The sequence below is a fragment of the Polypterus senegalus genome, chromosome 10 (genome assembly GCF_016835505.1).
Source record: "Polypterus senegalus isolate Bchr_013 chromosome 10, ASM1683550v1, whole genome shotgun sequence".
Taxonomy (NCBI): Eukaryota; Metazoa; Chordata; class Cladistia; order Polypteriformes; family Polypteridae; genus Polypterus; species Polypterus senegalus.
The window spans coordinates 170,675,356-170,747,444 of NC_053163.1; the positions used below are offsets into that span (position 1 = coordinate 170,675,356).

Consider the following 72,089-nt stretch of genomic DNA (forward strand, 5'->3'; position numbering starts at 1 on the left):
ATTTATTTTAAAAGTGGCCCTTTTAACATGAGCTGTGGACCCTCTATACCACAATGACACACTGCATAATCCCCGGGTTATTTCTATTTGATGATAAACAAGACTGAAAATGGCTGAATATCACAGCAGTATTTTGCTAATTTAAATTGACATGAATTCACTGCTTTGCAATATGTTTGTAATCTCAAGTGTCACACACGTGCACATGGGAGGAAACTAAAGGGCCTGAATGAGCGTAATTCCATGCCAGACCAAGGGGTGGCAGAGTGTGCCGATCCTTTGTCTCTTTCCACTGCAGACCATTTACAAGAAATCCCACCTGGTCCCGATGACGTCACTGCCGGTTCCGGGCCCGATGACATCACTTCCTCTACTCTCCCTTAAAATCGCCATCTTTGCCTCATCAAGACAGTTCTGTTTTGGACTCGAACTTGTACACAACTGTACACTAATCTCAATAATTTTGCAGCCGGGAACAATTATATGGTTGACTGCCCCAAACCTTTTTGTGGCTCTTGGTGTCATCTTTGATATAAGACATGGATCAATACTCGATCACATTCTTGGTTAGCAATATGGCGGTATTACCAAAGGAAAATTTTACAGCTCAGAGGTTGCTCTTTGATGGCTTATGAGACTTTACAGAGATTTTTATTTATGTTTCATTTAAGAATCAGCTTTGTCACAGATGTTGCTCCTTAGGAGAATAAGTTCATCAAGAACACGGGGACACAGTTGGAAACTTGTTAAGAGTAAATTCCACACAAACATTAGGAAGTTTTTATTTACACAAAGAATGATAAACACTTGGAATAAGCGACCAAGTAGTGTGGTAGACAGTAAGACGTTAGGGACTTTCAAAACTCGACTTGATGTTATTTAAGAAGAAATAAGGGGACAGGACTGGCGAGCTTTGTTGGGCTGAATGGCCTGTTTTCGTCTAGAATGTTCTAATGTTCAAAAACACACAAGAAGCCATATGAAAGGTTATCCTGTCAAATCTGCAATTCTTGAAGTAGAATTTCAAACCCTGGCACATCTGACTTATTTTCATTGAAAAAGTCCTTCATAAAGATGGTAATTCCAAGAGTTCATATAAAAGATCTAAAGTAGGTGTAACACTAATTTGTGTATTTTTTTTTCTATCCTATTTTCAGGTGCAGAATCTGCTCTACTCTGTGAAAGCCAATCCAAATTTCTCCTTTAGTCTTCACTTTATGAAACAGATCATGGACATCGCCAACGCTTTAGAGAACAACCAAACAAAAGAAGCCGACTATCTCTCAGTAATGCTCGTTCTAAACTTTGGAACGCACGTCATTATGAGTGTCGATGCTGGGGCCATCCTGCTTCAAGAAGATTATGTGCGGTCGAGTTTCATTACGAGCGAGCGCAAAGATATTACTTCAATTAAAGCATCAGCTGCATTCAATTTTTTCACTAAGGTCAATTTTGGACTTGAAGCTGAGTTTTCCAAAGTAACCGAAGACAAGCGTTATGCAGGTAACGTAACACATTCGTTGGTGCAAGTTTACGGCAGCATCCCCTTTTACCCGGGCATCACCCTTAAAACCTGGCAAGAAGGCATCTTCAACAATCTGGTGGTCATCGACCGCTCTGGTTTGCCACTTCATTCGATTCTGAACAAGGAATCCTTTCCATATGTGTCAGATCCTACAATTGAGAAGGTGTCCCAATCTGTCGAGAAGGCAATCATGATGTACTACACGGTTAACCAACACCCTGGGTGTCTGAAAAGCAATTCCCCAAATTTCAATTTCCAGGCAAATGTAAATGACGGGTCCTGTGAAGGAGTGGCCACCAACTTTGGCTTTGGTGGTGTCTATCAAGTGTGCACCCCGCTCACAAGTGACGCGTATCAACTCTGTTCTTCACTAGAGCAGAATAACCCACTCACTGACAGCTTCTTCTGCCCACCAATGTACAATCCGGTCAGACTGCGCACTGAGGAGAAGCAAGAAGTCTACGGTCAGTATGAGTGTCATAAGAGCTGTCATAGCTGCTGGCTAATTTTAACCTGCTGTGATGATTCGTGTAGAACTGTCTATTACACCAGAAGAGCCAGTATTACGGCATACTGGTGTGCTGCCACCAATGCAACTACCAAAGGTTCTAATAGCTTCCTGTTTGGTGGTCTCTACAGTAAATCTGCAAACAATCTCATAACCAAGTTTCAGTCTTGTTCCACTTGCTTTACTTCCTCGAAGATATTACAAGATGTTTATGTCTGCGTTAGCACAGATAAAGACAGATGTGCCCAGTATTCTGTAGTGTTTGGCGGCTTTTTCAGCTGTGAGGCCACCAATCCACTGGCTGGTGAATCTCGCACTAACTGTGCCAACGGCTTCAGCCAATATTCAGCCACAATTAGTGATGGATGCCAAATCCTCTACTGTATGCCTACAGGCTTGTTCAATGATGGGGAGTTAATCCCTATAAAATTGCCTCCTTTTAGTAATCCATACAAAATTAATAATAATTCCACAAACAATACCATGGTGATGCCACTAGAGAGGTCGTTGTGGTACCAAGATGACAGGTCAAACACACAGAGATCTGCCACGTTGGATGACGTTCACACAGAGGACAAAGGTCTAAATGGCAGAGAAGCATTTGGAGTGGCGGTAGCCATCGTGATTCTGCTGGCGGGATTAATAGCCTTGGCTGTCTTGGGGGTCAGACACTATCACAGAAAGGGATCTGCGGAGATGTCAGGGAGCAGCTGAAGTGCGCCGAGAAGAAAAACAGCAAAAAAGACCAGAAATCCAAAGGGTCCTCTGCTAAATCTGTTTGCATGCTATTTGCCTTATTCTTGATTCAATTATAATAACCTTCAAATGTTAGTGCATGACTGCAAATGAAAAAGCACTCTAAGTCTTAAAATTGATTCGAATTTTTTGATTTTTAAAGTATGATTCATCTATTTTAATTTCATTTTTTCCTGCCGATTTTATGAAAAATTGTACTTGTTGCAACTGTCAATATTATTGACTTAATGAGAATCTCTCAATATATAAACTTTGTCTAATCATTTTTAAATGTATCTTTAAACATGTTTTAATTGCACTTTATTAAATCATTAAATTGGTGTTCAACTTTGATTAATTGCTGTATTCTTTTTCGATCGTTCATTTACTTTTTTTTGTGTTTTTTAACTTTATAGACCTTATTGCCAGTTGGGTCATCGTGATCTTTCCCTCTACTTACCCTTTACGTAGTGGTAAGTGCACTCCTCAGGTTCGTTACTGGGTTGGTCTACTGTCACACCTTAAGATTAACACACACATACGTAGATATATATGCATTGTGGTCGAGAGGAGGGCTTGTGCCTCCTCCAGACCGCAAGGGGGCATCCATCCTGGTTATGTTGGGGGCCTCGGGTAAAGGGCTTGGAAGCCCAGCCCTGTAGGGACTCGTGGCCACCGCCAGGCGGCGCCCCGATGCCGGTATATCCCGTGTGGACCCAGGAGGACCAGAGGAGGGCTTGTGCCTCCTCCAGACCGAGAGGGGGCGTCCGTCCTGGTTATGCTGGAGGCATCGGGTAGAGGGCTTGGAAGCCCAGCACTGTAGGGGCCCGTGGTCACCGCCAGGCGGCGCCCCAGTGCCTTATTATCCTGGGAGCCCGGCACTTCCGCCACACCAGGAAGTGCCGGGGGGAAGACGACGGGGACACCCGGAAAGCTTCCGGGTGCGCAGCCCGCACTTCCGCCACACGGGGGGGTGTCCGCGGGAGATTGCCGGGAAGGGGCCGCCTCCCTCCAGTCATGAGTGGAAGAGGACGGAGCTGGAGTGAGGACTGGAGGCGGCCAGGAGGAAAAGAGGCACAGGACTGTGTGGCCTGGACATTGGGGGAATCGGTGCAAGAGGCACTGGGGTTTGTGCACGTCCAATTTGTAAATAGTATTGTAAATAAACAGTGTGTGGTGGAGCCAACGATGTCCGTCTGTCTGTGTCCGAGTCCAAGTTCACAGCATACACACAGAAATTCAACAGTGCTTCAGAAGGCTCGATTGTGGCAGTACTTTAGTCCAGTTCTGGTGTAAAACATACCTGAGATATAGTTTAATCGGAGGCTCTGTTCTGGAAGCCAGATATAGTTGAGTTCATCACCATAATCCAAGTGGGCCAAATGCAATTGTTGAATGTTGGCCCCCACAGAGCCATTACTCATTTGCTGCCTTAAGAATGCTCCTTCTCAGCCACTCAGATCTACTGATGAACTAGCTCTGCATGGTATCAAATTTAAGTCCATACTGTTTTAGTGTGTAGCTCCTGGCTGGCGGAACAAGCTGCTAACCTCCGTTCGAAACTCTGACTCCCTCACTGTTTTCAAGACATGTCAGATGACTCTTTCGCCCGGTGAATTTCGGTCTACGAAAGTTTAAGAAAGCTTGATTTGTGTCTGTGTTCTGAAAGCCAGATATGGATGAGTTCATCGCTGTAATCCACAGTGGCAAGTGGGCCAAATGAAATTGATAAACGTAGGCCTACTAACTCATTTGCTATCTGAGGGATGCCCCTTCTCGACCACTCAGGTCTTCTGATGAACGGCGTCTGGTGATATCACCTCTGTGTGGTAGCAAACTTAAGTCCAGCTCCTGGCTGGTGAAATAAGCCGCCCACCCCATTCGAAACTCGGATTCCCTCACTGTGTTCAAAACTTTTCTAAAGACTCTATCGTCCAGTGAATTTCGGTCTACGAAAGTTTAAGAAAGCTTGATGTGTGTCTGTGTTCTGAAAGTCAGATATGGATGAGTTCATCGCCTTTGTGAAATAGAAAAATACAGATACCGAAGTATGAGATTGGAAAATAGAAATTAATGATCAGAACTGAAGTGCGTGCTAAGCAAAATGTCTAAGTGCAACTTCCTGTTTTTCCTAACAGACAAAAAACCACAAGTGACCAACTGATGAACTTTAAAAATGTTGATCCAAGCAAATTGTTGTAAAGATGTAATGTCTCGAAATTTTTGTGCAACTAAAGTCATAAGACAAAGCTTTGCCCTATAAAAGATTTAGGACACCGACTTCTCGGGGCAGATGAAGGGCAGGTGTCCTAGGACTGTGCTTCTCTGTCATTCTTACCTTTGCCTGGTGTGTATTAATAAAAGATTTTTTACTAACTTTAATTATATCTCTCTGTCTTCAGTCACAAGAAACGACACTAGAGAAAAAGTGTCCACACCTTCATTCCGTGGTGGATGTAAACCAAATGAAAGTTGATGAGCATGAGCTCTGGATTACCAGGCTATTTAGCAAGTGCCAAACAGAAAGGTGACGTGTGGCTTTAAGAAGTTGCATTCCTTGTTCTCTACCTAGGAAAAAAAAGAAACAGTAAAACACCATAAACATCTCCAATTGTATTTTGCAATTGCGAAATTTAACTGCAAAGTGAATTTTAGTTTCAGTTTCACTCATCACTATGAATCGCTTTATACGTTGGCTGCTGCCTTGTCCAGATGTGCCAGCGTGTCTGTGGTTTCTCGGCTTTGTGGTTCTCAGTGTCAAGGTGTGGTAATACTCTTTTTTTATAATATTAAGACAACACTCCTTAATAAATAAAAACAATCCCTGTTTAATTGGTAGCCACACCCCACCCAACAGCATGATGGAGATCTCTGTGCGGTGCATGAAAGAAGAATATTTCATGAGCAGGTTATCTGAGTACAAACCTAACTAAATGCTAATTGCACAGACTACAAGCAAGTATTGAATAACTAGCTGTGTAAGCCCATGCTATAAAAAGCCAGAAAAATACCAGAAAAAAAATTAAATGTCGAGATGTCAGGTAATCGAAAGGAACTACTCTGGGTGTCTCTCTACTAGGAGGTTTCGTTTTGCCGATGTGCTCGCCTCGCTTGTGTATCCTTGGAGGTAGAGCCCTTACCCCGACTCAACCTCTCACTTCTGGGCTGGACAGACAGCCACACACACTTCCACGTGTAGATGTTTATATATAATTGAACTTCATTCAATTCAGATCATCACTTGCTGGTGGTCACCTTTATCCTATATGTTGAATGGTGGAATCATTTAGGGTTGTGTGGAGATGTACTTTAATAAACAAAGGTGGGTAGACTTTGAAGGACATGCAATTCCCTATTCACCTGATCTTGGAACCATGTAATGAATGTGATTTTTCAGCATGATACCAATACAATGATTTTTGGGTTCTTCTTCTTCGATTTCTTCTTCTTTATCTTTTCCCAATTCTATGTAGAGGTCGATGTGCTTGATCGATCTCCATACAGATCGTCCTACACCTCCTCCCCAGTCAGACTCGATTCTTTCAGATTTTCTTCTTCTTCATCCATCCACCTCCACTTTGTCCTCCCTTGTCCCCTGGACTTCCATTCCTATCACTCCTTTGCCCACACATTAATTATCTCTCCTCATCACGTGCCCATTGCACCCCAACCTCAATCAATCAATCAATCAACATTTATTTATATAGCACATATTCATACAAAAAATGTAGCTCAAAGTGCTTTACAAAATGAATAGAAAAATAGAAGACACAATAAAAAATAAACATAAGTCAACATTAATTAACATAGAATAAGTAAGGTCCGATGGCCAGGGTGGACAGAAAAAACAAAAAAAGAAAAAACTCCAAAAGCTGGAGAAAAAAAATAATAAAATCTCCTTTCCTGTCCTTTCCTAAATATCTCTCCCACTTTTGTTGTACCTCTGATTGTCTAATTTCTTATTCTGTCCTTTGTTGTAATTCCACACATCCATCTCAACATTCTCATTTCTGCCACAATGAACTTCTCCTGAGTTCCCTTTGGTACCCAGGTCTCAGCTCCATACATCATCCCTGATCTCACCACTGTCCTACCTTTAACCTTTGCCTTAATTCCTGGAGTATACAACACTCCTGATACCTTCTTCTATCCACTCTGCACTCTATGAGTTATCTCTGCATCGAATTTTCCACCTTAGGCTACCACTGATCCTCCATATTTAAACTTACCCACTCTTTTCAATGGGTCTCCCTGCAGGCTAACTTCTGAATCCTAATCTTCTTTAAACCTTATATATTCTGTTCTTTTCCTATTTATCTTCAACCCTCAATCTTCCAAAACCCTTCCCCATTCTTTCAACTTCCTCTCCACTTCATCTTTTATGGTGCTACAAAACCCAATATCATCGGCAAAAAGCCAGCACCAGTGGGTTTGGTCTTTAATCCCAGGTGTCAACACATCCATAAGCAGATCAAAGAGGTGAGAACTTCAAGTAGACCGCTGGTGCGGATCTCCTGTAACTGGGATCTCGATTGTTACCCCAACCTGAGTCCTCACTCCCTCATACATATCCTGGACAATTCTCACATATGAAGGGGCGTCAAGCTAAAGTTAGAAAATGAGATTTATTAGGAAATGGAACAAACCTTCACAAAACTGATCATGTCATTTCTCAATGTCGTCTCCACCCTTCTCAATGCACTTGCGCCCCCTGCCCGTAAGTGCCCGGATTCCAGCAGAATAAAAGGTTTTGTCTCTTTCTTGCCACCACTCATGCACCTCTTTTTTCACATCGTCATGTCTTGAATTGACAACCACCCATATCTTTTATTTTTAGCACTCCTAAAAAAGGTGGAAAATCTGTCCAATAAGGGGCATGTGGCAATGCCTCAAACTTCAGTTTCTCCAGACAAGCCTTTGTGTTCTTAACGCTGTGTGTGCCATCGTCTTGCAGCAAAATGACTCCTGGAGACAGCAGTGCCCACCGCTTGGATCAAACAGCAGGCTTCACATCGGTCTCCAGCAAGTCACAGTAACTTGCACTAGTGACTGTAGTAGCCCTCGGCATGTGGTGTTCGACAATAACTCAGGTGAACGAGTGGTGGCAAGGACAAGACAAGACCTTTCATTCTGCTGGAATCCAGGTATGGGGTGCAAGTATATTGAGTAGGATGGAGACAACGTTGAGAAATTACATTGTCAGTTTTGTGAAGGGTTATTACATTTTCTAATAAATCCCATTTTCTAACTTTCGTTTGACTCCCCCTTGAATTTCTCTGGTCCTCCTTTCTCTTTCATGCACCTCCACACTTCTTGATGGGGTACCTTCTCCAAATCAATCAATAGTCTCCATATGCAATTCTGTCTGTTTTCCTTGACACTTCTCTATCAGATGTCTCCATGCAAATACTGGAGTTGTTCCCCTTTCTGGCATAAAATCAAACTGTTCCTCCCCTGTGGTGGTCTTTTCCCTAAACCTTCTCTCTGTAACCCTTCTGCCAAATTTTCTTTGGGTGTGACAGCAGCTTTATCCTTCTACTCTTTCCACAATCCTGAATATCGCTCTTCTCCTTATAAATGGGTAACAACTAAGGAATCCATTCCCGGACGTGTTTATCCATTCCCGGGAATTTGGGAATCTCACATGTCATTCCTGGGAATCCCGGGTTCCCGGGAATGACACAGTGCACGGGCATCTCACATGTGAACGGTTTTAGAATGACCGACACTTATTTTTAATAAAACTAATGCAATATGTTGACACCAATAAAAGACTAACCTTATCTGCAAGCATTGCATGCTGTCATACAAGTACATGTATCTAGTTCAGGGGTGCCCAATGCGTTGATCGTGATCGACCGGTAGATCGTTAAGGTAGTGCAGGTAGATCGTGTTGCATTCAAAAAAATTTTTTTTAAACGTTAGTCTATTATATATCCTCCCTATGGCATTTGCCATTGATTAACATACAAGGCAGCCAGTCGGAGATCTCCTTTCTTCTAAGACACTGGTCATCCCGCACGCACGATCAAACATGCAAGCTACTGTAAAACTCCGGCTGTGATCTAGTTAGCTTTCCAATTTATATCGACTAAAGAAGAGATTCTAAAAAAATTGTTTGGGGAGGGTATGGGCTTTATGTGTAATTAGAAGAGTTTTTTTTTTCTCTCACAATGTCACAATCGAAGTGCATTTGTCTGATCTGTCAATCTATCCTTGCTATTCCAAAGAAGGAAAATGTGGAAAGGCACTTTTGAACTTTTCATAAAAACTACGAAACTGACTTCCTTCCGAAAAGAAAGGGAACTAAAATAGCGGTTAATCGGACAGCCGTCATTTTTCCCCCGGCTGAATTCAAAAGCTCCTTGACTGCATTATTCGGCTCTACTTATTTATGCCAGTCAGCCTTTTCCCACATGACGATTATTAAATCCAAATACCGTAGTGACCATAAATGTATTGAATTGTTATTGTGCCATAAAGGTTATTCAGTTATGCAAGATACGACAACATATATTTTATGTATAAAGTATACTCAGTGTGTGTGTGTGTGTATATATATATATATATATATATATATATATATATATATATATATATATATATATATATATATATATATATATATATAGGTAGGTAGATGATAGGTAGATCATTTCGACCTGGTCATTTTAGAAATAGCTCGCAAGCTGAAAAACTGTGGGCACCCCTGATCTAGTTAGTTGCGGTAATAAGAGCATAGTAAGCATAACGTGTCCAGCATGCGGTCGTCCAGGTGAGAGCGTACTTCGTGCAGAGTACGCCAGCCGCTGAGAAAGCACACTCTGGCTCCACTGAAGTAGGCAGCACAGTCATCAGATACTCTCTGAAACACTCTCTGAAACACTGCCATTTTAGCTTTTACTGATGCATCCAGTTTCTTGCCACCATTCTGTGATGGCAAGTTTCTTGGCACAGATAATGTGGATGCAACAGAATGACGCATTGCAATTTCAAGTTGCTGTTCAAAGCTGTTGTCTGACAGATGTCAGTGAAGTCTTCAGTTTTCAACTATAACTCTGTTATTTCTTGATCGATTTTTACACTTTTACACGCTATATATGCGAGCTTGGCCATTCCCGGTTTCCCGGGAATTACAGCAGTTTCAATGGATTCCCTAGTAACAACAAAATGATACACAGCAGCATAACGATTTTTGTAATATTCATAATTTCACTACTACAGTACTGTACACAGGTGCAGCACTGGAGTTTTAATGTACTCTTTCCATATAAATGCTGTACACCTCTAATAATATAAAATACCGGTTTGACAGTGGGGTGTGTCCTGAACCTGATACTTGTTCCTCCAGGATTGCCTGAAATTCCTCCGTCTCCAATTGAGTTTTCACTAGAAGAGCAAACTGAGGCATGGCATTTCTTAGAAATCATGTGACATTAGCTTATAAATATAGCGGCCTGTTCTTTGATTCAGTTGTTTTAAGGGTCTCCTGCTACGTCTGCTCTTTCTCTCTATAATTTACAACCATGTCCTACAGTTTGCCCTTTCACCTTTCCTTGATGTTGTTCCTCATTCAGCAAAGTGAAGGTCAGGGTTCATCACTACAAAAGTCAGCTGCATTTCAAGAATGTACAAAAACGAAGCAGATGGCCGTTCTGGAGACCCTGCCGGGTGGAGGATGGGACAATCTGCAGAATGTGGACATGGGCCGGGTGATGAACTTCAGCTACTCCACATGCCAGACCACTGAAGACGGGTTCTACCTGATACCCGATGAAGTGTTTGTCATCCCTCAGAAGCAAACCAAACTGGATATGAACACAGAAATCATAGAGAACTGGATGGACCACAAGAGTCCGGTGGCTGAGAATATCAACGTGGATGTTAGTTTCATATCTGTGCTCAACGGAAAGTTCTCCAAAGAAAACCAAAGAGTCAAAAGTTTTCAAGTGCAGGACAAGTCATCTACGACAAGGGTGCAGGTAAGAGAAAAATTAAATAAATTATTGCTAATATTTGATGTTTGGTTACGTTCCACGATTATGATAATTAACTACGTGTGGTTTGGTACAATGCACACGAATGACATTATTGAGACCCAATTCTTATCCAGCGACCATTTCATGGATTGCAGATTAGCTGCTGGGTCAACCTGACCTTTAAGTCTGCATTTGTTCATTTAAAAATAACACATGGTTTTCTAGCATTTCTTATTACTGGAATGGATGCTCTGTCTTTAGTGCGAAAGAATTTTTGGAAATTCAGACAGAAGAGATGAGATTCAGATGGTCAGTTGCTGGGGAGAAATCTTTATATTAAAATACATAGAAAATATCAAAGAACAATTATAAGGTACAGTGTATAAAAAGAATGTGTATGTAAATGTAGAGTGCTTTATAGCTTCAAATGCACACATAAATTCTGCATTAGAATTACCTATAAGGTGTGAAACACGTCCATTTAAGACCCCCTGAAAGCCTGAAAATCCAAATTGGTTGACTGTGAGTGTGTGTGAAGATGGGGCAATCCCTGAATATAACCTTGAAAAATATGTTAAGGTCTTATAAAATGCTTCATTTCGTGTTAATGTATTTGTGAGAAGTCATTTCAGTCTGTCTGCTCTTCCCAGGCTGGGTGAGGTTTGATGTTCGGATGGCAGCTGTTTATAATGTTGTTTGGTAAGGAAATGAATAAGAGAATGGAAGACAAGACGAAGTGAACATATTGGACTATGTTCATAACCGGTGTAAAATGAAGGCGCCCAACCCTGCACAGACTAACCCAGAGGCATGTGTAAAAGCACAAAGACTCTTTTATTTTTCTTCACCCGTGGGGCAAGTCTTCCCCGTGAACCCCACAAGCAATACACAGTCCTACAAGCACTTAACTCCACACAACGCAATCCTCTGGCACCACCACTCCTCCCAGGCAACCTCGTCCTCTTCCTCCTGATTCTGGCTTCTGAGTAGTGGCTGCAGGCTCTTTTTGTAGCCCTCCCGGAAGTGCTCAAGGTGGTAATTGGCCTAATTAGGCTGCACTTTCGGGTATGGCTGCATTCCAGCCCACAGAGACTTGTTAAGCCATGCAGCTCCTCCGGGTGGTGGCCATGGAGCCCAACAGGTCTGAATCCTGAAGTGCCACACCTGTGGCCCCGATGTAACCCAGGAGAGCTGCCACCAAGCGTTCCGGGGGACGTAGAGTGCATCCCATAGCTGCTCCCCAGGATCCAGTGTTGAAGGAGTGTCCCGGCCGGGCATGGGACCCGGCTGCCCGTCACACCGGGAATTCAAAATTAACAAGCAATAGATCCAAAAAACTGAGCAATGCATCAAAGTTATTCAGAGCTTCTTGAACTTTTCATCTTCTTCTTCTTTGTGAGGTCAATGTGCTTGATCAACCTTCTCCAAACAGCTTGGTCCTGCACCTCCTCCTCACCCGTCAGGCCCTTTCCCTTCAAATCTTCTTTTACGTTATCCGTTCACTTCCCCTTCAGCCTCCCTCAGTTTCTCTTCCCCACAATTTCCATTACCATCATTCATTTGCCAACATATTCATTGTCTCTCCTCATCACATGTCCATACCGCTTCAACCTACTTTGCTGTACTCCCTTAGATATCTCTCCCACTTTTGTTGTACTCCTAATTGTTTCATTTCTTATTCTGTCCTTTTTTGTAACTCCATACATCTGTCTCTGCATTCTCATTCCTGCCACATCTAACTTCTTCTCTTGAGCTCCCTTTACTGCCTGTGTCTCAGCTCCCGATATCATTGCTGGTCTCTCCACTGTCCTACCTTTAAACTTCTCCCTAATTCTTTAATCATAGAACATTCCGGATACCTTATTCCCATTGTTCCATCGACACTGCACTTTATGGGTTAGCTCTGCATCTAGTTTTCCATCTCCACTGACTGATATTTACTTTTATCCCCTCGTTTCAAAACCTCTCCTTTCAGGCTAACATCTCAATGCTGATCTTCATTAAACCTCATATATTCTGTTCTCTTCCTGTTTATCTTCAACCCTCTGTCTTCCAAAACCCTTCTCCATTCTTCCAACTTCCTCTCCTCTTCATCTTTTCTGGTACTACACAAAACAATATCACCAGCAAAAAGCCATCACCAGTGGGATTGGTCTTTTACCCCAGGAGTCAACACACTTAATGAAGATCCCTGGTGGAGACTGTTTTAGCAGAAACACGCTGCTCAAAGCAGGCACACAGAGACTCAGGAAGGCAGCAGAATCAAGTTTTATTGTGTGATACATACACGGAGCCAAATCAAATGAAATGAGTGAGCTTACATTTATTACAGTTCTTATCACTTATGCAAAATAAACTCATCCTTCTAGTTCTTCCCATCATTACCTAAGGTCCAAACCCACCATTACCTAATTACCTAATGTCCATCACTTGACCGAAACTATCATCATTACTTCATATCTTAAGCAGGCGTACGAAACGTATTCATTGATCGCATTAAGAACACATCTTAAGTTAAAACAAGGAAGACCCACATATGAGACACCGTGCTGCTCAAATGAAAGTTAATTGACGTCCAAGGATCTCTCAGGGTTGGAGTTTTGAGCAGCTGTACTTCTAAAACAATGGTCTGCTTAACCCTTTCAAAGTGCACAGTGTCCTTGACTAAATTTTTTGAGCTTAGCAACAAGACATTGGTGGTTTGCAGCTGAAAAGAGAAAAATAATAAAACATGCAGGCGAGGGCTTTTTATGGTTTAACCCTTACTGTACTAGCATGCATTAGGATATAATACTTATTTTATACAGTATATGCTTATGATTCCCTCTAAATATATGCAAATTATCAACCTTAAGAATATTCTTTTCTACAAGACCTCCTCTAACTGTGATCTCATTTGTTACCCCAGCCCGAGTCCTCACTTCCTCATACGTATCCTGGACAATCCTCACCCACTTTCTCTCTCATGCACCTCCACACCTCTTGATGTGGCACCTTCTCCAAATCAATAAACACCTTTATTTCTGTTTTCTTGATGCTTCTCTATCAGCTATCTCAATGCCAAGATGGCATCGGTTATCCCTCTAACCCTGGTATAAAACCAAACTGTTCTTACCCAATGGTGGTCTTTCTCCTAAGCCTTCTCTCTATAACCTTTTCCAAAAGTTTTCTTTGTGTGTGACATCAGCTTTATCCCTCTGTAGTTTTCTTAATCCTAAATATCACTCTTCTCCTTATAACAAGGTACAATCCCACTGTTCCTCCACTTCTCCGGTATTTTCTCCTGTTCATTGATCTTCTGCATTTGATCTCGAAACACATCTACTCCCTCTTCTCCTAAACGCCTCCACACTTCTGCTGGTCCTGCTGTTGCCTTTCCATTCTTCATTCTTTTCAGTGCCTACTTGATTTTTTCTGTCCTTATTCTTGTTACTAGACAATCATTTGGAACTCCATCCCCAAATACTACCCTTGCATTTGTGTTCATTGACCAACTTTTCAGAGAACCTCTTCCATCTGTTCTTCATTCTGTCATGCTCATTTTAGACCTCACTCCTCCATCTGCTTTATCCGACCCAAATCCCTTCCAGCCTTGTTCCTCGTCTTCATCATTCTAAACTTCACAGTGTCTTTCCGTCTTTTGTCTCCAATAGCTCATATACCTCCTCCAAAGCTTGTCTCTTGGTTCTTGCCACTGGCCTCTTTGTTTGTCCGCCTATACATTTCTCTACCTTCAACCTTCCCTGATGGGTACCAAGTCTTCTTGGCAGCCTTATTAGCTTTTATCACATCCACCACTATGTCTCTTTGTTCCTTCCCGTCGTCCTACCCAACACCTCTTCAAACAAGACTAACAATAAACTCAAATGTACAACAGTTTGTATGCACAGTCCCAGATAACACAGATTTTTAGGAAGTCACTGTACACTGGGGAGATTCTGAAGGACTGGAAAATAGCAAATATAATCCCATTATATAAAAAACGTGAGCGGGCAGATCCAAGCAACTATAGGCCAGTAAACTTAACGTGCATCATAGGAAAATTAATGGAAGGAATAATGGACAAGATTGAGAAACACCTGGCAAGTACATAAGTTTTACTGAAGAGTCAGCATGGGTTCAGAGGAGGGGTGTCATGTTTTACTAAAATGCTAGAATTCTATGAGGAAAAAACTAAAGGATACGATCAGAGTGGAGCAGATGATATGTGATATGTGGACATTCAGAAAGCATTTGATAGGGTGAACCACATGAGATGTTGGGCATCAAACTTAAAGAAGTGAGAGATGAGGGTGTGGTGTGTACATGAGTGCAGAATTGGCTCAGACAGAGGAAGCAGAGGGTGATGGTGCACGCAACCTCATCAGAATTGGCTGACATTAAGAGTGCTGACCAGTAGATGTCAGTGCTGGGGCTGCTGCCATTTTTAATATATATAAATGATTTGCATCGGAATTTAAATAACAAGCTGGTTAAGTTTGCAGAGGATACCAATGGTAGGTGGATTGGCAGATAATTTGGAATCCATTATATCATTACAGAAGGACGTGGACAGCATACAGGCCAGGGTAGATTAAATTTAATGTCAGTTCATGTAAAATATTACACACAGCAAGTAAAAATGTTAGGTTTGAAAACACAATGGGAGGTCTGAAAATCAAAAGTATCTTTTATGAAAAGGACTTAGGTGTCATAGTGGACTCGTCACAATCAACTTTCAGACAGTGTTCAAATGCCATTAAGAAGGCTAACAGAATGTCAGGTTATATAGCGCCTTGGTGTGTGGAGTACAAGTCACAGGAGGTTCTGCTCAAGCTTTATAACACACTGGTGAGGCCTCATCATGAGTACTGGGTGCAGTTTTGGCTACAAAACGGACATAACAGCACTAGAAAAGGTCCAGAGAAGAGCAAATTGGCTGATTCCAGGACTACAGGTGATGAGTTATGAGGAAAGATTTAAAGAGCTGAGCCTTTACAGTTTAAGCAAAAGAAGATGAAGAGATGACCTGATTGAAGTGTTTAAAATCATGAAGGGAATTAGTCCAGTGGATCAAGGTGGTGACTTTAAAATGAGTTCATCAAGAACACGGGGACACAGTTAGAAACTTATAATGGGTAAATTTCACACAAACATGAGGAAGTTTTTCTTTACACAAATAATGATAGACACTTGGAATAAGCGACGAAGTAGTGCGGTAGACAGAAGGACTTTAGGGACTTTCAAAACTTGACTTGATGTTTTTTTGGAAGAAATAAGTGGATAAGACACAGCTTGAAACTCATTAAGAGGAAATTTCACACAAACATTAGGAAGTCTTTATTCCTAATCACAGACACGCGGAATAAGTTGAGTGGTAGACAGTGGTACTTTTGGGACTTTCAAAACTCGACTTGATGTTATTTATGGAAGAATTTACTGACGAGCTTTATTGGGCTAAATGGCCTGTTCTCATCCAGACTGTTCTAAGGATCTAATGTTGAGATCTAAAGCTTAAGCTACTTGTAAGAGAGCCAACTACGGTAGGTGGTGTTTATCGATATCAAACTGAGGAACAATGTAAAATGGCGCTGAATTCCAATTCCTATTAAGATGTCAGGAGAGCATCGATTGTGGTGACGTAACGTGTCTCAGAGCGTCAAATACACAAAAGACAGTCAAAATGTAGAAAACAGTAAAGTTGGCAAAAACAAATGGTTCAAAGTCCCTAAGGAACAAAGTAAAACATTATAAACAACTACACAAATAAAAATAAATAATGATTAATTACTAGAATGTGGCAGTGTATAATCTCTTGTGTTTAGTGATGTAAGTTGGTCTCTGTAGACCATAGTAATATGAAAGGCTTTATGCTTTATCGCTATTGATAAAATCCTTGATAAAGATGGCAATCCCAAAGTGTTCACATAAAAGTGTGTTAAATTATGTATCTCTTTTTAATTCCATTTTCAGGTGCAGAATCTAGTTTACATTGTGAGGGCAAATCCCAATTTCTCGTTTGATCCTCGCTTCAAGAGGCAGATCATGGACATCGCCGAAGCTTTAGAGGACGGCCAGACAAAAGAAGCCGATTATCTCTCAGAAATGCTCGTTCTAAACTATGGAACGCACGTCATTACGAGTGTCAATGCTGGGGCCATCCTGCTTCAAGAAGAATATGTGCGGTCGAGTTTTATCACAAGTGAGCGCAAAGATATTTTGTCAATCAAAACTTCAGCTGGAATCAGTTTCTTTAATATGATCAATATTGGATTTAACGCTGGAGTTAAAGCCGAAGACACGTTATCCAAGTGGTACACAGGTAACTTAACACATTCGTTGGTGCAAGCTTACGGCAGCATCCCCTTTTACCTGGGCATCACCCTTAAAACTTGGCAGGAAGGCATCTTCAACAACTTGGTGGCCATCGACCGCTCTGGTTTGCCCCTTCATTCCATTCTTAACAAGGAAACCCTTCCAGATTTGCCAGCTATAACCGCTGAGAAGGTTTCCCAATCTGTCGAGAAGGCCATTATGATGTACTACACTGTTAATCAACGTCCAGGGTGTCTCAAAAGCGATTCCACAAACTTCAACTTCCAGGCAAATGTCGACGACGGGTCCTGTGATGGAGTGCCGACCAACTTTAGCTTTGGTGGTGTCTATCAAGTGTGCTCCCCACTCACAAGTGACGCGTATCAACTCTGCTCTTCACTGGAGCAGAAGAACCCACTCACTGGCAGCTTCTCATGCCCACCAACGTACAATGCAGTCAGACTGCGCACCGAGGAGAAGCAAGAAGACTACGGTCAGTACGAGTGTAAAACGAACTGTCATAGGTGCTGGCTAATTGCAAAGTGCTGTGATGATGAGTGTGGAACTGTCTATTACACCAGAAGAGCCAGATTTACGACATACTGGTGTGCAGCCACCAATGCAACCACCAAAGCCTCTAATAGCTTCCTGTTTGGTGGTCTCTACAGTTCATCCTCAAGTAACTTTATAACCAGGTCCCAGTCTTGCCCCACTTGCTTTACTTCCTTGAAAATTTTACACGATGTTAACGTCTGTGTTAGCGTAGATAAAGACAGATGTGCCCAGTATTCTGTAGTGTTCGGGGGCTTTTTCAGCTGTGAGGCCACCAATCCGCTGGCTGGTGAGTCTCGCACTACCTGTGCCAACGGCTTCAGCCAATATTCAGCCACAATTAGTGACGGATGCCAAATTCTCTACTGCATGTCTACAGGCTTGTTTAATGGAGGGCAGTTGCTCCCTATAAAAGTTCCTCCTTTTAGTAACCCATACAGAATTAATAATAATTCCACAAACGATACCATGCTGACACCACTAGGCAAGATGTTGTCAATCTCAAACAAACAGAGTTTTACAAAATTTAATAATGTTCACACAGAGTACCAAGGTTTGACCAGTGGAGGAGCAGCTGGAGTGGCAATCGCTGTCGTGGTTTTGCTGGCGGCCATTATAACCCTGGCTGTCTTTGGGGTCAAACGCTACCGCAAGAAAGTATGGAATGAGGTGCCAAGTAGAAGTTGAATAATAGAGATGAGCAATACAGCCAAAAAACAATTAAAAAAAACATATTTCCTCAGTGGGCGTCAATGGGGGAAAACGAATTTCTAAACCCACCCTCAGGTTATGGGCCTTGTTATTGATGCATTTGTTTTACCCATTACGTATAATGATAATAAATGTTAACTTACAGTGTATACTTTTGAACTAAAAGGTACAATTAGTTTCAAAAGTGGTGATTGGAATTATAAAATCTTTAAAAATAGTTAATAAATGGTTGTTATTTTTTTATTTACTGGAATTATATTATGGATTTCATATAAATGTAATATTGTTGCTCTCTCAGCACTAATGGTATAATTTGTAGTTCCCTATATGTAAACTTTCTTTATTCATTTGCAGATGTACTTTTTATGATTGTGTCTTAATAAATCTAGAAAGTGATGTTCGGTTTTGCTTTATTGTTTCTTCCATCCATCATCCAACCCGCTATATCCTAACTACAGGGTCACATGGGTCTGCTGGAGCCAATCCCAGCCAACACAGTGCGCAAGGCAGGAAACAAACCCCGGGCAGGGCGCCAGCCCACCGCAGTTTATTGTTTCATTCTTTTTTTAATGAATTAATTAATTAGTTAGTTTGTTTGTTTATTTTTAAAGTGTAGCAAACAGTGAACTATAATCCATTCTGAATACTTTGCTCTATTTTGTGCCTCACATTCTTTTACATGTTTGAATGGAGAGCTACATAGCAGCACTGACAACTTGTGCCTTCCTTGCGATGAGCCACCACCACTCTGAGCTGGTACTCCATCATCTAAATGAGCAGCTTCAGAGCCTGCTGCAGGGAATCTTATAAATACAGCAAAAGCTGCAGATGAAGTCCAACTAGTGTGGCAACAGCGAGCTGTCCTCTCAATGCTAGGTGTTATGTTGTGGGGTGTTCTCCTCCTCAAGATTCTCAAGGGCCCACCATAATGGCTGGGGAGCGAGCCAGAATCCTTACTGGTGCCCCCAGAAGAGGTAAGTAAGTAAAATGTATTTATAAAGTGACTGTCACAGACAAAAGTCACAAATCGCTGGACAATAAAAACATAGAATAAAATGAAATAGCCAAGCAAAATACAAAACACGGACAATGTAAAGTCACCCACAGACAGCAGTTCTACCCAAATGCCTGTCTAAACAGATGCGTCTTAAGCTGGCAATTAAACGATTCAGGAGATTCTGCTGATTGGATAATAATAATGTTGGAACAATGGCTCGGAGTGAGCGATTCCTACTTGTCTTTAGTCAGGTATGAGGAACAGAAAGGAAGTTAGGGTTAGGGTTAGAGGAGCAGGTTTCCAAGCACAGCCTGAGGTGTTGTGCTGAAGGAGGTTTGTGTACTGAATACGAAGTTAAGAATCTTTAAGTATAGAAGAAGAAGTAAAGAACTTTTAAGTACAGAAATAACTAAAGTTTATCAAGAAAAGCTAAGTTTAGAGAAGATATATTGTTCCTTTTCTTGCCTTTTATTCTATGTGAGTAAGTACTTTTTTCTTTATTCTTGTGTGGATTATTTGCTTTTAACGTTCACTAAATATTTTTAAAACAAACTTTTGGACTGAGAGATTTCTTTCGGCACACGTTTTACCCGTGCTTGATCTTGACTTATAGTTCTAATGTTTGATTTGTCATTTTAAACTGTGGAGAAGAGGAGGAAATCAAGGAAACGTGTGTCTTTGTCCCACACATTATGGAGACCACCGTATGTTGAAAATGAACAAAATGGTAAACTAAGACCTGGGGGGCTTGCCACACTACATCTATCTAATCTGATATGTAGATGCCAGTTGCACAGAATTATTTTTGCTCTTGTAAAGGTACATAGAACAGAATATTCTGTAAAGACTGATTTGGCCTTCGTTGTGCACTGTTTTCTGAGATTTTTTGGGCACAGAAGACAAACATTTTGAGGTAAGGTACTTCTGCTCTCTGACCACAGCTGTGTAGAGTGGTGACGTGTCGAATGCTGTTAGAACTTCACTGTACTCGGCACATCCTATAAACTTATAAGATAGATAGATAGATAGATAGATAGATAGATAGATAGATAGATAGATAGATAGATAGATAGATAGATAGATATGAAAGGCACTATATAGCAGATAGATAGATAGATAGATAGATAGATAGATAGATAGATAGATAGATAGATAGATAGATAGATAGATAGATAGATAGATATGAAAGGCACTATATAGCAGATAGATAGATAGATAGATAGATAGATAGATAGATAGATAGATAGATAGATAGATAGATAGATAGATATTTTATTAATCCCAAGGGGAAATTTACATACTCCAACAGCAGCAAACTGATAAAAAAAAAACAATATTAGATTAAAGAGTGATAACAATACAGGTAAAACAGACAGTAACTTTGTATAATGTTAACATTTACCCCCGGTGGAATTGAAGAGTCGCATAGTGTGGGGTCTCCTCAGTCTGTCAGTGGAGCAGGATGGTGACAACAGTCTGTCGCTGAAGCTGCTCCTCTGCCTGGAGATGATCCTGTTCAGTGGATGCAGTGGATTCTTCATGATTGACAGGAGTCTGCTCAGTGTCCATTGCTCTGCCACGGATGTCAAACTGTCCAGCTCCGTGCCTACAACAGAGCCTGCCTTCCTCACCAGTTTGTCCAGGTGTGAGGTGTCCTTCTTCTTTATGCTGCCTCCCCAGCACACCACCACGTAGAAGAGTGCACTCGCCACAACCGTCTTATAGAACATCTGCAGCATCTTATTGCAGATGTTGAAGGACGCCAGCCTTCTAATGAAGTATAGTCGGCTCTGACCTTTCTTACATAGAGCATCAGTATTGGCAGTCCAGTCCAATTTGTCATCCAGCTGCACTCCCAGGTATTTATAGGTCTGTACCCTCTGCACAGTCACCTCTGATGATCACGTGGTCCATAAGGGGCCTGGGCCTCCTAAAATCCACCACCAGCTCCTTGGTTTTGCTGGTGTTCAGGTGTAAGTGGTTTGAGTCACACCATTTAACAAAGTCCTTTATTAGGTTCCTATACTCCTCCTCCTGCCCACTCCTGATGCAGCCCATGATAGCAGTGTCGTCAGCGAACTTTTGCACGTGGCAGGACTCTGAGTTGTATTGGAAGTCCGATGTATATAGGCTGATAAGCAATCATCCATTGATTTGTCCACAGTTTGTAGCATCTTGATGCAATTCAAGATCATGGTGGGCTGCAGCCCATTCCAGTGACATCACATGAAAGGCAGGGAGCAACCCAAGGCAGGATGTTAGTGCATCACTGGCCGTCTTCAAACACACATGTAATGTACATTCAGTTATAAGGAGCAAAATAGCCAGTAAGCTTAACCTTAGTGAGTTTGGGATGAAGGACCTGGAGAATAGAGTAGGATAAGAAGGGGCATCCCAGCCGAGGAAGAGCAAGGTTTATTACCTGGATGGGAGGCTGGATGGATTGGTCTGCTGGATAAAAAGATTACTTTGTGCCCAGCCGGTATAAAATAATGTTTGGACCAGTGGAAGCCAGAACCTGGGGGCAGTTCCATTCCACCATATAGCAGGTGGCAGCGGTCCTTGTGTGGCAGCGCCCAGTTGGGACACCCACAGGGGTGTTTGGGAGTGTATCCGGTTTCTGGGTGTCGATAGAGGGCATTGTCAGGGAAGGACCCCACACCCCCACACACACACACTTTCTTTGCTCCCAGGGAGATACATCATAGCATGGGAAGAATTCTGAAATCCGGCTTAACCAATGAGTCAGAGTAGGGAGGAAGCGGGCAACACTCCACCAGAGGAGAAAGGAGGAAGTATCGTGTAATTATTGTTTATTTTGGCTGATTTCCAGAAGGTGCTTTGGATATTTGCTTTGGAGTGAATTAATATCCTTTATTTTATTTTATTAACGTGTGGTATATTGCTGTGTCTGTGGTTTGGGGCTTTCTGACACCTCTTTGTGGTCACAACACCTTTGTGGACTAAGGGACAAAGGGCTCTGACTAAGCTGAGATTTCAACCCAGCTCGACCGTGTCCTCCATAACATCAATTATTCATTGTTTCCAAATTCTTTCCAATGTTGTCTAATTTTTTTTGCCATTAATAAAAATTTCTAACATCTCAAATGGTCTTCATCAATCACACTTGCTCTGCCAGGTTTGAACATTTCCATTGTTATAAGAAAAAAATACATGACACGTGACTTATCACAGTGACAGACTGCGGACTTTTACAGGGATGGCAAATTCATTTGAATTACGGTGCAGCTTTCACTGGCATTAATTCAGTCAGACTGAAGAGGGGAGTCTGCACTGATACAGCGTGCTCCCGGACCACCTGAGGATCCCAAATTAGGACCCGAGCGCCAAACTAAAACCAAAAGTAAAAACTGAACAGGGTTTTGTTTTCTTAGAAATTACTGTAGAACTCGTCTGTTCACTAGTGAGGCTGTTAACCGTTTCAACTGTACATTTAATTAAAAACGTCGTCTGGTTTTACGGGGAAGGCTGAGCCGGTGGGGTTTTGGCCATGTGCCACACATTTCACTTTAGTTATTTGATGTCTCATAATGAGAGCATTCATTCTGCTGATTAGGTGCGTAAAAGCATTTTTCTTCCACTATTCTAGCACAAAAGAATTCCTTAATGAAAATCCAGACCTCAGACTGAGCTTTAGGTTCTCCTTCCAGTATACAATGAGCCGCAGCCTTCACCCAAGACAACACTGCAGTGGCTTCAGGACAAGTCTCTGAGTGTCCCTGACTAGCGCATCTAGAGCTCAGACTTAAACCCCAAAAAACGTCTCTGGAAACCAATCTGAGGTTGATCTTTGATGGTTTATGAGACTTCACAGAGATTCTCATTTGTTTAATTTACGAATAAATTTGATCACAGATGTTTCTCTGAAGATTCCTTAGGGGAAGCAGCATAAGATAAAAAGGAGGCACAAGATACAACCGAGGGAAAGGAAGTTCATATTGAGACTAAAAAACACATGGTCTGTTTGGGGAGACCTCTTTCTAATTTTGTTTTATTCTCTTTCAAACACTTTATATTTTGTTATTGGACTGATGCCTTTAACCAGGTGTCTTACAACATCTGAGATACAATCAGTTGCATTTCTTTTGTTGTTCCAATTTGGAGCACAGGCAGGTGAAGTGATTTGTTCATCATCACACAGTGGTGTTAGCAGTGGGATTTGAACACACAACCTCAGGACTTAAAGCGCTAAGTCCTCCCCACTGTGCCACACTGCCTGCTTTTTCTTCCAGAATGAGTCTGACCCAATTGGAGCACAGCAATACAAATTAAACACCCAGCAGTAAAATTTCAGAAGCAAAGACTACAGCTTTGTAATCCTAGTAAAGTGTTTTGTTATTATCCATCCATCCATCCATCCATCCATCCTCTTCCGCTTATCCGAGGTCGGGTCGCGGGGGCAGCAGCTTAAGCAGAGAGGCCCAGACTTCCCTCCCCGCCACTTCTTCCAGCTCTTCGGGAGAATCCCATGCGTTCCCAGGCCAGCCGGGAGACATAGTCCCTCCAGCGTGTCCTGGGTCTTCCCCGGGGCCTCCTCCCGGTTGGACGTGCCCGAACACCTCACCAGGGAGGCGTCCAGGAGGCATCCTGATCAGATGCCCGAGCCACCTCATCTGACTCCTCTCGATGCGGAGGAGCAGCGGCTCTACTCTGAGCCCCTCCCGGATGACTGAGCTTCTCACCCTATCTTTAAGGGAAAGCCCAGACACCCTGCGGAGGAAACTCATTTCAGCCGCTTGTATTCGCGATCTCGTTCTTTCGGTCACTACCCATAGCTCATGACCATAGGTGAGGGTAGGAGCGTAGATCGACTGGTAAATTGAGAGCTTTGCCTTACGGCTCAGCTCCTTTTCACCACGACAGACCGATGCAGAGCCCGCATCACTGCGGATGCCGCACCGATCCGCCTGTCGATCTCACGCCCATTCTTCCCTCACTCGTGAACAAGACTCCGAGATACTTGAACTCCTCCACTTGGGGCAGGATCTCTCCCCCAACCCTGAGAGGGCACTCCACCCTTTTCCGCTGAGGACCATGCTCGGATTTGGAGGTGCTGATTCTCATCCCAGCCGCTTCACACTCAGCTGCTAACCGATCCAGAGAGAGCTGAAGATCACGGCCTGATGAAGCAAACAGGACAACATCATCTGCAAAAGCAGTGACCCAATCCTGAGTCCACCAAACCGACCCCTTCAACACCCTGGTTGCGCTTAGAAATTCTGTCCATAAAAGTTATGAACAGAATCGGTGACAAAGGGCAGCCCTGGCGGAGTCCAACTCTCACTGGAAACGGGCTCGACTTACTGCGGCAATGCGGACCAAGCTCTGACACCGTTGTACAGAGACCAACAGCTCTTATCAGGGGTCCGTACCCCATACTCCCGAGCACCCCCACAGGATTCCCGAGGGACACGGTCGAATGCCTTTCCAAGTCCACAAAACACATGTAGACCGGTCGGGCAAACTCCCATGCACCCTCCAGGACTCTGCTAAGGGTGAAGAGCTGGTCCACTGTTCCGACCAGGACTAAAACCACACTGTTCCTCCTGAATCCGAGGTTCACTATCCGACGGACCCTCCTCTCCAGAACCCCGAATAGACTTTTCCAGGGAGGCTGAGGAGTGTGATCCCTCTATAGTTGGAACACACCCTCCGTCCCCTTTTAAAGAGGGGGACCACCACCCCGGTCTGCCAATCCAGAGGCACTGTCCCCGATGTCCATGCGATGTTGCAGAGACTGGTCAACCAAGACAGTCCTACAACATCCAGAGCCTTAAGGAACTCCGGCCATCTCATCCACCCCGGGCCCTGCCACCAAGGAGTTTTTGACCACCTCGGTGACTTCAGTCCCAGAGATGGGAGAGCCCACCTCAGAGTCCCCAGGCTCTGCTTCCTCATTGGAAGGCATGTTAGTGGGATTGAGGAGGTCTTCAAGTACTCCTCCCACCGACCCACAACGCCCGAAGTCGAGGTCAGCAGCGCACCATCCCCACCATATATGGTGTTGACACTGCACTGCTTCCCTCCTGAGACGCCGGACGGTGGACCAGAATCTCCTCGGCCGTCCAAAGTCGCTCTCCATGGCCTCTCCAAACTCCTCCCATGCCCGAAGTTTTGCCTCAGCAACAACCGGCCGCGTCCGCTTGGCCTGCCGGTACCTATCAGCTGCCTCCAGAGACCCACAGGACAAAAAGTCCTATAGGACTCCTTCTTCAGCTTGACGGCATCCTCACCGCGGTGTCCACCAACGGGTTCGGGATTGCCGCCACGACAGGCACCACCACCTTGCGCCACAGCTCCGTCAGCCGCCTCAACAATAGAGGCACGGAACATGGCCCATTCGACTCAATGTCCCCACCTCCCTCGGGACGGGTTGAAGTTCTGCCGGAGGTGGGAGTTGAAGCTACTTCTGACAGGGGACTCTGCCAGCCGCTCCCAGCAGACCCTCACAACACGCTTGGGCCTACCAGGTCTGACCGCATCTTCCCCACCATCGGCCAACTCACCACCAGGTGGTGATCAGTTGACAGCTCCGCCCCTCTCTTCACCCGAAAGTGTCCAAGACATATGGCCGCAAGTCCACGACACCACCACAAAGTCGATCATCGACCTGAGGCCTAGGGTGTCCTGGTGCCAAGTGCACATATGAACACCCTTATGCTTGAACATGGTGTTGTTATGGACAATCCATGACGAGCACAGAAGTCCAATAACAAAACACCCGGGTTCAGATCGGGGCCATTCCTCCCAATCACGCCTTCCAGGTCTCACTGTCATTGCCCACGGAGCATTGAAGTCTCCCAGCAAAACGAGGGAATCCCCAGAAGGTATGCCCTCTAGCAACCCTCCAGAGACTCCAAAAGGGTGGATACTCCAAACTGCTGTTCGGGCGATACGCACAAACAACAGTCAGGACCCTTCCCCCACCCGGCGGAGGGAGGCCACCCTCTCGCCCACCGGGTAAACCCCAATGCACAGGCTCCAAGTCGGGGCAATAAGTATGCCCACACCTGCTCGGCCTCTCACCGGGGCAACTCCAGAGTGGTAGAGAGTCCAGCCCCTCTCAAGAAGATTGGTTCCAGAGTCCAAGCTGTGCGTCGAGGTGAGTCCGACTATATCTAGCCGAACCTCTCACCTCGCAAGCACTAGCTCAGGCTCCTTCCCTTCAGAGAGGTGACATTCCACGCCCCAAGAGCCAGTTTCTGTAGCCGAGGATCAGACCGCCAAGGTCCCCGCCTTCGGCCACCACCCAACTCACATTGCACCCAACCTCCTTGGCCCCTCCCATAGGTGGTGAGCCCATGGGGAGGAGGACCCACGTTACCTCTTCGGCTGTGCCCGCCGAGCCCCATGGGTGCAGGCCCGCCACCAGGCGCCGCCATCGAGCCCCACCTCCAGGCCTGGCTCCAGAGGGGCCCCGTGACCAGCGTCCGGCAAGGGAAAACGCTGTCCAAAGTTTTTTCTTCATTGGAGGTTTGTTGAACCGCTCTTTGTCTCATCCCTCACCTAGGACCAGTTTGCCTTGGTGGTTCTACCAGGCATAAAGCCCCGGACAACATAGCTCCTAGGATCATTGGGACACGCAAACCCCTCCACCACGATAAGGTGACGGTTCAAGGAGGAGTTTTGTTATTATCATTATTATTATCACTGTCTATTATTGAGCACAATGCAAATGCTTTGAAATTGCAAAAAGGAAATGTCAAGATATTACTTGGAAAATCTGAGCCCATTGTGTGACTTTGTTGAGATCGGGGTAAAGCACTAAGGAGAAAAACCTGTGAAACATGAGACCAAAGACAATGTCTCCATTTAATTTCTTTCAGACCTCATTGTTGTCGAAGAGAAACTTTTCATTCCTATAGGGAGCTCCCATATGGATACCTGCAGGGCAGCATGAGAGTTCCGTGGGTGCTGCTGGGTTCCATGAGTGGTGCTGGGAGGTGAATCCCTTCTCTTCGGGTGGTCCCACCTCACCCAGGAGTGATTCCTGAAGGCAGTGATTGAGCGCCAGAAGCAGACCCGATTTGGGCTCTACAAAGGGGAGCTCCATGCAGTTCAGGGAGTTCGGGGTTACGGTGAACAAAACTCACCTGGGATGAATGGAGATTTTACCAGCAAGGATACTGCTAGGCTGGCAACAATAGCAAGACTCAGAGCCAAGTGGCACAAACTGATGCAGCGGATGGTCGACTTCTACGGGCATTGAGCCTACAGACCAAGAAGAGAGAGACACTGACGTAGTGAGTTTAGGAAGGGGCAGTGTGGGTGTGGGAGTTGTGGCAAGGGCCCAAGAATATTCCACTAGGGCACCAGTTTGGCCAGGGGTAGCACTGGGCATATGGGTAGATAATCGCATTAGCTTCCTGTGAATCCCAGGAACGATAAAGAGAGGTCCAAGGGAGGCAGTATGGCTTTGTGTCGTGTTTTACTATTCCCATTGTTTTCTAAATAAATCCCCTTAATCTTTCCTTAATCCATCCAATGGTTTATTGTTGGCCTATAAATGCAGACATGCACGCACACACAGACACACAATCAGGAGTTACATTATGACAATCAAAATCTGAAAGGCACAGATTGTATTCCTGACCTCATTTTGTACACCTCTGTGCCTCATAAATGAAAGGAAACAGACCGCCTGCTTCCTGTGAACTTCCCTCTGCCTGCTAAAGATTACAGATCAGCCATTCCTAATCCCATTATGAACGACGCAGTTTACTGGCGAGTGAAAAAAAAATCCTTTTCAGGTCAGTGTTGTGACACGGCAGGCCGCAGAAGGAAAAACAAAATAAATCCTTCAGAAGTAAAGACGAAAGCCAGAAAAAAAAATAAAATAAAATGTACGGGGTGAATTTACTGAACCCTGACTTCTCACAAGGAATTTGCAACTCAGGAAAATGGCACTTCCTCTTTCAGCGTGAGCTTCTCCCTGAGTCAGGCACTTCTACTTGTTAAAGAAGAGCCATGCAGCACCTGCTTCTGATCGCCGCCTGTGTGACTTCTGTACCGTTAAACTGCTGTCAAGGTAGGTGGGATATCGACTTCGGATGATGTCCGCTGTGTGCCGAGCTTTACTGAAATTTGAAATAATATAAAGCCGGGTTGAGGTTAGGGTTAGGGTTAGGTGGTAGGGTCAGCCTATGAAGACAAATCAGATTGCTGACATTGTTTTCTGTGTTAGAATGGTAGGTGTGTCTCCTCAGCTCTCTGTTTGAGATGTTTTATGATACTTTCCATGCTGTTTATACAAAAAGCTTAAGAAAATATGCTGTCAGCTGAGTGTGTGAGTTGTGTGTACATTTCTGCAGTATACATATTGTATATTTAAACGGGGACATGTTGCAGTGTAGTTTGCTTCTTCACAGTTTCACGTTTCTGTGTTTGCTGTGAAGTTCTTTATGCGTATTGTACGGATTTCTTAACAAGTAATGACGCTTTACCCTGACATCCCATAACCTATTTTTCTTTTGTTATCAAATTTGCATTGGCCAAAATAAGACAAGTGAATGTAATACTCAGATGTGCGTGAAGCATAAAGCACATAAAGAGTTGTCAGGTTAGATGTAGACCATAGGTGGTGAGTAATCTTCAGGTCTCTCTAGAGATGCTGGATGGGTTTCAAGTCTCGGCTCTGGCTGGAGCCCCTCAAGGACATTCACAGAGTTGTCCCCTGAGCTGTTTTTGTGTTGTCTTTGATTTGTGCTTAGGAAATGCTCTGCCCAGTCTGAGGTCCAGGGCTATCATTAAGGACGTCGCTATGCTTTGGTCCGTTCAGCTTTCCCTCAACCCTGTCTAGTGTCCCAGTGTCTGTTTCTGGCTAAAATTGCCCCCTTGTCACAGCCTTATCCATTCTGGTCCCCCTGATCCACCCCCTGTGTCTAATTGGCTATCTCTGTCTCACTCACAAGAGGCAGGGCTTGTTAAAGCCCATTACGGCACTGCTTGTGTGATTTTGGGTTATAAAAAATAAATTTTATTGTACTCCTTCACCATCTAATAGTTAATGTGCAGTGAGTGTAATGGAGCAAAAATGGCCGCCGTTGCTTCATCCGGGTGGGTGCTGCAAATTAGTGGAGGTAGAACTGGATCCCCTCTGTTTACGTAAAGTGCTTTGAGTAGCGAGAATAGCAAAATATAAATGTAATTAATTATTATTATTATTTATTGTATATGCAATAAAGGCGGGAGGCTCCTCAACTAGCCAATGAACGTCTGCAGCGTCGTCGTTGCATATGCATGAGATTGATTAGCATCGAGGTGCGTTGTGATTTATAAACGTAGCTCACGTATTGGTCGGGTCTTGAAACCCGAAAAACCAATCATAAACTCAAAAATGCGACACATTTTTTTTTGCCTCACTCCAATTGCGCACCAGTTTCTCAGACATATCGAATTTTGTTGCAGCAACACAATGACCAGTTTCTTTCGTCACTTCAATTTAAAACCAGCTTCATATTTTCTTCTTGATCGAATGCTCCATCATAGATAACGTATGCTCTTATGCTAAAGGTGAATGAGGGTGTGAGATACAAAAAAACACAAATCTGGGCAAATGTTGCTTCAGAATAGTTCGGGTATCACCGTGTGGTCACGTAGGCACGATGCATAGAAAAAAAAGGCTGTGTGCTCCGTGGTGACTCTCTCAGGTGGGTGTTAGCATATCGTAATCTCCTGGACCAATAGCGTGAGTTTTCCGCATTCAACTTATGCGAGCGACATTCTAAAATACTGGAAGTTATACGGTCAAATCAAGCCCTGACTTATCCACGGGAGAACTTAAACACGAGTATATATGGTATACAGAGATGTGTGAACAATGATTTTCATGATTGGAACAGTGCCAGATTTTATGGTCTGGAGATTAAGGTGGACGTGCCAACCCACATTTTCATAGAACAGCCTTTGAAAATCATACAGTGTGTTTTTTGGCATTGTCATAAAGCTGATAGGTGATGGTTGACAGCTTTCCCTGCCGATGCACCACAAAAGCCAAATGTCAAGAGGGTCCATTGAGGCAAATAATCAGCTGAGACTACACCCTCATAAAAACACTCCCACGCCTAACTGTAATGAAAGGGCCACTCCATCCACCCACCACTTGCCTTCAGGCATGTAACATGAGGGTCCCACTTTGGAATTGCATTGGAGTGCCTTGTAATCTTTTCTTGTAATCTGAGCCTTTATTTTTATTTTTTTGGTTTCTCTATCTGGACCAGCCAGAGTGCTAGCATTGCATTCTGGACCATCACTCCTAAACAGGAAGCATACAAAGCTCACCATTGTGGATCAAAACAGCGAAACTCTTGTGGTTTTTAATAAATCAGTGAGTGACTTTCAGAGCCTCTTTTTCAGCCGCCATTCAATTTCCTGTTCGGGGGTAACTGAAACCCTCTGGCCTGAAAACAATCAACCATGCGGTTAGCTGGCAGAAAATAGACATCTGTTAGGATCTTCACGCAGCCGATGATTCTGTTAGGCAACGGCGTGCGAAATGTTAACAACAACATTTATTTTTATCTCACATTTTCATACAAACAATGTAGCTCAAAGTGCTTTACATGATGAAGAACTAGAAAAAAGACCAAATAAATGAGAATTAAAATTAGGGAACACTAATCAACATAGAATAAAAGTAAGGTCCGATGGCCAGGGAGGACAGAAAACACAAAAAAAAACTCCAGACTTCTAGAGAAAAAAAAAATAAAATCTGCAGGGGTTCCAGGCCATGGGACTGCCCAGTCCCCTCTGGGCATTCTACCAGACATAAATGACCTCAATGAGTCCTCATTGTATTCAGGGTTCTCATGCAAGAATTTGATGATGACGGTCATGTGAACGCAGATAGATAGATAGATAGATAGATAGATAGATAGATAGATAGATAGATAGATAGATAGATAGATAGATAGATAGATAGATAGATAGATAGATAGATAGATAGATGCTTTATTAATCCCAAGGAAATATTCACATACTCCAGCAGTAGCATATTGATAAGAAAAATATTCAATTTAAGAGTGATACCAATGCAGGTATAACAGACAATAACTGTATAATATTAACGTTTACACCCCCGAGTGGAAAAGAGTCGCATAGTGTGGGGTCTCCTCAGTCTGTCAGTGGTGCAGGACGGTTACAGGAGTCTGTCGCTGAAGCTGCTCCTCTGTCTGGAGATGATCCTGTTCAGTGGATGCAGTGAATTCTCCATGATTGACAGGAGCCTGCTCAGCGCCCTTCGCTCTGCCACGGATGTCTAACTGTCCAGCTCCGTGCCTACAATAGAGTCTGCCTCCCTCACCAGTTTGTCCAGGCGTGAGGCATCCTTCTTCTTTATGCCGCCTCCCCAGCACACCACCGTGTAGAAGAGGGCACTCGCCACAACCATCTGATAGAACATCTGCAGCATCTTATTGCAGATGTTGAAGGATGCCAGCCTTCTAAGGAAGTATAGTCGGCTCTGTCCTCTCTTACACAGAGCATCAGTATTGGCAATCCTGTCCAATTTATCATCCAGCTGCACTCCCAGGTATAGGTCTACACCCTCTGCACAGTCACCTCTGATGATCATGGGGTCTATGAGGGGTCTGGTCCTCCTAAAATCCACCACCAGCTCCTTGGTTTTGCTGTTCAGGTGTAAGTGGTTTGAGTCGCACTATTGAACAAAGTCCTTGATTAGGTTCCTATATTCCATATATCCTCCTCCTGCCCACTCCTGATGCAGCCCATGATAGCAGTGTCGTCATGTGAACTTTTGCACATGGCAGGACTCCGAGTTGCATTGGAATTCTGATGTATGTTGGCTGAACAGGACCAGAGAAAGTCCAGTCCCCTGCGGCGCTCCTGTGTTGCTTTCCACAATGTCAGACCTGCAGTTCCCGAGACACATATTGAGGTCTGTCTGTAAGATAGTCCATGATTCACGATGCCACCAGGTGTGAATCTACTCCTATCTCTGTCAGCTTGTCCCTAAGGAGCAGAGGTTGGATGGTGTTGAAGGGGCTAGAGAAGTCCAGAAACATAATTCTTACAGCACCACTGCCTCGGTTCAAGTGGGAGATGTAGCATATAGATGATGGCATCCTCCGCTTCCACCTTCTCCTGGTATGCGAACTGCAGAGGGTCGAGGGCATGGCGGACATGTGGTCTCTGGTGGTGAAGCAGCAGCCTCTCCATGGTATTCATCACATGTGATGTCAGAGCGACAGGCCTGAAGTCATTCAGCACACTAGGATGTGGTACCTTTGGGACTGGGGTGATGCAAGATGTTTTCCAAAGTCTCGGGACTCTGCCCTGTCCCAGGCTCAAGTTGAAGATGCACTGTAGAGGACTCCCCTGCTCCAGTGCACAGGCCTTCAGCAGTTGTGGCGATACTCCATCTGGACCCACTGCTTTGCTGGCACGAAGTCTCCTCAGCTCTCTGCTCACCTGGGCTGCTGTAATTGTAGGTGAGGATGTCTCTCCTAGGATGAGTGGAGGGTTCAGTACTCCAAGGTGAGAGTGGGTTAGGGTGGTCAAACCTGTTAAAAAAAGAACTTCTCACCTTTAATCCATTTAATTTAATTTAACTGTAATATAAAGTAGTGTAAGTATAACGGACATCTTGAGTTACGAGAGAGGGATCCTTTAAATACGTGGAATGATGGAGAGAGTTTAGGAGTGGAACCCTAAATGTGTCACATTACCAGGCTGCTTCATCGTCACTGACTGAGTTCTGTGTTGTAACAAAGAGCTGTGAAGACCACCCTACCCTCCTCAAGAAAAATGTAACTTCTTAAATGTTGCTCTTTAACGGCTCAGGAGACTGCACAGAGAGTCTCAGTTTTTGTTTCATTAAAGAATCCGCTTTGTCACAGATGTCTCTCCTAGAATTCCTTAGGAGAAACACCTTTAGATAGAAAAGGAGACACGAGATACGACTGAAATAAAAGGAGACCAAATTGAGAATTTGATTTAAGAGCCATTTGCCAGTTATTTAGGACATGTGAAGATGATAGACGTATTTTCATAGTTATTTGAAATATTTGCCTATCAATTAGTGCAGAGCGTATGGGAGGTTCTTTTAAGCCCCACAAGCTGAACTGAAATGGAATATTCTAACTATCTCCTGTCTCTCTGATCGCAGATCAGGCTCAGTTAGTGACCTGCCCTGCCATGTGTAAGGCATAGAGGGCACACGGTATCAAATCGCGCCGCTCAGTGGCGTGTGCAGAGCTGTACGTTTGTGAAGTAAAGCACAGAGAAATAACTCATCCTTAAGGATCAAAACAACTGAAGTTTAGCAAGGAGAAACATTTTTTTTAATGTTTGCCTTTTATTCTACATGTTGTGACACCTCTGGAGGTTGCAGAAGCCCCTCAACCCGACACAGACAGATGCAGGTGGCGCTTATAAAAACACAAATGTTTTTATTTTTCTACACCTCGTGGGAAATGCCTTCCCCGTTTCCCACAGGCACAACACAGTCCCACTAAACACAAGCTCCCCACAATACTTTTCTTTTTCTTCTCTCTCTTTTCTTTCTCTCCTCCACTCCTCCTCGGAGAGCTTCGTCTCCCTCCTCTCGACTCTGGTTCACTGAGCAGTGTCTGCTGGCCCCTTTTATAAATGCCTGATGATGTATTCCTGGCAGCACTTCTGGGTGTGGCGGAAGAACCGCCCATAAGGGCTCAGCAGTTGCTGCAGCACCCCACTGGTGGTGCCCATGGATCCCAACAGGGCTGCACTAAACTTAAACTCCCATGGATGCCTGCGGGAGTCCGAGGCACTGCTGCTACCCAGGGGGCTGCCAGAGGTAATGCTCTGACCACACTTGCTTCCCTGGAGGCAAAGACCCCAGCTATCCACCAAATGTGACGATGTGGGTTCGCTTCACGCTCCCGTCTGGCTTCTGGGAGCCCTTGAACCCATCACTGTCGGTAATTTTACCAATGAGCTCGGCAGTGAGGCACAACAATGGAGCAAGGGAATGGTGCAAAATGTGCAAAATTGCTTTTATTAAAATCAAAAACAAAACATTACCCAAACAAAGTGCAGCGTTTTAAATTATTAAATAAATAATCCATAACATAGGTGCAGAGTGGAGGTTAAAAACAACAGAGAAAAAAACAATCCTTTAAAATGACGACAAGGTTAAAATAACGCTGGAAGCAGTCCCTTTAAAATATCCAAAGCCCGGTGTCTTTTACCTGGCGGCTCCCAGGCTTCTCAACAGGGGAGTCGCCCTTCCTGCAGCTGGCCTTCTCGCTACTCAGCTGGTCTGGAGGCTTCCCGATCCCCAGCTTCGGTTGCGCTGTCCAGACCGAGACTTGGCTTTTCACCCGATGACCAGGATGTTCACGTTCTGGCTTCTACTTCCAAGCCTTCCGACTCCCACTTCCTTCTCTGCCGGTCACTCCCATTCCTTCATAAAATGCTGAGTGGGAGCGACCACTTCCAACTGCCCTATGTGTTGGCCAAACACCCCCGCTAGGACTCAACTGTCCAGCTGCCTGCCTGCGAGCCTTCGCTCGCACTGGTGCTCTCTCCATGCTGCTTCTTTTTTTTTTTTTCTCTTTCCTTTTTCTTCTTCCTCTCCTAGCCGCCTTGCGCTACTCTTTATAATGGGGTCGTGATTCACCTGTGGCAATCAGCGGCTCCCGGGAACAATTACAGATGCAGACGACTCCTCACCTGTGTATTTAAGTGGGACTCGCCCGCAGGGCAAATCACCCCAGGAACCACTTCAGCCACACATCACCACGCCCCCTCGCTAAGCCGCGAGTGCGGTGATTATTTATTTTAAAAATGGCCCTTGGACATGAGCTGTGGACCCGCTATACCACAGACACCGTGTAACAACCTTTCTCCATTCTTGCTTTGACTTTTAACTAAACCCTTTTAATGGACTGAGAGATTTCTTTTGCTACGTGTTTGGCTCATGCTTGATCCTGCCTTTCTCACCATCAGCTATATTTGGTTGGAAACACACTCACACAAGATCTCTTTCTAGTCGTGCTTTCATCTCTTTCAAGACTTTGTATTTTTATTTATTATTGGACTGATGCCTTTATCTACAGTGTCTCACAACATTTGCGATACGATTGGTTAAAATTCTTTTGGTTTGCTAGTTGGAGCACCAGCAGTTGAAGTGACTTTCTTAAGGTCACACTGGTGTCAGCAGTGGGATTTGAACACACAACTTCAGTGTTTAAAGCCCAAAGTCTTAACCACACTTGCCCTCTTTTTCTTCTAGAACAATTCTGAGCTAACTGGAGTACAGCAATATAAATGAGAGCATTTAATTGTATAATTCAGAAGCCAGGACTGCAACTTTGTAATCCTAGTAAAGTGTTTCATTACCGCTGTCCATATGTTACCGGCCACCACGATATGGGGAAAAAGTATAAAAGAAGTAAGCAGCAGTCACGAGTCTCAGACCAGACTTCTCTGTTCTATTTTATTCTCATTTAGCCCAAAATATAGTGAGAAGTCAAGCAAAATGACACCTTTTTTCACTCCTTATGAGTCAGCAACATCTGTCAACACCTTCCAGATGTTTCCAGGCTAGCTGAGAGGTATAAACCCCCACCCCCCCATACACACAGATTATTTCACTTTTTAAAGTATATAGTTATTGTCTGATCTGCTCATCTAACTCAGAGTTGAAGGGGACTGGAGTCCATCCTGGTAGCATCGAGTACAAACCTAGAATAGGGAAACCAGTACATCGCTGGGCACTGACCCACTAAAAGACGCACCCTTTTGGCATCTGGGCGGAAAAAACAATTTGAGCTGGTGCTGACCACCGTGCCAGTGTCTTATATGTGAATGGAAGTGATGAGTTCAGCCCCACTGAATTTGCATTTCCTTGAGTTCTGTAAAAACGTGGGAACTTCTGCAAACTGGGCAAAATGCATTGAATTCAATGGGAAGAAAGTGAACCGGTTTTGAGTGGATTATAATGGTGCAGTGGGTCTTTTACGGGTCCCTGAGGGTTAGGGAAATGTCTGGCAACTGTGTTATACCGTTTATTGTGGGTAAAAATGTGCTAACCACTGTGCCACCATGCTTCCCTGAGTAAAAATTATACTCCAAGTCCTTCATCTCTCTCCTGGGGCATCATGCATAGCTCTGTGCATAGAATTCACACTAAAACATGGCGTACTGACAAAAGCAGAAATGTGCGTACACACAAAAAAATCCAGATGCATAAATCTGTGTGTACACCAACTTCCCCGTTCTTCCGCTACATAAATCCTGTTATTTAAAAAAAGCTCAAGAGGGCTTAAGCAGCTGCTGTAGCACACCCTGGTGGCACCTCTGGATCCCAACAGGGCTGTGGATAGCTCCAACTCCCATGAAGCCCTGCTGCAACCCAGGAGGATTGCCATCTAGCGTTCCCGTGGAGGTAACGTTCTGACCACACTTGCTGATGAACTGTACAGACTGCATCTCTGTTGTTAGTCATCAGCACTAAAACAGAAGTAACATGACAGTTAGAATTTGTTACTAACCCTCACCTATTCTGTTTCTCTTCTCGGTACTCAAATGTGGCACTTGGTGCCACGGCCCACCTGCCAAGTTGTTTTGCCTGCCTAAGCTAAAGTCATTCTTGATGGAAGATCACAAGAATTGTGGGAAGGAGGGGTCCTTTCATCGGATTAGCCCTATTTCAGCTTTAGAATGGCCAACTGGGGGATACAGCTTGATGGATGAAGTCTCCAGGACTTAAAACAAATCCAAATCATATTATGTGATATCATCTACTGTTAAATTCTACTCCGTACTTCTAAAATTTTTATTTTTATACTGTATTGAGGATTTGTTCTGTTCTGTGTATTGTATTGTATTGACCCCCTTCTTTTTGACACCCACTGCACGCCCAACCTACCTGGAAAGGGGTCTCTCTTTGAATTGCCTTTCCCGAGGTTTCTTCCATTTTTTTCCCTACAAGGGTTTTTTTGGGAGTTTTTCCTTGTCTTCTTAGAGAGTCAAGGATGGGGTGCTGTCTAGAGGCATTGTTAAAGCCCATTGCGGCACTTCTTGTGTGATTTTGGGCTGTACACAAAAATACAACAACCACAACATTTATTTATATAGCACATTTTCATACAAAAAAGTAGCTCAAAGTGCTTTACATAATGAAGAAAAATAAAAAGACAAAATAAGAAATTAAAATAAGACAACATTAGTTAACATAGAAAAAGAGTAAGGTCCGATGGTAAGAGAGGACAGAAAAAACAGAAAAAAAACTCCAGACGGCTGGAGAAAAAAATAAAATCTGCAGGGGTTCCAGGCCACGAGACCACCCAGTCCCCTCTGGGCATTCTACCTAACATCAATGAAAATGAAACAGTCCTCTTTGTATTTAGGGTTCTCACGGACGCTCTTGATGATGATGGTCATGCAGACTTCTGGCTTTTAATCCATCACTGTTGCTTTGAGTAGTAGCCACCACCAAAAGGACATCGAAAAAGAAACAGAAGAGAGAGTAGGGGTTAGTACAGATTTTAGATCAACCATGAATAGTTATTATGATGAATTGAAATAAATTGTATTGTAATTGTACTTGTTCCCCCGGTCCTCCCAGCATGGAGGCATCCCGGCCAGGTAGTAATTCATTAACTATTCTGCGGGTAAGCATCATGTTTTTGAACTTACGTACTATGTCCCAGTCGAGCCCATACATTCACAAAAATTCACCAAACATGAAAGTTTTCAAACACTTTGAGGTATTCAGAATTCTGAATGGTTCAACCAGCTAAGAGTCACACATGAAAAGGTCTGGACTGAGATTTGATACCACGCAGGGGTGGCATCACCAGATGCCTTTCATCAACAGACCTGAGTTGTCGAGAAGGAGCACAGGACCTCACAAGTATCTCCATATTCACAGGCACAGATCTTCATGCAAACATCATGGATTTCAACTTAATGTGTTTCACTATCAGGGAGCCAGTGTTGCGACCTGAAGGGCGAAGTGACACACGTCCTCCTCAGCTGGTTGAACGCAAAACGTGCTGATGCATTTTGAATCACCTGCAGATTAACAATAAATGGATGTATTTGATTGGATTCAGAAATGTATTTGGATTGTCTTCTTCTATTAAAAAAAAAATTTGGAATGAAATTTGAATATAGAGAAATACTTTTTTTAAAAGTGAACGCTGAAAACCTTAATTTAGATTTTTTGATGAGCATTTAGAAAAGCATTGTGTCAATAGGAACCTGTACAAAATGATTTGGGGTCCAAGGAAGAGTGAAGGGTTTAACAACTTGGATTGAATAGACTGCCATCAGTCATCAAAACTGCCCTTCCAGAATTTACCCCTCGTTTATGTTTTTTAGCTACCTTAAGGATGAGTGTTTGTAACCTGAAAATGTAAGGCCTGTTATTGCATGCTTTTCAAATGTTATAATTTTTATTTCAGAAATATGAAATTCTCATTTGAAAAAATTGTCCCTCTCTTACAGTCACTCAAGAACCCAAACAAGTGGAAGCAGAAGAAGGAAGCAGCATCACCTTAGGGTGCATCTTATTAAATGAGACACCCCTGGGACCAGTCAGGTGGTACAAAGGGACTGGCAGTGGACGCCAACACTTCTTCTCTGCAGCCCCGAAAGAAAGTGAGAAGAATGACCTCCGAGTGCGGTGGGCCGTAGAAAACCCAATGGTCAACTACAGCATCTCAGTGAGGGACGTCAGAGTCAACGACACCGGGAAGTATTACTGTGAGAAGTTCAGCAAGGTACAGGTGGACAAGCCATACGCATCGGGAACAGGCGTCAACCTGGTTGTGAGAGGTGGGTCACAAACTCAAAATGCATTTGCTATGGATTTATTTTAAGGGAATATAAATTGTGGCCTATAGGGGGTGCCACAGCGCCCTAAAACCCCTGAAATTACTTCACGGCACAGTCCAGGGATGAACAAAAGTTTTTATTCAACAGCACCTTCAGAAGGCTTCCAGTTTCCTTACTTCAATTTTTACAATAGGCATGAAGCTTCTCCTCCTTCATCTCCCATTAGGTCTCACTCACTTCCTCCCAATTCTGACCCCCGAGCTGAGTGGGGCGGTCCCCTTTAACTTCAGACCCAGCAGTACTTCCAGTAATTAATCTATTACTGCAGGAAACACTTCCAGGTCCGGCAGGACCCCAACAGCCCTTGTGCCATCAGTATTCCAGATGACCACCCCAGGCGGCCTCCACAGAGCCCAGCAGGACAGATCCTTGGGACCGGAACTCCCATGTTACAATGTAGGTGGCCACACTGGGGTCCTCCAGATGGGATGTTGACACCGTTTGTACTGGCCATAGTAGGCCATCACCCACTATGCTGTCCTTCCCTGTTCCACAGTCCATCCTGGGTGTTGCTCCAACGTTACTAGAATTCCAACCCCGGAGTATCTGCTGCTACAGCCTCTTCTTGCTGCCTTGTCCTAAATATCACTGCTCCCCAGCTGTGCTTTGTTTCCCTTTGCCTCCAGGCTAGTTAATGGAGCAGAATCCATTAAGGTAGGGACACCTGATGGTCCCTCACTATCCATCCATCCATCCATCATTCAACCCGCTATATCCTAACTACAGGGTCACGGCAGTCTGCCAGAGCCAATCTGAGCCAACACAGGGTGCAAGGCAGGAAACAAACCCCGGGCAGGGTGCCAGCTCACCGCAGGGTGCACACACACAGACACACACACACCCATACACCAAGCACACACTAGGGATAATTTAGAATCGCCAATGCACCTCACTATATATAATCTAAATAAAAAATGTATTTTTTGCTTCCTCATCTTGCACGATGCTGATAAATAGCTAGAATTTCCAGGCTCTTATTTGCTTCCTTTCCTCCACACCTCCAGTCGAGCTTTATCCTCCTTTCTCCTGACTCCGACTCACCTGGATGTGGTAGTGCGGCTCCTTTTATTTTGGAACTTAAGAGTGCTTCCGGTACCTGGGCACAGCCCGATCGAAGTACAGTGGAAACTCGGGGCACAACCGTAATTCGTTCCAAAACTCTAGTCGCAACCCGATTTGGTCGTGACCCGAAGTAATTTCCCCAATAGGATTGTATGTAAATACAATTACTCCGTTCCGAACTGTAGGAAAATATATATTTTTAAAGATTTTAAGCACAAAAATAGTTAATCATACCATAGAATGCACAGTGTAATAGTAAACTAAATGTAAAAACATTGAATAACAAACACTGAGAAAACCTTGAACAGAGAAAACTAACATTGCAAGAGTTCATGCTATAGCCTTACGAATCGCTTGCTGTAAACACTTTTTTTAATGAGTTTTAAGCACAGGGAAAAAAATGAAAATTTGAAAAATCCGTAATTTATACAAAAACTAACCATAAACAACCAACAAAACTAACCTTGCATGCACGCACGTCTGACCGAGAATAATGTACGGGAAGAGACTAAACACGTGCGGAAATCATCGGCACATACAAACCGGAAGGGAAACTGGCTTGTTCGTATACCGAGTGTGTGGTTGTGAACAGATGCAGTATGGTAAACTTTTTGGTCGTAACCCGATTTGTACGTGGTCAGAGACGTTCGTGACGCGAGGTTCCACTGCACTTCGGAATCAATCGAAGTCCCAGAGAGCAGGGATCACGTATCCCTGCAGCACCCCCTGGTGGTACCATGACAAAACTGCTCTATCGAACTCCAGTTCCCAGCATGCCTTGCCGGTGTGTTGCCCTGGAAGGCTGCCATCTATTGTGTTGGGGGAGCCAGTAGCCTTGTCACGTTGTCTCCTCCTGGCCATTCATCCTACTGGTATCCGAGCCCAGTAAAGAATCAGAACCCATCCTGACTGGGATGCCTGCACATGGGTGTTGTCCATCACGCATGACAAACCAAATACAAATCATTATCAACACATATTATGATATAATTTCAACTGAAATGCAAAACATTACTGATGTTTGTTCATTTATTTATTTTTCATTTTTTACATTTCAAATCAAACCCAAAGAATTATCAGGTTGTATTTTATAACACTGCAAACCAAATGAAACCAAAAATCCTTTAAGCATCATGTGACACAGATACAGTTCTTGCGACTGGTGTTCTTTACTCATTTATTTTGCAATTTGCAAATGAGCTTTTGGGACTTTCTTGGTGACTATTCTGGGGTTTCTGAGGTCAGGGAACATGAATCAGGCATTTATTTTGTCCTATCTTTGTTCCTGAAAAACAATTAGGAAAATGTTACAGACCACCAGTTGATCTTTGATGGCTCCTGAGACTTCACAGAGATTTTCATTTAAGAATAAGCTCTGTCACAGATGTTTCTCTTAGAATTCCTGAGGAGCAACAGCTTTAGACAAAAAGGAGACACAAGAGATGATTGAGGTAAAAGGAGCCAAAATTGAGAATTTGGTTAGAAAATCCTGGGATATTTTGTGAGATCTCTTTCTAATGTTATTATAATCTCTTTCAAGACATCACATTTTTTACTTCTTGTTGGGCTGATGCCTTCATCCAAGGTGTCTTACAACATCTGAGATAGGATTGCCTAAATTTCTTTTGTTTCTCCAGTTGGAGCACAGGCAGGTGAAGTGACTTGTCTATAGTTACATGGTGTCTGAAGTGGGATTTATACACATAACCTCAGGGCATGAGGTCCAAAGTCTTATCGTGTCTTATCGCCTGCCTTATTAGTTAGTATTTTTATTACTACTCTCCATACATTTCCCCACATATTACTGAGCACACAATTTTCAAATTGCAAAATAAAATGGGCTTGCGAGTGTCTTGGATAAAAAACAACATCCAGGAATTTAGAATTAGAATTAGAATTAGAACAATCTAGACGAGAACAGGCCATTCAGCCCAACAAAGCTCGCCAGTCCTATCCACTTGCTTCCTCCAAGAAAACATCAAGTCGAGTTTTGAAAGTCCCTAACGTCTTACTGTCTACCACACTACTTGGTAACTTATTCCAAGTGTCTATCGTTCTTTGTGTAAAGAAAAACTTCCTAATGTTTGTGCGAAATTTACCCTTAACAAGTTTCCAACTGTGTCCCCGTGTTCTTGATGAGCTCATTTTAAAATACAAGTCTCGATCCACTGTACTAATTCCCTTCATAATTTTAAACACTTCAATCATGTCACCTCTTAATCTTCTTTTGCTTAAACTGTAAAGGCCCAGCTCTTTTAATCTTTCCTCATAATTCAACCCCTGTAGACCTGGAATCAGCCTAGTCGCTCTTCTCTGGACCTTTTCTAGTGCTGCTATGTCCTTTTTGTAGCCTGGAGACCAAAACTGCACACAGTACTCAAGATGAGGCCTCACCAGTGCATTATAAAGGTTGAGCATAACCTCCTTGGACTTGTACTCCACAGATCGTGCTATATAACCTAACATTCTGTTAGCCTTCTTAATGGCTTCTGAACACTGTTTGGAAGTTGATAGCTTGGAGTCCACTATGACTCCTAAATCCTTCTCATAAGGTGTACTCTCGATTTTTCGACCGCCCATTGTGTATTCAAACCTAATATTTTTACTTCCTATGTGTAATACTTTACATTTACTGACATTAAATTTCATCTGCCACAAATCTGCCCAAGCCTGTATGCTATCCAAGTCCTTCTGTAATGATATAACGGATTCCAAATTATCTGCTAATCCACCTATCTTGGTATCATCTGCAAACTTAACCAGCTTGTTACTTATATTCCTATCTAAATCATTTATATATATTAAAAATAGCAGCGGCCCTAGCACTGACCCCTGTGGAACACCACTCTTAACATCGCCAGTTCTGATGAGGTTCCTCGCACCATCACCCTCTGCTTCCTGTGTCTGAGCCAATTCTGCACCCATCTAAAAACATCACCCTGAATTCCCACTTCTTTTAACTTGATGCCCAACCTCTCATGTGGCACCTTATCAAATGCTTTCTGAAAGTCCAGATAAATAATATCATAAGCTCCACTTTGATCGTATCCTTTTGTTGCCTCCTCATAGAATTCCAACATGTTAGTAAAACACGACCTCCCCTTCTGAACCCATGCTGACTGTTCAGAATAACTCCTGTCCTTGTCATGTGTTGCTCAATCTTATCCTTAATAATTCCTTCCATTAATTTTCCTGTGATGCTTGTTAAGCTTACTGGCCTATAGTTGCTTGGATCTGCCCTGTCACCCTTTTTATATAATGGGATGATATTTGCCATTTTCCAGTCCTTTGGAATCTCTCCAGTGCACAGTGACTTCCTAAAAATATGTGTCAAGGGTTTATATATGTACTCACTAGCCTCCTTAAGAACACGAGGATAAATATTATCTGGGCCTGGTGATTTGTTTGATTTCATCTTATTTAATCTGAGCAGCACTTCTCCCTCTACAATTTCCAAATCCCTCAGTACCTCCTTAGTAGTTGTGTTTACCTCTGGCAGGTTATCCACTTGCTCACTTGTAAACACCTCAGAAAAATGTAAGTTTAGGGCATCTGCTATTTCATTGTCTGTATCTTTTAATTCCCTTTACTATTCCTGATGAACTTGACCTCCTCCTTAACTGTTCTTTTACTACTAAAATACTGAAAGAATCTCTTGGGGTCTTCTTTGCCTTATCTGCTATATTCCTCTCCAACTGTCTTTTAGCCTCTCTGATATCCTTCTTAATGGTTGCCCTCATTTTCTCATACGCTACGGTTCTCTTTGCAGTCATTAGTCTTATATGCCTTATACAGCAGTTTTTCCTTTGCAACTTCTTTTTAAATCTTTATTAATCCATCGTGGAGATTTTTTAGTTTCCTATTACTTCCAAATTTAGGTATGTATCTGTCCTGCATTACATGTAAAACATTTTAAACCTGTTCCACTGCTCCTCGACTGTCTCCACATTTAAAAGCTTATCCCAGTCTATCCTACTTAGACTTTGTCGCATCTGCTCAAAATTAGCCCTACTAAAGTTCAACTTAACAATTTTAGTCTTTGCATCTGTACTCTTACAAAATACTGAGAATTGTATTACATTATGGTCACTTGACCCTAGTGGTTCAATCACCTCTACACCCTCAATTCTATCCTGATTATTACAGAATACTAAATCCAGATAGGCTTCACCCCTTGTTGGTGCTTTAACATGCTGTGTTAAAAACAGTCGCGATTACTTCTAAAACTCCTGCTCTTGTGCTCCTCCATCTGTAAGGTTATCCCAGTTAATATTTGGATAATTAAAGTCCCCATGACTATAATATCCCCTGTAAACTTGCCTTTTGATATTACTAAAAGATGTGTGTTGAAATTACTGTCTGAATTGGGTGGTCTATAACACACTCCTAAAATGAGACCTTTTTCCCTAATATTTTCCAGGCGAAGCCACATGTCCTCACTAAGATGGGGCTCATCATCCAACTGAAGATGACTTACATTTAATTCCTGTTTGGCATAAACAGCAACCCCACCTCCTTTTCTGTTCTGTCTATCCTTCCTAAAAATGTGTATCCCTCTATGTTACACTCATCCCCATCTTTGTTATTTAGCCAGGTTTCCGTTATTGCTATAATATCATAATTGTGCTCTGCTACATACAACTCCAACTCACTTACCTTATTTTTGATACTTCTAGCATTAAGGCAAGCTATTTTTAATGTGTTAATCCTTCTATCTTTACGTGTTTGCTTAAAATTTACATTACTATGCATTTTTATTTCTACACCATTGTTTGTTCTTCCATGTATAGATCTAAATCTGGCCTGTCCTAAACTCCCTGCCCCCCCATTCCCTAGTTTAAACAATCCTCGACTAGCCTACACATACGCCTCCCCAATACATTGGTGCCCCTCCGGTTCAGATGTAACCCGTCACGCGGAACAGGTCCCATCTGTTCCAAAAGGAGTCCCAATGCCCCATAAACCTATACCCTTCTACCCTGCACCAAGATTTGAGCCACGCGTTAAGCCTTCTAATCTCCTCAATCTTACCTGGACTGGCGCGTGGCACAGGCAGAACTGGAGAAGACTACCTTGTCAGTTCTGCTCCTCAGCTTGGTACCTAACTCTTTGAATTTGGATCGCAGAACTGACAGACTACCCTTATGTATGTCATTTGTTCCAACGTGGACAATGACAACTGGATCCACCCGCTCTGGCCAAGAGCCTATCCACCCTTCCAGGGAGGTCTCCCACCTGTGCTCCCGGAAGGCAACACACCGTACGAGACTCTCTCTCTCTGGAGCACACCTGCGCTTCAATCCCCCTAATGATTGAGTCCCCAACTATCACTACCTCTCTCTTTTTGGGAACTGGTTTTGAGGTGGCCCGTTGGGGCTCCTCAACCCTGCCTACCACCTCAGAATTATCAGAGTCACCGTCCAGCTCCGCCAGGACATGATAACGGTTAGACACTTCTAATTCTGGGGTTGATGCCCCCGGACAGTGTGCACCCTTTACCTTACGCCTTGCGACCGTGACCCACCTATTCCTACCTGTCTGGTCTGGAATCTCCTCCAGCGCCACCTTAGGGGTGCACACTATCTCTAAAGGACACCTGGGCCAAGTCCGCCAATTCTCTATTACAACGCAGGTCAGCCAACTCCTCCTCCAGTTCAGCGACCCTGAGCTCGAGGTGCTGGATCAGCTGGCATCTCTTGCAGATGTAGCCCTCATAGACAACTGGCTCTTCCAAACCATCATCTAAAAGTCCAACATCCAACAGGACTTGCATTGCACTGGCCTCATTATTAAAATTTGATTTGGGATTACTAAGCTGCCTTAACTATATATATATTTTTTTCTTTCTTAAAATTAAATTTCTTCTTCTTTCAGCTGCTCCTTAACTTAAATGGTAACACTAAGATCTGCTACAGATATTTTACACCTTTTCCCCTTAAGCTCCTGTACTGTTCTCCCTCTCAGCTGCCTGCTGTTTGCCTTTCTATGAGGTTAACTTTACTTTTCTCTGTCTCTTCTAGCTTTGCGCTCTTCTTACTTATAAGCTCTTCACTCGCACTGTTTGTATTCCCCCGTATTAATGAACCAATACGCTGTCGCCCACTTAACTGTTCTGCCTCTGGACGCTAAGGACTGTTTAATCTAAAATAAACAAATAAATAAAACTTTACTACCTTATTTGCTCCTACTGCTCCTTGTGCCTGAACGGTGTCTTAACGCAGGCCGCTTACCTGCGCACTACTGAGTTTCCACCTTTTACTGCTTTGAAGTCAGCCGCGGCCTTTTTTTCTTTTCCTTTAAACTAAGGAATCGCTGTTACGACGACGCGGTTATTTATTTACAAATGCCGATATCAGTTACTGCTGCTTTCTACCCTGCCGCCTCGATGCTAATTCAAATACAGATAACAAGAAAAAGAACAAGTACAAATAACTTTTCCAAGCGCACTTCCAAACACCCAGCTACTTTTGCTCTTGTGCGGGCGAAAAAAAAAGCAAAAACCCTTCTAAAGGGAAAAAAGCTTTAAAAATTCCCACACGGTTCCTTAGAGGCAACCAAAACCCAAGTTTTTAAGAGCAAAATGTATTTTTTTAATGTAAATCTCACACCACAGAACAAACCAACACTCTCAACAGACTCTAGCGTTTGCAAAGCACACGTCAGCACAAAGCACACGTGACTCTCAGCTCAGCACGATTGCCAATCAAAACTAGTAAAAAAAAAGGTTTATTTGCCTCGGCAGTGACATTCATGTGTCTGGTGACTCTTCCTATGAAGTCAGTAGACGGATTGGGAGAGCATGGAGGGGTCATGAGGTCGCTGGAAAAGGGTGTGTGGCATTCCCGATATCTATGCAAAAGGGCCAAGGTCCAAGTCTTTAGAGTCCTAGTCCTTCTTGCTATATGGTTGCAAGACATGGACTGTGTCCACTGACCTGAGGTGAAGACTGGACTCCTTCAGTACTTTGACTCTTCAGAGAATCCTTGGGTACTGTTAGTTTGACTTGTGTTGCTCAAGGAGTCCCAAATGAGGCACATGACCTTTGTTGTGAGGGAACGTCAGTTACGGCACTACGGCCATGTTAGTGTGATTCCCTGAGGGTGATCTGGCTCACAGGATACTCATTGTTGAGGACCCAAGTGACTGGACCAGGCCAAGGGTGCGCCCATTTTCCGAGCTTGGGACTGGACCGCTTGTCTGCCTGGGGGGATTGCCAACCAGGATCCCCAAGCTGTTTCATCATGTGATGGATGCGACAATGTGCTGTACCAGTGAATGCTCCCCAACCTGACCTGACCTGAAAATCAAATGTCAACTTGTCAGATCTGAGTCCTTTGTATAACTTTGTTGAGATCTTCACTGAAACTCACGAGGAGACCCTTGTGAGGCTACCAGGGTATTTTTTTTCCTCAGGAGAAATATTTGAGAAGCAGGTGACCAAAGACAATGTCTCCGTTTTATTTTTTTCTGATTACATTGTTCTCAAGGAAAAATCAAAAAGCTATTAAGGAGATCTCTTTTTTTGATTATTCTTTGTTAAGAGAAAGAATATCATTTTAGAGTATCTCTTCATGGAGCCATTTTGAATATTGATGGGTGGAGCCATTTAGTGATCTTCGTGTCTGTTGTTGCCAAGGCAACGTCCCACAATTCCACAGCAATGAGATTGTGTGACATCATCGCCGTAACCCTATAAAGGGTCAAGTTATGCGCAGATTTGCTATAAACTGGATGAACTAAAAAGGGCGAATGTGCGCTTCTTGGTGTTTTTCATTCTCAATTTTCTGACTTACGTTTTTGATTCTTCTGTATTGTTTCTGGATTGGCAAAAGATCAGTTGGTGTCTCTTCGGCAGAACAATAGGCAATAACTGGTCCCATCTTATTGCTCTAATTTCACGGAATATACCCATTATGATTGGAATACATGTTTTGTACTTTTTATTATTTCATTATATTTGTTATAAGGATTCTGAATTTGAAGTCTGTTTTGGTGTATCTGAGTTCTATCAAAAGTTCAATGCCATTCTCAGACTTGTTTCACTTGATGACTTGGAAATAATACCCAGCACAGTCTGTCTGTGTCCGGGCTGTTGTTAATAGTCATTATTTTCCTGTATAAATCGTTAGTTGTTACGATAAAAAATGTCAGTTAAATATATCATATAGGAGACACACACAGTGATATTTGAGAAGTGAAATGAAGTTTATTGGATTTACAGAAAGTGTGCAATAATTGTTCAAACAAAATCAGGCAGGTGCATAAATTTGGGCACCACAAAAAAGAAATGAAATCAATATTTAGTAGATCCGCCTTTTGCAGAAATTACAGCCTCTAAACGCTTCCTGTAGGTTCCAATGAGAGTCTAATTTACAACTAAATTCAGACATTTTCTTTTAGATTTGGTGCATAGAGAGATGGAGTTCCCCTTTAATACCTCAGATTTCTGTAAATAAATATCATGAGTGCTGACATGCAGCAAAACCGCCCCATGTCACACAGTTCTATATTTGTTTTGCGGGGATTTCAAGTGCTCCTCATTTACAGTAGGAGACATTACTTTAAGCCAACAGAAAACTGAGCTGCAAACGGAAACAAATGAAAATGAGGCTTCTCAAGGGAGTCACTTTCCGGTTTAAGTGTGATTTGGCCCTCTCTCACATTTGTTTATCTAGTTGACAGCATTTATCTTTTAACCTGGGCGTTAACTTGCTTGTATTTGATGCGTATTTGTAAACATTTTATTTTTAAGTTCAACATTTTCTAATATTGATTAAACATAAAAATGGGATTAGGAGTGTACTATTTAATTAAACTCTAAGGTCTGCCCTTTCGTGTTCCAGGGGAGGTATTGCTGTAGACATGTTCTCTCCCTAGTCCTCCTATCAGAAGGGTGTCCTGATCTATTATATAGTGTCTTTCTTATCTATCTCTCTATCTATCTATCTATCTATTATATAGTAATAAGTAAGTAATATCTGCAAATGAGTGAATTTCCGACCTCCACGCTTGCAGTGGCATTGTAATTCATCTTTGTTTTCTTTGGCAGGCAACCAGAATGCGAGCACAGAAGATGCCGAAGATGAACTTTCGTTTATCCCACACATATCTGTGGCCGTCTGCATTTGTGTGATTCTGGCTGGAGTCCTAATCCATTATTGTTTCTTAAGAGCTCAGGGTAAGAGAAAACAACTGTCTTTGACTTTTGAGTGTGAATGATGCCTACAAAATAGCACACATACAGCATAGAGACACAATGACCAACCACAACATTCAAGGCACTACCAGGTGACAATGTGATTAATTTCTTTTCTTTTCTTTTTAATAAATTTGCAAAAATTCTTCAAATCCAGTTTTTGTTGTGTTATTCTACGATACAAAATGCCGCTAGATGAGGGGAAAAATAAATTAAATGATTTTAGCACAAGGCTGTGACATAACAAAATGTGAAAAACTGATGGGATCTGAATATTTCCTGAAACCACCACATTTATGCACTGCTCAGCATTCATTTTTGAAAACCATAATGCATTTTCAAACTGCATTTCGTTAAACTAACAAACACGTGAACGATGATTAAGACTGTGTGCTCAGTTGTTTATTTGTTAAATGATGTAGCTGTTAACATTCTTTTAATTAATTAATTTATTTTCTTCTTCCGTTTTAGGAAAGAACATCTCCACTCGCTACAGGTACTTTGACCGTGTGCTGCTCAAGTGATGATGTGCTGTTATTTATGACCGCTGTACCCCATTACATATTATTGTATGTCATCTCCCTCACCTATATAAGATGGCGGTGCACAGCTTTGGGCATCCAAATGTAATTATGTGGGTTATCTAAAGAAGTTGCTTGCCAAGTGACTGAACTAACTGCAGTCGATTGGTATCCACCTAACAAAAGTGGGAATTAATGCTTCATACTCTTTAAGTTTTATAAGAGGTCTAACTTTTCAAATGTTCCTTATCTACATTTGCCGCTGCTGTAATCAAAGTAGACTCCTTTTCTGTGGATTTAGTTTTACTTTGTTATGGACAGCTTGCTTCTCTATGGTTATTATCTAAAGCTGCATGTATGGTGATTATAACACAATAGTTTTCAGATAGTTTTATGGATACTTCTAAATTAAACCAGTCACGGTGTTAATGATGTCATTTCTCATCTCACACAGACGGTATTGTCTGAGGACACAGTCAGACATCAACTTGAGGTACGGTGTGGGTAATCAGCTTTACGAGTTTTCTTAGATGGACGTGGCTTGCTTGCTTTAACAGAGATTATTAAAAGTCATTCAAGCTCCAGTTGGCAATGGCAACCTTGAAAGATCTCAACCATCATTGTAGATGGAAGGGCATGCCCTCTTAGCATTTTACGACTTTGTTCACAAAAATGTCCACCCACATTTATTACTTTTATGTCTTTATTGGGCTGCCTTTGCCAACTGGCTGCCAAGAGGTAGTCACCCTGGAGCAGAATTTTAATCACAATAGACAAACACCACTGCTTGTTCTTCCTATTAGCCGACACTACTTTGCTCACCTTCTAACCCTCTTTCTACTCTTACAGCTATGCTTCTAGGACTCAACATAACCAAACTTCACTCCTCGAATAATTAAAAAGCAAATCCAACAGTAGTGGACATCATCATGGCCGGCTTCTGTGCATTTATCACCCAAGGGGAATTTTACCAAGACCTCAATGGCCTCATTTGTCACCGTATATTCCGAATTATTCCATGTTAAGAGCTGGCGAGGGGATCTGTTAGGCTAATTGAAGGGGGCGTTGGGATAGTTTGAGAAGGGTCTGTGTTGATTTTGTGGGGGATTTCAAATGTCACTCCTAATATTCACTGGCAGATTGGATATTTTTGAAAGCTTTTGAGGGTCCGTTCCAACATTTCATTGACCGGTATGTTACGGTTTAGTAAACCCATCTTTGCCTGCATAAGCTCCCCTGCTCTGTGTTTCTTCCCTGTGGTTTCAAAGGCCTCCTTTGCCATTGCATGATTTAACTTCCTTCCAACTCTCACCATGGAGAAGCCCTCTGGGTGACGGCTTGTGCCATCTATGCAGTACCATAAGAGGGAAAAATCGAAAAAAGCGATCTCCTTGATATCTCTTTGGGTTCTCTTCGACAATAATGAGATCAGAAGGAAGTTAAATGGAGACACTGTTTTTTGTCCCCAGTTTCTTTCTTCTGTAGTAGTAGTAGGCCCTGTTAGCCATTATGGATGAGCTGAAAAGTCAAGCAAAATGACCCCTTTAATTGGCCAACTGAACAGATCACAATAGGCAAGTTAACGAGGCCACTCAAGTCCCTTCTGTAAATTATAGGAGCTTGCCTATTGTGATCTGTTCGGTTAGCCAATAATAGATTTTTCTCCTGAAAACTTTACCCCGGCATTCTCACAAGGGTCTCCTCTTGAATGAATGTGGAAATATCAAAAAAATCACATAAAAGGCTCAAACAAGTAGAGTCTTGTTTTTTTTTCAGTTTTTTTCAGTTTTTGTATCATGTGCTTAGTAATATACAATGAAATGTATGGACGGTATTAATAAAACACTTTACTAGGATTACAAAGCTGTAACCCTCACAACTCATAATTGCTCTAATTTATATTGCTGTGCTCCAGTTAGATCAGGCACATTCCGGAAGAAAAGGCAAGCTGTGTGGCATAGTGGTCTTAAAGTCAAGAAGAGGAATTTGAGATTGTGGATTGAGGTAGAAGAATCCAAAGGTTGTGCGTCAAAATCCCACTTCTGACACCACTGTGTGACCAAAAGAAAGTCACTTGTCTGCCTGTGCTATATCTGGAAAACCAGCCCACCAGAGTATTGTAAGACACCTTGGATAAAAGCACCAGTCTAATAATAATGAAGTCCTAAAAGAGATGAAAACAAGATTAGGAAGTGATCTCACAAAATATACCAGGCTTTTCAAACCAAATTCTCAATTTGGACACCTTTTACATCAGCCATACCTCATGTTTCCTTTCTGTCTTATGGCTATTTGTCCTGAGGAATGTTGTAATGGCCGACCCCTTTCCCAGAGTGGCAACTACGCAACCAAGACCAGTGGCCTGGCTAAACTGAGGAATCTAAAGACAATACCAAGCCGTACCCCTTACAAGCAGTCCTTTCCCCCAATCGACAATTAAACAGGCAATGCAAGTCAAAGTGTAAAATGAAGTGCAGATATAATAATAATAATAATAATAATAATAATTCTTTGGATTTATATAGCGCTTTTCTCACTACTCAAAGTGCTCAGCAATTGCAGGTTAAAGGCCTTGCTTAAGGGCTTAACAGAGCAGAATCCCTTTTGGCATTTACGGGATTCGAACTGGCAACCTTGCCAGGCCAGATCCCTAGATATACTGAAAAGTGATAACTATATATATATATATATATATATATATATATATATATATATATATATATATATATATATATATATATATATATATATATATTGTAATAATTCAAAGGAGACAGCACAAAGGTTTGGGGTTTTCCAGCCCGTATATTGTAGATGATCCACAATAATGCAAAAAGAAAAGCAGGTCAAACATAAACTAAACAGTTCAAATGCGAGGCGCGAAGCATGGCGTGTGGCGATTTTATGAGGGAGGAGCCGGAAGTGAAGGAATACTGGGAAGGAACCGTGAGGGATGCTGGGACCAATGACGTCAGGACAAGATGGCGGAGGAAGGGCGGAAGTAAACATAGTGTGGGCAAAGCCGACTTATGGCAGCAGAGCGTCTTTTTTTCTGTAAGAAAGCACAGGGAGAAAGTTAGTACCCCGCCATTTCCTGCCGGCAAATGTTTTCCCAGGTGTGTTAAAATCCGTCCAGCGGTCTCCTACTGCGTGCGTGCGTGACAATATATATATATATATATATATATATATATATATATATATATATATATATATATATATATATATATATATATATATATATATAGTGAGACATGCCCGGACACCACAAAACTGAGACCACAGCTTTATAAAACAAACACAGTCCGGCACAAAACACAGTGCTCCCAGCACTAATCAACCCTAATCCAGGCCTTTCTCTCACTGTCCCTGGGCCACCTTTCCTTTCTCCTTCGTCCTGCTCCCACTCCCGACTCTAGCTCACAGATTGTAGGGAGGCGGCCCCTTTTATTTCCACCCGGATGTGCTCCAGGTCCTTGATGACGCTCTTCCAGGAGCACTTCCTGGTGTGGTGGAAGTGCTGCTCTTGCATCCAGAAGCACTCCATGCCTCCCTGGAAGACTCTTCTTCCATCTTCCCTGTTGTGGCAGAAGTAAATGTTTCTCGGGCTCCATGATACTCGGGGCGCCCCCTGGCGGTGGCCACAGGCCCCAACAGGCTTGAGCCTCCATGCTCCTCTCCCGTGGTTCTCTCCCAATCCAGGGCGGTTGCCCCCTCATGGCCTGGAGGACGTATATGCCACATCCTGGGCCATCCAGGCGTCCTGGTTGGGTCTGGCCCCCAGCTGCCTGTGACAATATATATATATTGGATTCAAACAGGCAATCAATAATATATATATATATATACATATATATATATATATACATACAGTGATCCCTCCTCTCACCGTGGGGGTTGCATTCCAGAACCCCCCGTGAAAGGTGAAAATTCATGAAGTAAAAACCACACGTTTATATTGTTATTTTCATATTGTCACGCTTGGGTCACAGATTTGCACAGAAACACAGGAGTCAGGGGCTTTAAAACACTGCAAACAAACATTTGTCTCTATTTCAAAAGTTTAAACTGCGCTCCATGACAAGACAGAGATGACAGTTCCGTCTCACAATTAAAAGAATGCAAATATATCTTCCTCTTCAAAGGAGTGCGCGTCAGGAGCAGAGAATGTCAGAGACAGAGAGAGAGAAAAGCAAACAATCAAAAATCAATACGTGATGTTGGGCTTTTAAGTATGCGAAGCACCGCACGGGAAGCATATTGTATATCATTGAGGAGTTTTATATAATACGTAATACGTGCTCTGATTGGGTAGCTTCTCAGCCATTAGCGTCCCTTGTATGAAATCAACTGGGCAAACCAACTGAGGAAGCATGTACCATAAATTGAAAGAATCATTGTCAGCAGAAATCCGCGAACCAGCGAAAAATCTGTGATATATATTTAGATATGCATACATATAATATCTGCAATATTTTATATATGAAACATACATATATACAATTTCTCCCACCAGCCCAAAGACACAAGTGAAAGACGCTATATATATCTTATTTATTTATAACAAGCGCACAAATAAAAGTAATCAAAACAATACAAAGCCCTCCCTTGTCCTTAAAAAATAAAGGAATAAATACAGAACACAAAACAAACTGCAATAAATGGTGAAATAGAACAAGTCCAAAGTTATTAATGTCCATCCATCCATCCATTATCCAACCTGCTATATCCTAACCACAGGGTCACGGGGGTCTGCTGGAGCCAATCCCAGCCAACACAGGGCGCAAGGCAGGAAATAAACCCCGAGCCGGGCACACACACACACACACACACACACACACTAGGGATAATTTAGGATCGTCAATGCACCAAATCTGCATGTCTTTGGATTGTGGGAGAAAACCCACGCAGACATCGGGAGAACATGCAAACTCTACACAGGGAGGACCCAGAAAGCAAACCCGGGTCTCCTAACTGCGAGTCCTGAATTAAATGAAATACTGTTCGACATGCTAAGTTTGCTCCTTCCAGATATAATGCGAAACGATCTCACCGTGTGAGTAATTGGCAGTGGTTGAAATAAATCCAAACCCCGGGGTTTCTCCGCAATGGCTGACGTACTGATGATCTGGTCAATGAAAAAAGCAGATGGTAAGGTTGCGCAATGAAAGGTAAATGATGATTTGGTGAAATGAATGTGAAATGGCTCCTCTCTCCTCTTGATCTCCTGTTCTCCTCCTTTGATACTTCCCTCCTCTCGTTTAAATTAAAACATCTCAAATGAAATTGGTGTATCAACAGGAAATACCAGTATTGGGGTTGCTGCTTCCCTGCATCATTCTTCCCTGTTTGTTTCCCGGGGACAACATTTACATAAACACACATCAGATTTAAATGCAACGATGCAAAAAAGACGCGACTCAGCACAAGACACACATTAAATATCTGCAGTCATGCAGCCCCGCTACAATGTTAGGAGAAACTTCTGTGACAAAGTTGTTTATAAGAATCTCCTTCATATCTAGCATCTCATTTCTCATTTCTCCTAAGGAATTTTAGGAGCAGCATTTATAACAAAGTCGATTCTTAAATGAAACATTAATGACAATTTTTTTTTGTCATTTAAGTCTTGTGAGCCATCAAAGATCAACCTTTGAGCAGTAAAAGTTTCCTGTAGCATGAGCCGGCCATGATGACCATTACAGGTGTTTCTCAATAAATGTGCATTTTCAGTAAAACCTTTAGCAGGCTAATAGGCAATGAAGACAAGAGAAGGTGAAATTTCTCCAATTCATTTTTTTAATTGTAATTTCTCATTCTTCTCTTGTTTTACAGTAATCAGAACGAAGAGGATGTCTCTTTAAACGTGAGTAAAGGAAATGATTTCAAACTTGGAAGACTGTGGATGTTTATTGAAATATTTTAATGAAATAATCGAGAATAAAATATTTTAAAGTATTTAAAGTAAGACTCTCTCTGCTTGGCTGTAATTAGCTGAGGCTGTAACTTGTAACATGACGTTTGATAAGCTTTAGAGTTGAGACGCTTGGTGAAGACGCCACATCATTTGCAGACAGTCGGTTGTAATGGTGGCTCGTTCTTCATGCTGTGACTGTAATAAAATAATAATATAATAACATCGAGCAGCTACTGATTTAGCAAAGAGGGATCCATCATATATCAAAGCCTTAACAAAAGAAATTCCACATTCTAAGGTTTAATGAGAATTCAAAAAAAGAACAAATCAAAAAAATTGAGGAAAAGGTTACTATGCATGCAAAATACAAAAAAAATTAAAAAAGAAATATGTTTCTTGTCTGTTTCATTATATTCATGCCTCTCTCATGCTAATCTTTATCTACAGTGTATACTGAAGGTCATGTGACTTTCTATGGTGAACTTCTTTACGGTTTGATGGTATGACAAAGCTACCTGAATTGACTTCACTTGACTTGGCAAACCAGTTGTTGAATTTTTTAACGCATAGCCAAGTCATTCTTATCTGAGAATATTAGATTAGACTCAATTCGATTAGATATACTTTATTCATTCCCAGTTGGAAAATGGTTAAAAAAAGAACTGAGGACAACATTTTTTGACAGAGTAAACCCACTGACACTTACGGATGCCAATAAATCCATAAACAAATGGGGAGAACACGCGAACTCCAGGGAGACCTCAGTGTAGGGAAGCAGGAATGACAGCTCTGCGCAACCACTCTACTGTATGTTAAAACACCTGTACTAAACCTACTAAACTTTAAAGGGAATCCTTCTTTTTCTTCCCCTTCAGAAAGAATTCACACCCCTTCACTTTTTTAATTTTTTGCAGCCTTATGCTTAAATTTATTTTTTAGCAAATCAAACAAAACTCAAACAACACAGCATAATTACAAAGCAAAATCAGGATTTTAGGAATTTTTATAATATTTATTGAAACTCTTTTCCTCTTTTTCAGTTTTTGAAAATGTATCTGAAATATCCTTCTCCTTCTTCTTTTTCTTCTTCCTCAATTTTTGAAAATGCATCTAAAATCTTCTCTTTCTTCTTCTTCATCATTTTTTGAAAATGTATCTGAAATCTTACTTCTTCAATTTTTGAAAATATGTATAAAAAATTCTCTTCTTTGTCAATTTTTGAAAATGTATCTAAAACCTCCTTCTCCTTCTTCTACTTCATGTGTTTTTTAAAATGTATCTAAAATCTTCTTCTTCTTCTTCTTCTTCTTTGTTTGAGAGACCTGCAATTACTTTCTAAATGTGGCGGAAGCCCAAAGTAGGCCTCTGCAGCTCCCCCTGGTGGCATCTGTGGAACCCAACAATGCTGAGCCTACCAATACCAAGTCCCAAATCACCCCATGGGACTCGGGGGTTGTTCAACCCCAGGGGGGTTTGGGGGAGATAACACCCTTCATAAGTCAACCGCCCTGTCCTTCCATTACGGAGATGTCCTGGTTGGGTAATGGCACCGGCTGCAATCCATCACAAAATATATTATTATTATATGTATATAATATATATGTATATTATTATACATTTTTATATATGTGTGTATATATATATATTATTTTATATAATAATAATAATAATAATAATAATATATTATACAGTATATATAATATATATTATATTATGTTTGCTTTACTTTAGAAAAGTTTCATATAGCTAATTAATATACTCCATGATTAAAAAGTTACTGTATAACTTCAATTTGAAGAATACTGAAGTTATGCTTTAAGTGCGGCTGATAATAAATGGATGCTTTACATGTCAGATTGTCATTAAACAACAGAACATTTTAAACGCTCCAGGTTGGACATTTTCCTACTGCAGTCTTAAGTGTCACCAACTCGACATGTCACGTGTTGATTAGCACATGCAATTAAGAATTTCTCTTTACATTGTACACATGACAATGATGTCCTATCATAGGTTTGAATGTTGCCACATGGTCTTCTCTCGCTGAGAAAACATCCCAGTGTTATGGACTATTGGGATTTCTATCTCTTTTCAGATGACTGTCCCCAAGAAACGGAACCGCAAATTCCATGAGGGTGAGAGTGACACCAGCGTAAGCTTACAGCCAGCTAAAGAACACCATCCCGAGAAGCTGGCCAGAGAGGAAAGCGAAAGACACCATCTTCAGCAGCAGGGGCCGCACCAAGTGAGCTATGCCTGTCTGGACCACCTGCGATTGGAGCAGAGGAGGCGGGCGCAGTCAGCAGAGCCAACCTCACCAGGCAGCACAAGCACAGAATACGCCGTTGTGAACGTTCGGAAGGGGGCGCCTAAGGTGCAGCAGTTTGAATTGGTCTGTTAAGCATATTTAGTGTGATGTCCACTGAGAGTGCAGCAATCTCCTACTTGAAATGTCACCAAGACATGCAGGAAGGCACAGGACTGATGCCAAATCACAGTTACTACTACTGCACATTTAAAGCCAGCAGCCACACCGCCTGCACTTCAGAACAGGTCACCCACCTGCAGCTAGGCATGGTTGGGCCCGGCTAGTATTTGAATTGGAGACCATCTAGGAGAAGGCTCGGCTTGCTGATGGAAGAGGTGTTGGAGAGGACAACAGGGGGGCACCTACTCGGTGGTCTGAATGTGGATTCCAATACCCCAGTGCCATGACGGGGACACAGTGCTGTAAATATGGTGCCATCCTACAGATGTGACATAAAACCAAAGACATGACTCTCTGTGGTCATAAAAGATCCTTTGTAAAGAGTAGGGTCTGGCTAAATTGCCCTCTATGGCCTGGTCATTCTGGCCCCCTAATCATATCCTGTCTCTAATTGGCTAACTATTTCTCTCACCACTTCACCACCTAATAGCTCATGTGTGGTGACCATACTGCCCTCGCATGATTCTGGTTAATGCTGTGCACTAGAGGTCGTTGAAGTGGCTCCCCACTCACTACGTAAAGTGCTTGGAGTAGTGAGAAAAGAGCTCTATAAATGTAAAGAATTATTATTATTATTATGCTATTCAGTTTACAGTACTTTACAGTGCACTTTTTTTCCAAAGTGCAATATTGCTTCTACCAGTAGGTGTCAGGATAATTATGTTTTTTTACATAAATATCACAGAGGGCTTCCTGACAGAACCAGATTTTCTATTACAGTTGATGCGTTACCAGCGTCATACATTAGAAGTCAGTTAATATTGGGAACTGTTATGAAAAGTCAGTCTCATGTGGATTGTGAGAGCTGCACGTCTGCCAAAATTGGAAACAATCAGACTGACCAGAGTCACTGCAAAGCCGGACTGTTTAATGAGGGCATCTTCAGTTCATGTGCTTACGAGGAGGGGCTAGGTCCTAATAAGGGGCTTAGAGAGATTACATGTGTATAAGCAGCTTGAGAGTTGCAAAGGCTTTTATTCAGAAATAGACAGGGTGTCTAATCTGGTAGGGGAAAGCCAGTTCATGTAGATAAAGTGAAAATGGAAAAAAAAGGCGCTACATTAGATAGATAGATAGATAGATAGATAGATAGATAGATAGATAGATAGATAGATAGATAGATAGATAGATAGATAGATAGATAGATAGATGGATGTGTAAGGCACTATATAACAAATAGATAGATAGATAGATAGATAGATAGATAGATAGATAGATAGATAGATAGATAGATAGATAGATAGATAAAATGCACTTGTGGTCATGTGAGGAATGATAATTCCACAGAATAAATGTTGGGGCGCCAACCTAGACATCCCCATTTACTTCAATGTCCTTTAAGGTAAAAAAAAAGGGAACTTAATTGTGCAAGTAATATAAATAACTTAACAAAATTGCCTCCTGGGCTTGCAATAATAAAGCTTCTCTTTCTGTCCTGGTCTGGCTAGAGAGCTCCATCTTGTGGGTTGTTTGGTCAGGTGATTGACTCCTCCTTCTGGCCAGCTCATAATTTATAGGCCGGTGACGTCTAGGGGTGGAGTCATTTTCCCTTACTTGATGTCTTCTCAGCACCGTAGAAGAAAAGGGAGAGTGCATGATTAGTGCTAGCACCCTCTCTTGTCCTAGAGGGGTAACACTTACCTCAGATGAGACCTGAAGGTGATCCTCATGCATGACACACTATAAAATAAATAGAAAGATAGATGGATGAAAGGGAATATATGATCAATAGATAGATAGATAGATAGATAGATAGATAGATAGATAGATAGATAGATAGATAGATAGATAGATAGATAGATAGATAGGCCATGTAATTTTTGGTGTGCTGTGTTTACACGGTCAAAATACAACATTTTATACACTGAAAACTGCTTCAATTACATTTCAACCTGCATTTGTTTCCTAGAATCATGCACCCTGAAATGATCCGATTTTAATTGTAAATTCTGTGAATTTGTAATACAATTTTGCCTTCACAATATCTGCAAAATGTGTGCTGTTTTTGTTGTTCACTCTGTAAAATGGGTAAAATATAAATGTATATAAATAAAATCATCATCTGCTTGCTTGCCTGCTTGTTTGTTCATCAATCCCATAATACCACTTAAACTGATTTTCACTAAATTTTTGCATGTACTTTCCCGAAGGTCCAACTTAAAATACAGAGGATATGGAATATCTTGGAGAGGGGTTTTAATGCAACGTGGCGACACAAAAGCTAGTGCTAACACAAGGACTACATATCCCATCAAGCAGCAGGAGTTCCCTGGGGCTGATGGGAGGACACCATTATTATAAGTATTGTGGATCCACTTGACTTCTACAAACAGCAGTTACAACATGTTCCTGTGGAAATGAATGATTCTGCTGTCAGTAACGGTGGAAACTTTTGAAGCTCCGTTCCAGCTATCACAAACACTTTCAGCTGGGATTCCTACACTACTTTCATGACTAAGAAGGCTCAGCAACCAATTCCAAATAAACTAAATACTTCCCAGTCCATCATACTTTAATTCTGCAAAGCCATTGAAAGTGTGGCCACGTTCTCCATTGTAGTCTGCTGTGCTCCAAAATAACAAATTGCAGTAATTACAGTTATAATGTCCATCCATTCAATCCATTATCCAACCCGCTACATCCTAACTACAGGGTGATGGGGAGGGGGTCTTTTGGAGCCAATCCCAGCCAATACAGAGTGCAAGGCAGAAAACAAACCCCGGGCAGGGCGCCAGCCCACCACAGACACCTAATCTTACAGCCTGTAATTACACAAACCCAAGACGAGTCAAATTTCTTTTCTCTCCTTCTGCCCTCCTGCTGATTCCCAGACTTTGATTCCCTGAGGTAAGACAGTGGGTCTCTTTTTAAGCAGGAATGCTGCTGGTACAGGTGGTCACATGGGAACCAGGGAGTTCCTCCCCTAACAATGCCATCTAATGCCACTTGGGACTCCCTGTACTTCCAGACTCCAACTTCTATGCACCCAAAAAGCTGGAATCCCTCGAGAGGACCACTGCCACCTATCTTATGGGGGATGGAACTGCTGCTTGTCTCTGACTTCTGCAGGTCCATCTCTTATATTTCTCCTGCCATGCAATAAATCATTTTCTCTTCCAGCCGGGATGCCCGTCTGTCCTCCATTGCACTTACATCAGAACAATATCAGATAATTCTGGAGGAAATAAACATTTTCAAGATGATCTGGCTGCTTGGTGGTGGACCATGAGGTGTATTATAGCCATACTTTACAGGGGCCATTCTTTTCTACGTGGCTTGCTGTCCATACAAGGCTCAATGACTTTCTCCATACATGCAATCCATGTGTTTTAGCACCTCAGTAATTTGTAAAAGATTTTTGAAAGCAAAACCTCCATATTTTGAACAAAAGTGAGTGGGCTGTTTTTCCATAGTGCTAATCCCAGCGGCACATCTTCAGCACCCGTCCAAGTTAATCCCAGTTGCACACGCCAATTGATTTCATTCTGTTCTCATCTTTTTGCTCTCCTCCTGTGAACACCTCCACCACTTTCTTATGATGCCTACTCGTCTCATTTCAATTAAGAGCTCCTCATGGAGGCCGCTAATCTCTTCACTGAGCCTGGTGAGTTTAGCATCTGTTCACACTGGCAGAAAAAGAAGTCTCCTCTAATTTTAGAGAAGAATACACTGTGACACTTTGTATAAATTATTCTATATTGTTAATCTAAAAAATGTACAGTGGATTCATGAAATACTGCGGTGGGCTGGCTACCCTGCCCGGGGTTTGTTCCTGCCTTGTGCCCTGTGTTGGCTGGGACTGGCTCCAGCAGACCCCCATGACCCTGTAGTTAGGGTATAGCAGGTTGGATAATGGATGGATGGATTCATGAAATATTCAGACCCCTTCACGTTTTTCATATTTTGCTGTGTGGCAGCGTTGAGCTAAAATCGTTTCAAATAATTTTTTCCTCACATCAACCCATAGAAATGAAAAATAAAAAGGGAGATCCCCTAAATATCTTTTTGGTTTCTCCTCGACAACAATGAGATCAGAAAGAAATAAAATAAAGACACGGCCTTTAGCCTCCTGGTCCTCAGGTTTTTTCTCCTGAATTCTCAGAAGGGTCGCCTCTTGAGTTTCTGTGGAGATTCCAGCCAAGTCACACAAGGGGTTTCCGATCTTCCAAGTATCATCTTGACTTTTTATTTTACAATTTGAAAGAGTTTGCATTGTATGCTCAGTAATATACAGTGAAATGTATTAACATTTTTATGTTCAGTTAATTTGAAATTATGTTACATTTATTTTTTGTAGTTTTGTAGATGAGTTTACATAAATGTAGCCCACAGTTTGAGGGCTGAATATTTTTTCCAAAAAACAAAAGCAATGGTTTCATACAGAAATCAACATAAAACGTCTGTTGTTGCATGCTGTGGCTGCCAGTTTGCCAAGAATTTGTGGGCAGGGTTGCTGCCAGGCTGTCTTTGTGTGGCTGGGACACAGTTGCAGTTCATTGCCATCTGGTTTCTACCTCTTATCACTGATAAGTGGCAGTCCTCCCTGGCGAACATTGTCAGTACCACGTTTAGCTGGGGACCAATTAGCTGAAGCTGGAACTTCACATTCGTTTTTCGATCACTTGTATCAAAATCTGAGTCCGACAAGTCATAATCCAGTTCAGAGAGAATACGAAAAACGACGTCCACGGAGTGTTTTGCTTTACGCATTCGCCAGATGTCAGTGCCATTTTTGCCGTTGTTTGTGCCTTGCTACTCACACGAGCGCAGGAAATCTCGGTCAAAACCAATGAAGCTAACTTTCCTTCTAGCATCGAGAGACCAACTAAAACATAACAGTTGGTTTTGTCACAGTTTACTGCCAATAACCATCGTCAACGCTTCCTTTTGACAAAAGTTGACATCAGCTCTGAAAGAGTTAAGAATAGGGCTAGATAATTATTCAGATTTAATGGGGTATTGTTACGTTAAGATAGGGTGCGGGGTAGCAGGAGTTATGAGAACTAGGAAGTTATTGTAAGTTTGTGTGTGGATTAATACGGCTTTCTGTCCTGAGTTTCATTTAGAACTGTGGAACTACAGTCAAATTAAAAAGTATGTGGACCCCTAGGAATTCTCTCTATTTATGTCTAATTCCTATATAAAACATGGTTGTATCTTCATGTCAGTCACAATGATGAACAAACACAGCCTCCTATAACTAAAGATACACGGATTTTCAGAGAAGCTTTGATTATATTGAGTAAATCATTCAAACTGTGAAACTGAAGGTTGGAAAAAGTAAGTGGACTCAAAGTTAATGACTTTTTAAAAAGCTCATTGCGGTCCAAATTTAGCACACCTGGAGTCCATTTAATGAAACGAGTTCAGCGTTGTGGCCCAGAATGACTTTGATTGGTAAAAAAAAAACACTATAAAGTTTGAGCTGGAGCTTTTGACAAGAAGCATATCCAGATGGGAGTCACGCCTCGCACAAAAGAGGTGTCTGAAGAGCTACGATGGAGGATTGATCATCCACAAGGCTTTATCCTGGGTTCGCTGTTATTCTCAATCTATATGATTCCGTTAGGTCAGATTATCTCAGGGCACAACGTGAGCTACCACAGCTATGCTGATGACACACAGCTGTACTTATCAATAGCACCTGATGACCCCGATTCTCTTGATTCACTAACACAATGTCTGACTTGTATCTCAGAATGGATGAATAGTAATTTTCTCAAGTTAAATAAAGAGAAAACTGAAATCTTAGTGATTGGCAATAATGGATACAATGAGGCTATTAGAAATAAACTGGATACATTAGAATTAAAAGTCAAGACGGAGGTAAAAAGCTTAGGGGTAACTGTGGACTGTAATCTGAATTTTAAATCGCATATTAATCAGATCACTAGGACAGCATTTTCTCACTTAAGAAACATAAGTAAAGTTAGACCTCTTATATCACTGAAAGATGCTGAGAAATTAGTTCACACGTTTGTTTTCAGTCGACTAGATTACTGTAACGCACTCCTCTCAGGACTACCCAAAAAAGACATAAATCGTTTGCAACGAGTGCAGAATGCAGCTGCTAGAATCCTAACTAGGAAAAGAAAATCCGAACACATTTCTCCAGTTTTGATGTCACTACACTGGTTACCTGTGTCATTCTGGATTGACTTTAAAATTCTGCTTATGCTTTATAAAGCCTTAAAAAATCTGCTCCTTCTTATATATCAGAATGCCTGACACCTTATATTCCAAATCGTAACCTCAGATCCTCAAATGAGTGTCTCCTTAGAATTCCAAGAACAAAACTTAAAAGAAGTGGTGAGGCGGGCGGCCTTCTGCTGTTATGCACTTAAAATCTGGATTTGCCTGCCAATAGGACTTCACCAGGCTGATACAGTAGAGCAGTTTAAAACACTGCTGAAAACACATTACTTTAACATGGCCTTCTCATAACTTCACTTTAACTTAATCCTGATACTCTGTATGTTCAATTTCCTCATAATAACTATTCATGGTGGCTCTAAAATCCGTACTGATCCCTGCTCTCTCTTCTGTTTCTTTTTCCGTTTTTGTCGTGGCAGCCTGTGCCACATCCACCTACTTAAAGCATCATGATGCTCCAACAATGAGGGATGAATTAAAAGCCAGAAGTCTACATGACCATCATCATCAAGCCCTTCCATGAGAACCCTAAATCCAAAGAGGACTATTTCATTTATGTTAGGTAGAATGACCAGAGGGGACTGAGCGGTCTCATGGTCTGGAATCCCTACAGATTTTACTTTTTTCTCCAGCCGTCTGGAGTTTTTTTTGTTTTTTCTGTCCACCCTGGCCATTGGACCTTACACTTATTCTATGTTAAATAATGTTGACTTATTTTATTTTCTTACTCTGTCTTTTATTTTTCTATTCTTCATTATGTAAAGCACTTTGAGCTACTTTTTGTATGAAAATGTGCTATATAAATAAATGTTGTTGTTGTTATTGTACATAAGGCTGGAAAGGGTTACAAAGTCATCTCAAAGATTTGAGATATTCATCAGTCTACTGTTAGGCAAGTTGTCTATAAATGGAGACCTTTTGGTATTGTGGCTACTCTGCCTAGAAGTGGGCACCCTGCCAAGATGACCCCAAGAGCACAACGCAAAGTCAGCAATGAGGTAAAGAAGAACCCTAGAGTGACAGCAAAGGACTTGAAGAAGTAATCAGGACCAGCTAACATCTCTGTTCAGGAGTCAACTATACACAAAACATTGAACAAGAAAGGAGTCCATGGCAGGACACCAAGAAGAAAGCCACTGCTATCAAAAAAAGACATCGCTGAATGCCTGAAGTTTGTGAAAGAACACTTGGACATTTCACAACAGTACTGGGAAAATGTTTTGCGGAGTGATGAAACCAAAATTGAACTATTTGGGAGGAACAAGCAGAACTTCATTTGGTGTAAAAAGGGCACCGCATATCAACATCAAAACACCATCCCTACGGTAAAGTATGGTGGAGGGAACATCATGATTTGGGCCTGCTTTGCTGCATCAGGGCCTGGACAGCTTGCCATCATTGAGGGGAAAACAAATTCACAAGTTTATCAACAAATTCTCCAGGATAATATAAGGGTGTCTGTCCATCAACTTAATCGCAGAAGAGGCTGGGTAATGCAACAGGACAATGACCCCAAACATTGCAGCAAATCTACAGCATGATGGCTTCAGGAGAACAAACTTGACCTTTTGGAGTGACTCCAGTCAGAGCCCAGATCTCAATCCTATGGAGATGCTGTGGAATGACTTGAAAAGAAAGAGCCACACACAGAAGACCACCAAAGAATATGGAAGAGTTAAGGCAGTTCTGCAGGGAAGAGTGGGCTCAAATTCCCCCCGCACAATGTGCAGGTCTGATCTGCAGTTACAGGAAGCAACCGGTTGAGGTCATTGCCGCCAAAGGAGGGTCAACCAGGTATTAAATCCCAAGGTTCAAATACCTTTTCCACTACCACTGTGAACGTTGATTGCGTTTGTAAAATAAAGACATGAAAGAGTAGAATGTTTTGTGCGTCATTAGCTTAAGCTCATTGTGTAGATCAGTAGCTGTGACTTAGATGAAGATCAGATCACTTTTTATGACCAATTCATGCAGTAAACCAGATCATTCCAAAGGGTTCACATATTTTTTACTTTGACTGTATATAACATGGCAAATAATTATTGCTTGATTTACACAACAACGGAGTGGGTTAATGTGAAACACCAAGGACTGGACACGTGTAAATTCCTGCCATAGCCACACGGTGTTTTGCAGTTACAAATCACATGACCCTGGGTAGCAGTCTAACCCTGTTAATCTTATATATATAATTCATTAAGGCAAGACAACCATGGAAAGCACGCAGGAAGGGGCGTGGATTCACTAAGCCGCCGACAAGTGAGACACCTATGGCGCATGCAGGAAGGAGCCACGCCCACCAACTCCAAGAGCATTGGATACGACGACAACTCACAGAGCCACGCCCACCAACTCGGACGCGATGACACAGAAAACCGCGCCATTTATATTCGTCTGTCGTAGAGGTCACATGCAGCTCCGACCCACGTTGACTGTTAATAGAGGCATGTTTCTCGCGGAGGTGAATCGCCATATGCGGCGTGTAAAACTGTTTGCGAGGGGTATCCCATGGGATCCTTAAAACGTTCCTTTACAACTGAGGTTAAAACACAATGAAGTGAGCAGTCTTTAAAAAACGAGTTTTCGGTTACGACGCACGACCGCGTGCACCATAGCAAACTCTTTTACACGCTACATACAGCAATTCGCATCCGCGACAAACATGCGTCTTCTTAGATACTCCTGCACTTTGTACACACCGTGGTCGGGTGTCTTGGTGGATTATATATAGAAAGGCAGCCAAAACCGAACAGAGCAATGAAAAGTCTACATGAGTCACAGGTGCATCTGGACTGTACAAAGACGATAACGACTCGAGTGACAAGTTAGAGGTGGGCACATGAGCGGGCAGTGTATACTGAATGAGAAATCAGCAGACTAGCATGACGGAGGGAGCGGAGTGGATGTCCTTCTCCTCTCCTCCCGTTCCACCCTGGCCCGCGCACGACGATTGTGTGTTGGTTCGTTCCGTGCATTGGTTAAAACCCAATGAAGGAAGCAGTCTTTGAAAACCAATTATCCCTGTGCCTCTGTTTCATTACCGTCTCATCTACTTCACCAATGCAGGCCCCACAACAGGCGATCCGGCAGGCATCATTCCCATGACCCGCCAGGCAGCCAACTGGGTAACCAAAGTCTTTGGGTTCAGGGGGGAGTATGGTTACAAAGCTGAAACTTAAAGGAATTGACGGAAGGGCACCACCAGGTGTGGAGCCTTTCGCTTCATTTGACTCAACACAGGAAACCTCACCCGGCCCGGACATGGACAGGATTGACAGATTGATAGCTCTTTCTCGATTCTGTGGGTGGTGGTGCATGGCAGTTCTTAGTTGGTGGAGCGATTTGGCTGGTTATTTCCGAAAACGAACGAGACTCCTGCCTGCTAAATAGTTACACGACCCAACAGCGGTCGGCGTCCAAATTCTTAGTGGGACAAGTGGCTTTCAGCCACGTGAGATTGAGCATTAACAGGTCTGTGATGCACTTGTATGTCCGGTACTGCACGCGCGCTACACTGAATGGATCAACGTGTGTCTACCCGGCGCAGGGAGGTGTGAGTAAGCCGTTGAACCCCATTCGTGATGGAGACCGTGGCTTCCAATTGTTCCCCACGAACGAGAAATTCCCAGTACGTGCAGGTCATACGCTCGCACTGATTACGTCCCTGCCCTTTGTAAAGCCCCCCATGGTCGGGTGACTTGGTGGATTATATATAACAAAAAAGCAGCCGGAACCACAAAGAACAATGAAAAATCAATGTGGAAATCAACTGAGGCGGTGTTTGGAAAATTAACAGTCAACGTGACTCACAGGTGTGTGTGGACTGTACACAGATGACAGCGACTCAGGTAGGGAGTTGGGGGCGGGCAGTGCCTACTGAACGAGCGCCGTTCATCCCCGTCCTTCGCTTTGGAAGGAGAAAGCGCGACGGCGCTCCTCCGGTTTTCAGTCACGGACAATTGTATGTTGGTTCGTAGCGTGCATTGTTGCAATGTTACTTTTCTTGGTGGTTTATTAAATTACGAATTTTTCAAATGTTTATTTTTTCCTCTGTGCTTAAAAATCATTTAAAAAATGGCCTGATTATGCGGCGTAGGGTTGGCTAGTCAATTATAATGGGACACTAACCCCCGCTAACCAATCTAATCAGGATGCCCGTCTACCCTTATCTATCCATTAAAAAATGCCTCCCGACCAGGTAAGGAACCGTCCATCCTGGCGGAGATGCCAGCAAACCCCCTGTTTTCTAACACAGGAATGGCTAAGGGACAACTCTATGACTGTCTTTAAGCTACTGAGCCAATCCAGAGCCAGAACCCAGAGTTGAACCCAAGCGAACATCTCTGGAAAGACCTCTCCAACAATTGTCTCCATCCAAACTGACAAAGCTTGGCAGGATGTGCAGAGAAGGATTGGAAGAAAATCCTCAAATTCAGGTGTGTGAAGTTTGTGGTGTCAAAGCCAAGAAGGACTCTCAGACTGAAGATATGCAGGTTGACCTACACATAGATATTCTATTCTCGTTTTATTCACTCCTTGGTTTGGAATGCTCATTTATTTAAAAATGTTAAAGAATCTCAAATACCCCCCTACAGGATGGTATATCTGGACCTTAATTTCCGGTTGTTATCTTCCAAGACTAATAGATAATTATGGGAAGGAACGAGATTAGACCCTACGTTGTACGTTGCGTTACACACATGTGCATAAGCGAGGCAGCTAATGGGCTCAAAAGAGGGCAAATTTAATGCCGGACCAGGGAATGGCAGAATGCAGTTATCCCTTTTCTTTTTGCTCCCTGCAGACCAACCATAGAAAATCCTGCCTGGGGCCTGATGATGTCAATACCAGCTCTGGGTCTGATGATGGCACTTCCGGTTCCGGACCCCACACCATCACTTCCAGTTCCAAGCCCAATGACACCTCTTACAATTCCTGTTCCGGGGACGTCACGTCCTTTGCCCGGCTTTTAAACCACCATGTTTTGTCTCGGTGGCACGGTGGCACAGTGGGTAGCACTACTGCCTCACAGTTAGAAGACCCAGGTTCGCTTCCTGAGTCCTCCCAGTGTGGACTTTGCATGTTCTCCCATGTCTGCATGGGTTTTCTCCAGGTACTCCGGTTTCCTCACACAGTCCAAAGACATGCAGGTTAGGTGCATTGGTGATCCTAAATTGTGCTTGGTGTGTGTGTGTGCCCTGCAGTGGGCTGGCACCCTGTCCAGGATTTGTTCTTGACTTGTGCCCTGTGTTGGCTGGGATTGGCTCCAGCAGACCCCCGTGACCCTGTAGTTAGGATATAGCGGGTTGGGGAATGAATGGATGGATGTTTTGTCTACCGAATCAGTTCTGTCTTGAACTAAATCTGTAGAGACCCGTTTTGCCATTTTTCAGGTATATGATGGCTGCCCCATTTTTATGATGTTGTTGCGTATCCTTTCACAGTTATTATTTCTGAGCAGCTGTGCTTTGGAAATGCCAGGATGTTGTAAGAACTACACTGCATTTGAATCATTGCTAATCAGAACGTCAGATTATGTCATTCAGTCAGTATCCAACCTACTATACCCTAACATAGGGTCACGGGGGTCTGCTGGAGCCAATCCCAGCCATCACAGGGTGCAAGGCAGGAACAAATCCTGGGCAGGGCACCAACTCACCGCAACACACACACACACACACACACACATTCACACCAAGCACACACTAGGGACAATTTAGGATCGCCGATGCACCTAACCTGCATGTCTGTGGACTGTGGGAGAAAACCCACCCAGAAATGGGGAGAACTGCAAACTCCACACAGGGAGGACCAGGGAAGTGAACCCAGGTCTCCTTACTGCGAGGCAGCAGTGCTACCACTGTGCCACCGTGGGTGTGCTGCGCATGTCAGAAGAAAATGCCTCACTATCATGAAGGTGACAACATAGTGATGTGACTCATGACTGTCCATCAAAAAAGGAAGTTTTTCTTTGCTTTCGGATAATTTTTCTCTATTGCCCTTTCTAACTTGCTAATTATATTCTCACACAATTTCCTCATTTCTGTTTGTCTGAACTTTTCCCATAAGAGTCGCCAGTCCAGACGAGATTTTTCCAAACTGGGTGTCACAACACCTCGGGGTGATGTAACTCAACTTTAGGAGTGTCGGGCAATCCCATTGTACTTTGTCATAAATTTTCAACATAGAAAATGTAGAAAAATAAAAAAAAAAACAAATCTGTAGTATCAGGCTGTCAAGTCAGCCAAGAAAAGAGTAAGTGGATGTTTGAATAATCCAGAGAAGGTTCCGGGGGCTGCATTTATGTGGCGTTTTTTATTTGTCTTTAAAAATTTCCACACATCCCACCCTTGCAGAACTGACTTAAGGGAGGTGTAGGTGAGGAGAACGCGTTCAGTAAAGAGACCAGGGGTCCTGTCAGCGATAAACTCTGTGAGCAAAAACTGGGAGATGCATAAACAGAAAAAAACAAAATAAACCAAAAACCGAAATATAAAGCAAATTGAACCCTGAAGCCCAATACGAGAGACAGCACCTTCCTGGATTTCGACATCCCTGTTCTGGAGACTTACCCAGGAGGGCTTGAAGCTGGAATTGCTACCGAACTGGTAACACCTTCTCCTCGTTTGCCTCCTGATTACTGACGTCAAGTCGTCTACTACTGGTCTGGCATCCTGCCCCTTCTATCAAAGATGGGGTATCCAAAACAGAATTAGTTGTTCGTTTCTGAGTGTGCAGCTCATCACACCAGCAACATCTCCATTGTCACGCATGTGCGTTAGAGGATCGCTTTCTAGGTACACTTAAGATATGTGGTACCACCCTGACACTGTTGCTTGTCTCTTTCTTCCTCTCACAGCCTCGAGAAACCGCCCCTTGAGGGCAGTGGAGCCAAGGAAGCCCCGCCCCTTCCTCTCTGGCGATTATGATAAAAGGATCTCATTTCTGACCTGACAGGCCATGAGGAAGGTCACACAAGCTATTCACAAAATTGCAACATGACGATCCTTATTGCGCTATCACACACTCCTTCCTCTTAAAGATTTTTTTGTAATGCTGTGGCAACGCGATTGAGAGAATAAAATTGAATTTAAAAAAAAAACAAACTAACCTTTACAAGTACCACTCATTTACACCGGCCGTTACAGACTCAAAAACAAATGTATGTTTTTATTGTATAATAGTAGCAATGAGAGCAGCTCACTACTTATTTTGGGACACGGGAAGGCTCGAACCCGCGACCTTTTGAACAGGAGTGAGCAGTTCTTACCGCTGTACTACCAAATCAGGCGCTACGACAACATACACTAACCCAATTTTTTTTTCTCCGGTTATAGTCTTGAATAAAAGCGCACTTGTTCTATTATATTTGTGTCTTTTATGAAAGTGCTTATTTGATATTTGGACTTCCAAGATCTAAACTTAAAAGAAGTGGTGAGGCGGGCGACCTTCTGCTGTTATGCACCTAAAATATGGACTAGCTTGCCAGTAGGAATTCGCCAGGCTGATACAGTGAAGCACTTTAAAAAACATATTACTTTAACATGGCTTTCTCATGGCCTCATCTTAGTTTAATCCTGATGCT

At 42.8% G+C, this 72,089-nt stretch overlaps 2 protein-coding genes and 1 pseudogene across 3 annotated transcripts; all 3 read left to right on the forward strand.

Annotated features, from left to right (window-relative positions):
* LOC120538305 overlaps positions 1 to 2,956 on the forward strand; it is an 8,098-nt pseudogene extending 5,142 nt beyond the window's left edge.
* A 7,220-nt stretch (positions 2,957 to 10,176) lies between these two features.
* Positions 10,177 to 18,646, forward strand: LOC120538049 (macrophage-expressed gene 1 protein-like). The gene is made up of 2 exons (XM_039767450.1): positions 10,177 to 10,750; positions 16,700 to 18,646. Exons 1-2 carry the CDS (start codon positions 10,295 to 10,297, stop codon positions 18,278 to 18,280), a joined length of 2,037 nt encoding a protein of 678 aa, XP_039623384.1. The 5' UTR covers positions 10,177 to 10,294; the 3' UTR covers positions 18,281 to 18,646.
* Positions 18,647 to 27,995: 9,349 nt separating this feature from the next.
* Positions 27,996 to 58,713, forward strand: LOC120538058 (tyrosine-protein phosphatase non-receptor type substrate 1-like). Of its 2 annotated transcripts, XM_039767463.1 has the most exons (7): positions 27,997 to 28,350; positions 38,778 to 39,107; positions 49,279 to 49,407; positions 49,897 to 49,921; positions 50,401 to 50,439; positions 55,782 to 55,812; positions 57,959 to 58,713. In XM_039767463.1, the coding sequence occupies exons 1-7, from the start codon at positions 28,290 to 28,292 to the stop codon at positions 58,262 to 58,264; spliced, it is 921 nt and encodes a 306-aa protein (XP_039623397.1). In that variant the 5' UTR covers positions 27,997 to 28,289; the 3' UTR covers positions 58,265 to 58,713. The 2 variants fall into 2 exon arrangements, with proteins under 2 accessions (XP_039623399.1, XP_039623397.1); XM_039767465.1 differs by lacking the exon at positions 50,401 to 50,439 and having other exon boundaries at positions 27,996 to 28,350.
* Positions 58,714 to 72,089: the final 13,376 nt, after the last annotated feature.

What these genes read in the sequence shown, in the direction of transcription:
- LOC120538049 (XM_039767450.1), top strand. Translation starts at nt 10,295, where the DNA reads ATGTCCTACAGTTTGCCCTTTCACCTTTCCTTGATGTTGTTCCTCATT. An exon ending in CATCTACGACAAGGGTGCAG is followed by an intron (nt 10,751 to 16,699) that starts GTAAGAGAAAAA and finishes TTCCATTTTCAG; the next exon opens with GTGCAGAATCTAGTTTACAT.
- LOC120538058 (XM_039767463.1), top strand. Translation starts at nt 28,290, where the DNA reads ATGCAGCACCTGCTTCTGATCGCCGCCTGTGTGACTTCTGTACCGTTA. An exon ending in ACCGTTAAACTGCTGTCAAG is followed by an intron (nt 28,351 to 38,777) that starts GTAGGTGGGATA and finishes CCTCTCTTACAG; the next exon opens with TCACTCAAGAACCCAAACAA. An exon ending in AAGAGGATGTCTCTTTAAAC is followed by an intron (nt 55,813 to 57,958) that starts GTGAGTAAAGGA and finishes ATCTCTTTTCAG; the next exon opens with ATGACTGTCCCCAAGAAACG.